Below are 72,089 nucleotides of genomic sequence, written 5' to 3' on the forward strand. Positions count from 1 at the left end.
TTCAAAGCCTAGTAGATTGGTGAACCAAAACTCAACTCAAAACAAAGTGAGTTGAAATTGTTTACCTTTGTAGATTCCTCTTTGCATAAGCAAAGGCTAATCACCCAAAAAGAGGGCCTTCATTCCTTGCAAATTAAATCTATGGATTTGGATGGAAGAATAGGATTCTCCAAGTTCCCAAAATAGAGAACCTTTAAGTTTCTTCACCAAGGTTAGATTGGAGAAGAAATGAGTGACCTTGGAGTAGTGGGATTGCTAGATGCACCCTCCAAGGGGCCGGCCTCTTTAGAGAGAAATGGAGAGACATGTCTTCTCCAATTTTCTCCAAAACAAACCCTAAATGAATTTTGGCTATAAAGTCATATTTATACCTTTATTCATTTGAGTGGCAAACTTGTAAATAAGTCCAAGTTCACTACCCTTAACCATATGGCCGGCCTTAGGGTGTTGTTTGGGCTTTTGGGCTTTTGTGAATTAAGTTGTCATACAACTTAAGTCAATGGGCTTGACGTTCGAAGCCCATTGGGCCTAAACGTCCAAAACTATCCCGAGGTCTTTAACGAACTTATTCGTTTGATTAATTAACATATTAATTAATCATTGCCATAAATAATTAAACCATTTAATTATTCTTACTCATCTCCATTGTTTCTTCAATTTCCACCTTACACGGTGTACGATCCATTAGGTTCCTTTTAGCGAGGCAGTGGGCGATTCAAACTCTTTCAAATCGATTGTGAATTGAAACTTACTTTCAATTCTCCCTTTAGTGATTATACACGTTTAGGGCTTCCACAAACCAAGAGTGACACCTAGCAGCATATCATGGTTACCCAAGCTAATCAGAAGAGGTGGAGAACCTATTCAGTTTAGGATTACAAATGCAATACGGTCTTTCTCTAATACAATACTCTTGACCACATTGTTTGGTTTGATAGTTTATTTATTCATGTCTACTATCCAATGTGATTCGTGTGCTTATATGATTACCTTGAATGTGATTTGGAACGCATTCCTAAATCTCATTCATACTCTAGCTAGAGATTCTAAATCATATCATAGAGTATTCTCCCTCAAACAGTTTGAAGGTTAGAGATCCCTTGTTGCGCATTCACTTGCCTCCATGGCTAAGTGGCTTAACCCCAACGATGCCGTGGACACTCCAATGGAATGACGTTTGACATAATCAAAGATCAAGGACTTAACCACAAGACAACGACGATGCCTCAGGTCAAAGGACTACTTTGCATTATCTCAACCATGAGTTCTCATGTGACATGAATATGAGAACTCTTCGTTGATCGTGTTCAATGAACTCATTCTCTATTGAGCACCTACGTACTTGTCTTGATGTCACACACACCAATGACTCGAGACTAGTCACTCTCCCTGAGAGAAGACACAGTACGTACTGATCTTAACGGACTGTCAATGCCCAATTGGCAATCCTATGATCAGGAACATTTAGGATGTGTCTACGAAAGAATGGTCTCATGAATCTAACTTCATTAGATCGCATTCTCCCAATCACATATTCCTTGGACTTTATCGTTTAAGCATATAACATTTATATGAGACGGCTCAAACAATAATCTTTGCCTTTTATAGTTAAACTAGATTAGTTTAACATGTGAAATATCCGTAAAGTATCATCATATGATTGGCTTTAGGGCACATTTCCAACACTTTCTTCCTTTGGGCATTGGTTTCCCAAGCCAATACCACTTTACGGGTCGAAAAGAACCCTGAGTTAACAAGTCCCCCAACTCCCTATTCAAGTTTTCCTTCTTGGACATGGACCTTAAAATAATACATGGGTGTCCTGTACGACATTTTAGTCGCCTCATCAAGACAGATTTATGGGGGTTCTTCCTTACATGGCTGTTATAGATCGCTTTAGAAGCAACTTTGTCCTCACAGTGGAGACTTGATGATTTGATGATTTCATTCTCGAATTACATAGTTTGTCCTTAGTTTTGTTTCATCGTGTTTGCATTGCTTCGGTGAGTTGTTGTGGTAGATGTATAGGGGTTTTCCTTATTTACGAAGCAGTCGGCTTTATCTTCAAATTAAGAAATTGGTTACTGGAGATACACCCATCTAACACCTCGGTGTATATATTTCATTGTATGTGTTTGTTAGGATCGATTAAGTTATCTATTGCTTCTGTAAAAATAATTAAAAATAATAATAATACAGGAAAAACGACAGTCATAGCAGTCTTAAAACGCCTTAAACCAAACAACCTCTGGTTTTCCTTTGTTTCTAGCGGCTAGCTGCCAAGGACGGAGCCAATGAAGGCTCACTGGGGGCATATGCACCCACTCAAGTGATTCGTTTGTTAAGTTGCAGACTACAATTATATAATACACATGTGTTATTTTTGAAGAAAATATATGTACCTAGTATCCAACATACTTTCATACTGCGTATACTTCATATCAAATATTACATGAGCAAAAGTGCTCTTGTTTTGTCATTCAAACCGAAAAATCTCACTCTTGCGTAATTATGTATTAATATTTTTCTTATCACTTTGCCACTTTCCACTACTACACTGAAATTTTTGTAACATTGTAATTGTGATACATTATGATTTGAAATCATCCATATTTTCATATTGGTTATAAGCCATATTATAATTAGGTTTTCTTAATTGATTTTCAGGTTGCCCCCACTAAAAGAAATTTCTAACTCTGTTCCTGCTAACTGCTGCTTCTTTTCCACACCACTCTGCCCCTTGTTTCTTTGCCCTCTCTCTCTCTCTCTCTCTCTCTCTCTCTCTCTCTCTCTCTTTATATAAACTACATCCAGTACACTTTTGACTCATAAAAAGTAAGAGAAAATATTTGAGTTAGGGATATGGATATAGCTGAGGGGCTTTCCGGAAGGTTGGCCAGGCAGTGCTATGCAGTCTTGTGTTTCGGAAGGTGGCTCACTACATCGGCACTGAGGAGGAGCCGAAGGACCCGAAAGAGCGCACCAGGCGGCGTCTTCGTGCTGTTCATGGTCCATCTTTTCGTCCCAGCACGCCTGCATATAGCTTAGGGGTATTTTGGAGGAAAATCAAGCAGTGAATCAAAGGTCCATCTGTGTGTGTGTGCATGATGGTTTTTGTTCTTTGGGTTTCTTTTCTAGGAACAAGTCTGTAAATTTTTAACATTTCGCTGGTGGTAGTGAAAGAGAACTATCATTATTGTGTATGAGTAGTTTTTGGTTGACAAATTTCGTGATATTCCGGTAACGGGTTAAGTATTGACATGGTGTTGGGTTCCGACAAAACATCTCGGATTGTGATGAGTTCGACTGTGAGGAGGCTGGTATATCCATGTATGGCTCACCAATCCGCGCATTTATGATGAGTTCGATATTTAATTATTTGTCGTCAATATCGATCCAAATTAAAACAAACTATTAGAATTGATAAAAAGGGTTTTTCTTCCGTACGGAAAATGTTGTGTATCAAAGCCAGAGTAGATTGAGACTCAGATGGATAACTTAATTTAGAAAAGGGGAACGAAGTCCCCAAAGTTGAGAGTTTGATCCAATAGAAAAGTAAGAAGTTTAGTGGCACACCTTTGTTGTAGTGTCTTGACCCGTTGAAATACTTGTCTCTTGATACGCTCTCTTGCGTGTCTGCTATAAGACATGAGCGAGTATGAGGCATCGACCCAACCAATACATTCAGGTAAAAGTTGGATCAAACTAACACAACTCAAATTACCCTTAAAACTTAAGAGATTATATAGCGTATCCGAAACATGGATCGGTACACTACGTCATAACATAAATGGAGAAATACTTGAAAAAATAAACTTCTCTCCGCTAATATTATAATGGGTGGTGTACCAATTCATGTTCCAAACATAGAGAAAAATCTCTCATAAAACCTGGCACTATCGCCTACTAGCTTTCTAATTTTGAGCACATACAAATGTGGCTTGACCATAATTTGATCGATTTATTATTCAATCAAGTAGTTAGGAAATTGTTATTAATACTCAAATACTTTATAAAGAAAAATATTCCTATAAGAAGTCCATAATTAATTTGTGGAGTGTCAATAGTATCCAATAATGTGAATATTTTTGCTCATCACCCTCAAGTGATGGTGATACTCGCATCCCATTTATCATCGTTAGTTTTTAATTTTAAGATTTGTGTCAGTCCACTACACAAATCTCAAAATTTAAATTCATCTAACAATATAAATAGGGTAGTGAGGAAAATGCACTCTCCAACCATGGTCATGTTAGGAGACCAGCTTTTTAGACCAAATTTTGTAGAGAAAATGCTAAGGAAACTCTCTCTAAATTGAACTCTTTATAGACTCTCTGTCACATCATGTTTTGGGCATAATATTTTATACTGATGACATGAGAAATAACGTTAAACTATAAAATGATAGAGAGTTTATGACAAGTCCCACTTTTTTAGAGTCCCATAGCATTTCTCAACTTTGTAAATAATATGATGTGGTAGTTGATAATTAAATTATTAGTTAAGTATTAATTAACCTATTTATTTTTATTTGTAACACGTTACATTGTTTGCAAATTTAGTATTCCAAAAATTACATAATTGCAGTGTCTTTCCCGAGGCGATCCATATTTATTTTCGACGTCACAGTTTAACTAACCCAACCATATTTCAGCTTAAAGAAATAAATACACTCCCTAATCATATTTTTGTCCACATTAATTACGCTCTCTACATTTTCTTCATTTGCCCAATTACCCTCTCTCCCTCTTCGCAGCTCACGCTCTCTTCGTGTTGTCCTAACAATGGCTCGAGGTTCATCTCAGTCGCAAGCGACGTCGTCCTCTGCGACCTCGCGCCCCGGCGTCATGGCTCCGAGGGGCTCGGCTGCCGCGACGGCTGGAATGCGTCGTCGTCGTATTGGAGGCTCCACCAGCTCCGGAAGCATCGGCGGAGGCGGAGGCGGGTCCGGTGCCGGAAACAACATGCTGAGATTCTACACGGACGACGCTCCTGGCTTGAAGATCACCCCGACTGTTGTCCTTGTCATGAGCCTCTGCTTCATCGGCTTCGTCACGGCTCTTCATGTGTTCGGCAAGCTGTACCTCCACCGATCTGGTGGCGGAGCTTGAATTCTGGGTCCTGGTTCGAATCGGGTTCGCATTCGGAGCTTAATCGGTAATTCAATGAGACGAATGTTTTGTTTTCGCTATGCTCTGTAAATTTTTGCAGGGTTGATGTTTAGGGTTTCAATTTTTGTTTAAAGTTTGGATCTGTTAGATCTTGGATTGTGTTTGGATCGAAATCAAGTGACATTTAGCCTTGAATTTTGAAGTCTTACATTGAATGATTGAGAATTTGAGGATCCAATAGTTTTGATTTTGTTGAAATTTTGGAGATATAACGGAAAACTGAATTTTGCAAATTTGGGAAATTCATAGTTAGATAAAGTGAGTAGACTTTTGCTAATAAGAATTGGAATTGGGAAAAAAGGGCATCCAAAGTAAAAGGGAATAGAACCTTTAGAGAAAGATGTTTAGTGATTGCGTACAAGCCCTCTTTTGCTGAAATTTTCCTTGTTTGGTGCTTTGTTCTTGACCGAGTTGATAATATCATATAAACCTGTTTGATTCACAAAAGCATCTCCCTTTTGTTTGCATCTCTTTTATGCGGAAAGATGGTTGTTATCTGCTATATGATCTCCGCTAATTATAGCCGCTTCACAAAATAAGTAGGATTCCTTTGCAATGCATTGACTACTGATGTATGCTCAGAAAACATGCCCTTGATCCATTTGGGGTGAAATCTTAAGAATTGAAGTAGGATTCCTTTGCAATGCATTGACTACTGATGTATGCTCAGAAAACATGCCCTTGATCCATTTGGGGTGAAATCTTAAGAATTGATGAATGATCAACAAATGTGAAGGGTTTGTTTGTAACCAACAATAACTAGGCTTCTTTCCTGCCCATGACTGGGACTTTGATTAGAAGGTATCAGGTTGTTTATTTAGAGGGTTTCATAAGATTGTTACAGAATGAATGCCCATTTCTGTTAATATTTTCATTAGAAGGATTGCACAAGTTTGGACTGGGGCTCAGTTTATCCACAGGGTTCCGCATTTCATAACTGTCGATCCCCTCCCTGTCTCAGTAGTTTAGTATATTGACTGATGCTTTTTTTTTTTTTGGGTGGGTCAAACGATAGATTTTGTTAGATTTAAGTGTTAGATTAGTCACCGACGGGGTTTGAACACACGCTACCATGCAAGGGCTCAACTCCTTTCCACCACTGTGGTAAAGGGCACTTGCGACAGACGTTGCTCGTTGAGTACAAAACAAATAGAATATCTGTTGATGCAGAGAAGTTAAAGTTCAAGTATATGTGTTCTAAGGGTGATATTATTTGCTTTGATCGTTCTATAAAAAAGATTTTAGAATGAGGTGAGCTTTATGTTTAATATTAGAGATCATTGTTTTGTAGACTTTTTTGGTTTTGTGATATGTTGCAAACTATGTAAAGTTTGTTGGTTAAATTTTACACTCTTGACACATAGTTGAGATTTGGAAGACAACTACTGATTACTTTTGGTATAAAGTTACATTCCTTCATGGTATCATTTTTAATTTGAATCAAAATACAGTTGATTGTTACGATTTAGTGAAGGGGATTAGTCATCCGTGGATCAATATAGCAATAGCACCTGTTGATGCACAAAATCGGATGGACTCTAGAACAACGTAAACTGTCAAGTTTGTGACCTTCGCACGGTTGCTCCAATCACTTGGTGATGATAATATGTAAAGAGATAGAGAGGGAAGCAACACAATATGTATGTGGTTCACCTTAAGTTTGGCTACATCCACGAGGCAAAGGAGTTCTCATTAATGGTGAAGAGTTTACACAATACATAGCTTCAAGCATAATCATCATTAGTGGGTTCTAATGACATTAGTCCCTTATTGTTGGAAGAAATGTCTCCTTTTATAGTTTAGGAGAGTCTTCGGCTTCCCTCCCTGGTCGATGTGGGACTAAGAGCTTTATTCTGACGTTAACACATGTCGTGTTGTGATTGGTCTCTTGATTTTAGAGAAACTCGTGTGCTTTTGTAGGGCCTCAAATGAACCTTTAAGTGAGTTCCTGAAGGTATTGAGTCGACCAGTGCTCGGCAGTTTTGGGATTGGTGAAGTATGGTACAAGCATGCCCTCCTAAGTTCTCGAGTGAGGAAAACTTCTCAGTTGGGGAGTTGCAAAATCCGGGTCCTTGACTAATTACGAAACTTCCGAGTGTTGAAGTGTAGTAACATATAGTGGGAGTCCCTCCAAGTTTTCAAGTGAGGAGAATAGCTGGAGGAGGTGGCTTGATTTTCCTGAGTCATTGAAGAAAAAATACTTAAAAAATTCTCTCCTTTGTTTTTTGGATGTAGCCCAAATATATATTTTTTCTTAAGCTCAATTCCTTCTTTCTCGGTGAGAAGAGAAATTTGGTTGAAACTTTTTCGTTTGTGTATATAACTTGAGTGGTTGAAGCTTTTTAAACCACATAAATAGATTTTGCTTCCACTTTTGAGCAAGAGTGTTGAAGGCATTTTTGAGTTTTTGGTTGAAGCTTTTTGTTTGTAAAATTTTTTCCTTGTGGGTTTTGGTTGAAGCTTTTTTGGTTGAAGCTCCTTGGTTGAAGCTTTTTGGTCGAAGCTCCTTCGTTGAAGTTTTTTCCTTTGGGCACATAGCTTGAGTGGTTGAAGCTTGTCATAAGACACCAAAAATTGTTTTGGCTTCGCACAGTCTTGATGCAGAAGAGTGTGCGAAGCTTTCTACATGTTGTAGGTTGAAGGTTTGGAAAACATATAAATTAATTTTGCTTCGCAGAGTTGGGAAAACAATTTCCGCTTGGCCAATATTGTTTATTTGTCAAGATGTGTTAATTAGTTGTGTTTGTACCTGCATCTGAGTTGCCTTAATATTTTCAGTTTGTATCAGTCGCTTATTAGAATCTGGTTGACTTGTGGAATCAGTTTTTTAGTGCTTGGCATAACACTTGGTTGTATTATGAGGAAACACTAGAGGTGTAAAATCTTTTATACCTCTAGCGTTTTCAATGAGAGGACTTTGGATGGTTACTTCATCAATTGTGTTACTCTTCAATTGATAATTTGTTTGTTACTTTTCCTGCCTGCAGGCGATTACATTTAAAATTGGTACCGACTCTTGAGAATTTGGTTACCTGTGAATCTGTTTTTTCGATTTCGCCCATTATCTCAAGTGCTGGATCATACTAGTATCCATTGACACAAATAGTTCATGAGAGAAAATCGAGTTGTTTGAGACCTATAGGATTCGCATGACGAACTGCTAGGTATTGGATACGAGATATCCACCCGTTGACATTAAAGTTCTACAATTGTTGACCACCAAACCCCAAGTTTTTTGCCAAAGAAAAAAGGAGAGAAGTTATTGGCGTTTACAAAAAAAAAAAATCATCATGCACTTTGAATAACGGGCAACGATTACTTACATATTTATGTATGGGTGATATGGCGCAATGGGTACAATGCCTGAAGTGTCCTTTTTCTTTTTTGACAAACAATACAATAGTATAACGTGTTCAGGTGCGTAGAGCTTTTGCTCAGGTGTTCACACCACCTCCTTCGTTAGGTTTGCCTTTTATGGCAGTGTTGCTAGTGGGTTGCTTCTTCCCGCTAACTTCCTTCAATTTGTGGTTGCTACTATTGTGGAATTCGATGGCAGTGTTTGGAGCCTTGTTTTGGGGTTATGTGTCGGGGCCTATGTTTAGCGTGTTTTCAGGTGTGCTGGGGACGACCTTGGTTTTTGTTGGTGGGTAAGCGGCTTTTCATTGGTGGCAGTGGTTTGATACTGCTAGGGTTTGCTTCGTTGTTTATGATTTGCTTTGGGCTCAAAATGTTGTTTGGGCTCTTGGTTACTGGGGGGGGTCCGTTTTTCGTCTGTGTATTAGTATTTGGGTCTTCTCTTATGCAAACACAATATAGTAACCTTTCACCAAAAATAAATAAAAAAACAAAAACAAACAAGGCGATTCGAAAACAGGACTTTTCTGGTCATGGGCCCACACGAGGGAATGAAGTAAATAATAGAAAAAGGAAAAAGGAAAACTAACGAAAAGTCCAAAAAAACTTCTCTTTTAATGAAAAACATTTTTTATAGGTATAATAAATAGTATTAGAGAAATGTATAAATGTGGTTTTTCGTTAAAAGTGAACAGTACTGGAAGTGTTTTGTTAAAACTCGCAAAGGAAAAAGGGTGGGGACCCGAAATAGCCAATTGGATGCGTACCCGCCAAAAAGACGGCCAACTGGTCCATGCTGTCGTGCCCTTCCTCCCTGGTTTTCCAAAAATGGAAAAAACCGTCCGAAAATTCAGGCGCAGACAGAAGAGAGAGAGTTAGAGAGAGAGAGAGAGAGAGGCGCAATGCCTGAACGAGACGTGACTCTCTCTCTCTCTCCCCCCTACCTCTTTCTCTATCTAACGCAGCATCAGCAAGCTTCTCTTTTGATTCCGAGAGAAAACGAAGAAAATGAGCGTGATCGACATTCTCTCCCGAGTCGACTCAATATGCAAAAAATACGACAAGTACGACGTCGAGAAGCACCGCGACCTCAATCCCGCCGGAGAAGATGCCTTCGCCCGTCACTACGCCCGCGTCGACGACGAAATCCAAGCCGCTCATCTGGTTCGTAGTTCCCGCTTCCTCATTCAATATTGTTAATTGAGTTTGGTTGGTGAGAAAATGTACGAGTTTTGGTGTTTGTTTGATTGTATCTGAAAGTGCAGAAAGCCGAGAAGGCTGCGATGGAGAGTAATCGGGCTGTGGCGGTTGCGACGTATGTGGAGATTCGTCGGACCAAGGCTCGGTTGATGGAGGAACTTCCTAAGCTGCGCAAGTTGGCTCTGAAAAAGGTGAAACGAATCCAATTCATCTATTTTTATTTTATTTTTAAGTTTCAAGCTTACTTATTAATTAAGACGAAGTTAGGGAATATGTGTGATTAGATATGGTTTTTATTTATTTTTACGAAATAGAGGATTATATGATATTAGCTTCTTATTGTACGATAACGTATGACATGACATATTATACTTTCTAAATTATATATATATATATATATATTGATTAATGAAACTTTCTTTGTTAACCAAAAGAGAGTGAAAAAACTACTTAGTCTTCTATTACACAAAATAAAAAAAATTGATGGGCAATAATGTAATTTCACATGTTCAAATTTTACTATTTTTATTGAAGCCTCCCCTACAGATGATGTTAAAACACCTCCAATATTAAAATTTAAAAAAAAATTACCAAAAATAAAAAACTCCCACTCTCCCCACCTTTTCTCTCTCTCTCTCTCATTCTCATTTTCTAAAAAAATGTGTTCGCAAATGCTAATATATATATAATCTATAGTTTATAGATTTCTATTTTCTATTTATAATATATAATAAAATTATATAGAATTCTAAATCATAAAAATATTTATCAATTTCCCCTCCTCAAACGGGATTCAAGGCACTTGGTGCGATGGCAAGTGCCTTCGCCCATGAGCGGTAGGTCTCGGGTTCGAGCCTTGGGAGCAGCCACTCCATAAATGGGGGTAAGGCTAGCCGACATTCACCTCTCCCAGACCCTGCGTAAAGCGGGAGCCTTGTGCACTGGGTACGACCTTTTTTTTTTATTCTTTCATAACTTAAATATTGTTAAGAGCCTCCCGGTGTGAAAACAACAAAGTTTGTGATGTTGTTCTAGATAAGGAAGTCTTTGTTATGAATGTACTAAAAACAAACGAATTTGTGTATTGATAAGACTAAAAAAGAATACTTACCAAAAATATATGATCCTTTCTTCAATAGACCCTACCATGGACGAATCATAAATTTTGAACGATGTGTGATTAGAGATTTGGTGGGTTTAAATGATATGAAAATTTTCTATTCAGTCATTGATGATTGGTAAGATTGAGATTATAAAGTGTGAGAAAGAAAAAATACTTCCAAATTGATGTTACGTTCTTATCTGATGGCTGGTCAATGGTTTCGTGTGCCTATCAACAATGCACAAGATGAACAAAACAAGAGTGTGGTTCTTGGAGTAAAGGAACAAAACAATCATCGTCAACGACATTGCAGAATCTACAGGGAACTAGACTAGGAAGACAGAGTGGAAGCAAATACGGTTGGCTAGAGACAAGGCAAAACAAGACAACTGTAACCTCTGTAGATATATTCCATGAGATCTTGCATTTCCCCTTTATATACAACTTCTGTTCTGAGACCATTGGCATAAGAGTTTGGACTCTACGGTTAACCCCGTTTCGATGAATTCTTAAGGGGTTGCATAGAATCTAACAATCAGCTTCTTTACTCTGATGACTTGTCATGAACTTGCTTCTTTTTCTTGAAATGGGCTTGCATCTCTGAGTTTCTTAGGAGGTCATTTTTTCTGTCATGCTTTACTAGCTCCGCATTCTCGGAGCAAATACAATGTTTTGAAAGGGGCCTATCATCTTCTTTTTGCTAATTTCTTCTTGTCTCTATTACCATTTCGTATATCATGTTCATGTTTCACCCTGCATTGACACTACCTCCTAACATTTACCCCGCTTATGATGTTTCCGCTGCACTTTTTGGTAGCTGTAGTGGATTCGCTTTGACAATAGAAAGCGCAAATGTAACCAACATGACCAAATCCAAAAGCTACACAATGAGTTACATAGGATTGTACATTATGAGTTGCACTACGTGAGAATATCGTTCCCACAACGCCAGAGCATGAATTGGCGTAGGCATGGTTCTTACTATACCCTAAGAGTGTGCCGAACATATAGCCTTAGTATATCACTTGGAAACCATAGTGTGACTACGTGAACTTCTTAGACCTATAGACACGCACACCGACATAAACATAAGGGAATTTGGATCATACTTGTTAGTATTGATTTTCATCACCACTATTATCTCTAAAGAGATTCATATTTCGGTCTAATAACAGGTTAAAGGGCTATCCCCTGAAGAACTAGAAACACGTAGTGACCTGGTTTTTACACTGCCTGAGAGGATTCAGGAGATTCCAGATGGAACAGAAGCTGCAGCCAAAAAAGCTGGGGGTTGGGGAACTTCAGCATCCCATAAAAATATCAAATTTGATTCATCAGGTAATCAATGATTTTTATTCCTTTTTTTATTTTTCTGGTGTTATAGTTTTCAATGAATGTGGCCTTTTGATAGATTATTAATACTAATGTGTTTCCTTACCATTCAGATGGGAACCTTGAAAGTGAATTTTTCCAGCAAACTGAAGAATCGAGTCAATTCAGGAAGGAGTATGAAATGCGGAAAATGAAACAGGCATATAACGTTCCTGATTAATTTAGTTTCTTTTACATATGTTCTGTGAGGCAAAAGAAAGTTATTTTGTCGGACAGTTGCTTGTGACTCTTGCGGTACATCACTGCTGTCATTTTGATTGATGAGTTCTCACTTGTGCAGGATGAAGGTCTAGATATCATCTCTGAAGGATTGGGTACTTTGAAAGATTTGGCCCATGATATGCATGAGGTTGGTTGATGCACATAACTCTGTTTCGTTTTCTTATTAGACTAATTCAGACATTGATCGTTGTTTCAATATGTTCAGGAAATGGATCGACAAGTCCCACTAATTGATGAGATAGATACAAAGGTGAGATTTTCTTCTCTAACTAGAATTCTAATCTTTCCAGTGACACCTGGGAGAATAATGTTGCAAAGATCTTATTAGTTCATTACTTAGTGACGGAGTTTTGATGCTTTTACAGGTGGACAAGGTTACATCTGACATAAAAAGTAATAATGTTAGGCTTAAGGAAAATCTAATCAAGGTAATTGTACCTACCTTAATGATCAGTTTTAATTGTTGCATCATACAGGCAGGGTTCTAATAATGAGAAACTTGGTTTGTTTTGCAGGTGAGGTCGAGCCGAAATTTCTGCATTGATATTATTTTGCTTTGTATTGTTCTGGGAATTGCCTTCTATCTATACAAGTAAGTATTCTCTCTGTCTTTTTACTGAAAAAACCTAAACTCGTACGTAGTCCCCAAATGCTAAGAAACATAGAGTTAAACATTCTGTCAAATTGGTTTTGTGTTCCGCAAAATAACTCAAAAAACATTTTAGGCCACATTTATTTCATGGGGTTGTCTAAGAATTGGTTTTGCGTGTTCTGAATGCTTTAAATATGATACTAGTTCAAATTTTCTTATTGGAGACTTTTCTTTCCTCGAGTAAATGAGATATTCTACTGTTTTGTTTGCAGTATACTGCGATGAAGTTACTTTAGAAGGACTTCAGCAGCTTATCGGACCATATCTGCTGTGGTATTATATTCTTCCATTTCTCAAGGCTTTGCTTGTATCACTTTAACATTTTCCGTTTAAGTTCAACGTTAATTATCTAATCTAGCTACTTGAAGATGATTATATATAGTTTCTTGCTCATCATGGTGGTCTTTCTGCCAACAATGTGGAAAATTTGTAGTTTAGAGTTCATTTATGTATTTACTTGTCATTCAATGAACTTACTGAGCATCAATTTGACTTTATACAATCTGTAGTTAGAAAGTTATCTTGATCCAAATCCATACTGTTAGTAGTAAAAGAATTTATAACCCAATGAAAGGAAAACAAACTGAACTTATATGATAATTACTGATATTATTGAAGTATTCGACAATTCATATTATTGCATCCGAGAAGTGTTTATTTTCATTCTTTTATCCCCATCCTTGATCAAGCATAAACTTTCGTATATAGGAATGCGACTCTAGATACATTTTTACGAGGGCGGTAATATCCCCGACCAGGAGAGCATTCTCGACATAAACAGAGTTAACTAGCAATAAATGTAGATTATTGAACTGATATTTACCATCCAGTCTGGAGGCCAAATCGATACCATGCTTTGTACACCTTGCTTACACTTCATGCTGTACAGCCTGAAACTATTGCCTCCTGAATGTGTTCTTACGTCAAGCCACATAGCTTTCATCAAAGACTTCATTACTAGAAGTACGTAGCTAGGAAGGACATTTCATTAAACTCCTCAAAGTTGGCAGGAACCATTGGATTTGCTTTAGGTATGTCATTTTGCAAGTCGTTTGGTATGTAGCAGTTGACAACATTGCCAGCTGCTAGTCTCTTGCTAGGCAGAACATTCCCATATTTGTTCTTGCTTTCTAGATTTATCAGTGGAAAGAGACTTTCTTTTGTATTTTCTTCTCTAATCTTCCTTTTTAGGGTGGAACTAATGCCCGAAGAAGAAATTGATATTGTGGATTTTACCTTATTATTTGAACCGACTTCACAGTTATCTTTGCTCCCTTGAAAGCTCGCACTTGAATTGGTCTCTATCGGTGATGGAGCTGGACCGGCGAGCATGAAAGCTAATAGTCGACAGTCTTTGTATAGAAAATCTGTGATTAAATCAGCACGATGGATTGGATCTGTAGGCTGTGTCGGCCCAGCTTTTGGTAGGCACCTCCAAGATTCAGTGTTGTAGATGTCTTGAGCGTTGCATGTGTTCTTTGTTGTGTTTCCTCGCTGTTGAACTCGACATAGTACCCAATCATCCAACTGTTATACAACAAGAAGCATTTTTATATTATTGCCTTTGGTCACATTGTTTTGATCAAAGTCGATGTATGAACTGGATAATTGACTGAGTCGTAGGTCAAAAAAAAAAAATGAAGACGGCTTAAATAGTTAAATCGAAGCATGGACTGAAGCAAGGTTCTTGAAGATGTTAAAAGTTTAGTACCTCTACCATCTGTGTTTCACTTTTAAAAAACACAATAGTTATAGTACAAGGCAAGATCAAGTATGTTGAACTCTAAGGGAAAAGCTAGGTTTGCACGATAATTTGGTAGAGTATGGTGACTCTAAACAGTTGATGGGTGTGGGGATTACTCTCATCAATGGTTATTAGGCATGCAGACATGTGAGCGACTGATGCTAGCATTTCCCGCTTGTGAAACAATGTACAGTATGTATTGGTTGATTAGTAAGCGTATGCCTTTTAACTGGTTTGTTCCATCGTTTTGAGATACATATATATAATATGCAATCTCAGTATCTCATTCTATCCACTTACTCTCATAGAACCTTTTGACCTTGAGGGGTTAATCGTACTGTCGAGCAGTCTATACTCGTTCATGAGCCACTCAGTCTTAACTCCCTTTGGAGCTCGACCTGTGTAAAAGACTAAAGCCTTCTTCACTCCTATCAGCTCCGATCCACAAGAAGTGAGAATTGGCTTGTCACCTCCAGCAGCCTTCCAATAACCCAAAGCTGCTGCTCTATTAGGCCTATCCCCATTCGGATACTTCCGGTCCCTCGGGCTGAAAAAGTACCACTCATCTTCTCCAAACAAAGCCTTGTCTGCAAAAAACCAAGTAATGAAACAAACAATTATAAAACATATACACTTGGCTATTACTGTGTAATCCAAATCGAAGGATTAACCATGGAGGAATGAAATGAGTGAATGCTTCAGTACTGACTGGGTAGATCCCACGGATTATACTTATACAGATCGATCTCCGTGATCAACTGCGCTGGAAGAGGATACGAAATCATTTTGTTTCGCAAGTAATGAACAATGAGTTCTTCGTCTGATGGATGGAATCTGAAACCAGGAGGCAATTGCAGAGTTGAAGAAGTCGTGAATGCGGGTTCTTTCTCCATCGAAAGCGCAGTTTTTCCTTGGACAACGAGGGAATGCAATAAGAAGCAACGATAATATCAACCTAAAACAGTTGTAGATGGAATAGGAAATGGTGTGAGAGGCATTATTTATGTGCATTTTTCATGCAGATGCGGACATTACATGAGAAAGTTACAACAACAAATCCTTATCCACCAAATGGATCGGCGGTAGGAATTCTAAAAAGCCACTGCGTTTGGTTTTGCGCTAAGTCTTATGTTAACTCCAAGTACTCCATGTCTTTTCTTAAAGTCTTTTTCCAAGTCTTCATAAGTCTTCATCTACCCTTTTTGCCATGAGTTTCTATCTTATAATCGCATTTTCTAACCAGACCATTTGTAAGCCTTCAATTCACATGTACAAACCATCTTAACCAATTTTCTCTCATCCTATATTCAATTGCGACCACTCCTACACAATCTTGAATATCCTCGTTCTTAATTATGTTATTTTTCGTGTGCCCACATATCCAGCGAAGCATTCTCATCTCCACTACACGCATTTTTTGGGCATGGTACTCCATTCCGTGTAATAAAGCATTGTTGGCCTTATTGGCGTACTATAAAATTTTCTCTTTAGCTTTAGTGATGTATGATGATCACACAACACACCTGATGTACTCTTTCATTTCAACCATCCAGCTTGTATTTTATGTTTGACATCTTCATCCAACCATGCACATTACGTGAGATAGTTAAACCAGAAGAAGGTGTTACGTAATTAAATGTTTGAACTCCAAAGAAAAAGACTTCGAGACAGCTATACCTGTTTGGATTTTCATGCTGGAATATTACATTCTTCGACCAAAACCTTTTTGGATAATATTGGTCCTCAGGCCCGTAGTTAATTAACATTAATTAAAAACTAATCAGAATTAGTTTTGGTTGAGTAGGGTTTCAGTAAAGTGTAGGTTTCCATGTAATTTACCTTAGTTAAAGACAACGTTATGACAGGTAATTTGCATGTCGGATTATGCATGGAATATTTCTTGGGGGAGAACGCAGCTGATCAGGAATCAGTTGCTCATGAGGATAACTTATGAGAACGAAGAGAGAGATTTTTCACGGTATCATGAACACAATTCTGTATATGAATAATACAAATCGTTATTGGATACTTAAATAAAACTTTAAACTACTTATATTATGATACTTGGTGTACTAGTCCTTTTTGTAACTGCATGGTACACCATAGCTTATTAAAATTCTTTGTTTATTGCTTGGGAGAGGTTTTTAATTGTGCAGAGAACATGGCCCCGTACACCAAATATAAAAAACATAATTGATTGGAAACTTTAAAAAAAAATCAGCAAATTATATTATATCATTTGGTGTACTCGAGCTACGTTCTTGGCACACTAAAAAATTTATCGTTGCTTGGAGTTAAGCAGTAAAAGCACTATTTCCCAACTGTTTTAAAACCCAATTGTGCTCCAAATTGGCTGGACTCTGGCTGGACTTAATCGGATTATCAATAGATTCTGTCTAACACTTCGATGCATAGTTTTGCCCGAACCAAGCTTCATGGACAAGCAGTCCACTCTGTGGCAAAGATATAATAAGAGTATCTCCAAATGAGATGTCAAAATTCTAGGTAGAATGTCACTGTGCATATTTAATATAAAAACTCGTTCCAACCGAAGTATTATTTGCTAACTGGATTTGAAGGCTTTGTGATTTAGAGTCAAATTTGACATCAATGTCAAATTATTTTTAATTCATTTTAATAGTGAGTCCCTTATTCCACTAACATTTCAATAAATTGAAATTTTGTTTTAAATTTTTTTTAATAACTACAATCATTTAAAACTCTTTTCAAATAATAAAATAACATTTGATAATTTGGTTGGAGAAGTACAAAATTTGACATAGAACTTCAGATTGCCAAATCAGCTATCAATTGTAATTTAACTTTTATAATTTGACATTTTCTTTGAAGATGGTCTAATGTCACCGAAGCATAAACGCTAAACAGTATCTTTCGGCCAGTAAAACATTCCTTGTCCGCAGATGTGATTTGAGCGTCCTACTCTTCAGCCTATTCCTAAGAGTACATGATGATCTTAAGTCAGCGACAATATACTTATAATTCAGTATATATATATAGCTGTAAAGCATGAAAACATTTAATAATATATGAAATTCTTCCATAAGAGAACTAGGTAGGATACTTGTCGTTTTATTCAAATTTTCTCTTGGTATTTATTTCATAAAATATCGTCAGAAATTACAGAAACAAATTCTGGCTATGCATTATATGGTCGGAAAGAATGTGATAACCTTGCTCACGTGCACATAGGATCGCACAAAAGTTGATATGTTGATCAGCTTAGGAGTGTATTCAATTGAGAATTTGAGAGATTTAAATGGATTTATAAATTCATAGATTTTTGTGAAGTTTAATTGATTTGTAGAGATTCTATGTAAAATTTTAATTCAATTCCCTCAAAATCTCATGGGAAGATGTGAGATTTGTGGATATTTAAAATACAGTACGTAGTCTTTTCAATTCCCTCTAATTCCTCAACTTTTTCAAACTCTTTAAAATCAATTTCTAATTTAATACATCTGGAATGTTATAAACTTCTTTAAAATCCTAATTGAATACACCCAAAGTTTTAAGAATTTTAATAAACTATTTTAAATCATGATTGAATATACATTGAATTTCAGAAAATTACTTAAAATCCTGATTGAATACACCTAAATTTATTAAAAGAATTAAAATCCTTCAAAATTCCAATTGAATAATAATAAAGGTGTCACGTTATATGTTAAATGATCTTCTATCTTTATAAGAATTCATAATAAGAAAAAAAATTAAAATTGAAAAGAGAAATATTATAAAATAGATTAAGAGTCAGCAGACAATGGTTAGTTGTTATCATAGCATTTCTAAGACCATCTCTCATTGGAGATGCAAAATGCCTTGAAATGATATATAGAATCTAAATTATCCATCTTCCCCAAAAGATTTATATAAAAATATATATTTTCACCCTTTTTTTAAGGAGGTGAGCTCTGCTGGTCAAAGAGGAAAAAGTAATCTTTTACATCTCTCTCATTGAAGTACAACTCATATTTCATATTTTGGATATGTAAAATATAAAATATATAAATATGGGATTTCTATCTTATATTTGTATTGCTTCGATGTTCTAAGATTCAAATATGTAAATCTACCTTTTTATTTACATTTTTTGGTTAAGATCGAGATTTTGAAGAAGATTCGTGGGGAGAGTTTGGTGAGAGATCAACGAACGACTTCCCACTTTTCCAGAATGATAATGTCGACATCGTATTGGGTTGACAAAAAGTAAAATATTACGAGGATAAAGTTGGCATAGTAAAAAACAACAATTACCCAGGAACATAGTCAATAGGTTTATAAAAAAAAATTACAATTACCTAGGTTACTAATAGATGTTTATGGTATTGAGTTTATGTCAAATTTTATAAGGATTTGTTCTATCCATATCTAAAAATGTTTTTCTTTTATTGCTCAGCTATTTTATCATATTAGATTTCTCTTAACCCCTATATAAGTGAAAGAGTCATGTTATTATGAAAGATGTGGTAGGGAAATTGAACAGGAAATAGTAAATATGGTACGCACCTTATTGTTTATTTACCAATCATTTATAGTACAATATTTAATTACCATTTACCAGGTAAATACTACACAACCTAAAATAAAAGGCTGGTAAATTCCTTATGTCGATCTTTCTTGCATGCAAATCTATCACGGACCGTATAGGTACGTGCATAGGCATGAGGTTCATAATGCTAGTAATTTAGTTGGGGAGTCCAACTCTCGATACCCATTTGGGATATTAGAATTAAAAGCAAAGACTTTATGTACCGATGAAACCCAGGTCTAAATTTGTTTCGACGTATACATGAATTCTCGAACTCTATCTGTTGTTGTATACAGGATTTGTTCCTCATGCATTTATATATATACACATACGATGATGAACCTTGTTCAAATCGATTAATAAATATGCAATAAAGCGAATCCAAGGTGTGTTTGTCCTTTTATGTCTGAATCAAGGTCTAAGCTTCTTGTTGATTTTGCGGGCAAATATATATAATATAACTTTCCGGTCATTATAAACAATATATTATAAATATTTAGCTTTATCTAATTGTTTTAAGGAAGTTTTAACGAAACACATCCGGTACTGTTTACTTTTTACTCTAAAAAATCACTTATGATACTATTCACTTACAACACACTTTTGTCCTTTTGATTAAAACTCAAAGTTTTCAATCAATTTTCATTAGTTTTCCTTTATTATTATGGCAAATGATGTTTTATCGCAATGGAGGAGAACAATGATGTCTATTCACGCTGGTGCAAGTTCCATCCTCACCAATTGATATCCTCTCACTAGCATTTAACAATTTAACCACTAACACTCATTTGTCCAAAAAAATAAAAAAATTTGTAATGAACGTGCATGTGGGGACACTTAAGTTGATAAAAATTGATAAATTAAGATCACATTGCTAATTAAGATTGTTAGAAATAAAATATGGAGTAAGAGAGAATGAAGATAGACAAGAGTCTTTCTTTCTCATTAGAGTGCATATTTATAGACCTAGGATTTACATAGAAAAAGGTATAACTCCCAAAAGTTAGTCATATATAATAAATCATATTTACCACACTTTTCTTTGGAAGTTCACCAATTAATGTAGTTGCCTTGATAAAATCTTGCTTGGAAAATCCAGTGGGACAAAACCTAAGCGAAGGAGAAAAATCAAGCGCAATGTTTTATGAAATATTATTAACGTGTTGGACACGAATAATGATATAGCATAAGACTCCCCCTAACGAATAACTCTCTTTGGTGAATAATTCCCCTTGAAAATAGTAAGCCTTGATTCGAATGTCGTCATTGTTGAGTCTGATATTGACAAACATTCATTTTCAACAATTGAACTTTAGTAAAGCTTGTCCTCGGGAAGTATTAGAGTTTATCAGGAGTTGACAATAGCCATTTGTATTCCTGCATAGAGTAAATAAATACAAAATCTAGGATTCGAAACAATCTAGGAGCAACTTTACTCCATCGCGAATATAAGCCATATATACAAATAGTCTGATAGGCTATTAGTAGTTCTACAAAAATGTGAACGCTTTCAAGAGTATGTTGCAGCAATATGTAAATTTGGTTCGAAGTAACAATTACATAAATTTATGTAGAATAAGTATAGAGTACATACTTTGAGCATCATGCTCTTAAATTAAAATCTTTGATAAATAATTTTCTGGCATGTTCTATACTTTAATAAATCGCTTTGAGAGCTTTGAACACATGTCATAGGTTTCACGTTTAAAGAAACACTGTATTTATATGTGGGTCTTGTTGGAAATTATATATATTATAATATGAAATATTGTAATGTATAATTTTAATAATTGAATGAAAAATAGTGTTAATCAATTTCTTAGAAAGGTTATGTTGTTTAGGTGTATTCTCTTGATAAGTGATGTATACTTATAGATGAAAAGTTACATCTCATTAACAAGAAGTGCTTTGACTTCGGATTATAGATTGTTGAATCATGGAAGATGGACGCCTATCAAACTACAAGCACAAGAGTATGGCCGAAATTCTATCTTTAGGATATTGCATTTATGCAAGCCTCAATCTCCAAGTTTGTCAGTTTTTCTATCTTTATCTCTAGTTGTTTATATTAATCTCATATATAATTGATGTTATGAATTTCTTTATGATTATTATCATTGGAATTATATTGTTATTTTTCATGTTTTCTAATATTGTTCCAACAGCTCTATCTACAATGAGAGGATATAAATGTCATAATAGTGATTTAATTTCACTTCATTACAAATACCTCAGAATAATAACATTTAGGGTTAATACTGTAGGTTCACTTATTTCATGTTTTTCAATGGCTCTCGAAAGTAGTATTTGCAATTATTATTTTTTTCACATTTGGGCAACCTTTTTATGATTTGTAGACATTTAATGGAAAACTTGATTATATATAACCCTTGATGATATGACTAGCTACTATAAAATTAAATTCATCATCAACTTGTGATCCAACAATTCTCATTTTGCATGTGCATGCTTAACTTATAAGTGTATCTCATTGCTTGGGTACTAATGCCTTTCAGATTACCATTGTCGCTTTTAGGACAAACATCTTAAGATGAATTATTTAGACAATTGGATCATAACCTCCCATGAAGCGTAAGTTTCGGTAGGGCTTGAATGTTATTAGCTCCACTTACGGAAAATTCAAAATTTGGAACCTATATATTTGTCATTCTTCAAGCATGTAACAAAATAATCTATGTACGTCACTTATGAGACAAAAGCGGATGTATCAATGTTAATTCCCAACATCCTTGGAAACTGTCGTTTCTCCCCTAACAGCAGGAATAGTGTCTCATTAAAGTGAGAATTTGAAAAATTGCGGTAAATATGAGCCTAACTAAAAACAAATTGACTTGAATCCTAATTTTGATTGGTGGACCATCTTTGTGTACACATTTACTTGTTGGTTAGAAATTAACCTCAACCAAACTAATCATGATGATGTATGTGATCAAGATTCATCTCCCAAGCATAACTACAATGAATAAAATGGTTAAAACATTTTGTAACCCATGAGAAGTTGTATGCTCAAAATCAATCCCCAATGACATGAAATAGACAACTTAGGAAGTGTGCTTGTAATAGCAAACCAATAATATAATGACTATATTTTGGATACATGTATCCCATTGGTTAAATAATCCACAATTAGATGATTAAGCTCACAAATACGTTTATAAATTCACGATAAGCAATACAAGAATTCAAGGTGAATTTTGACTGAGATGGTCAATATGTAAGATTTAGCACCGCTACTAAATCGAATTGTTGAACTATAGGGGGCAATATTAAGATTTTGGGGAGAAGGGGAAGCTTTGGGGAAACAATGAACATGAAGAAGGAGATTGACGGCTGGAGAACGTGACGTTTCACGTTACTTCAAGTCTTCAACTAGGAATTTGATTATGTTAATTATTATTTACTTTCGCCACTCGGTACTATGGTCTGGTGGTATTCCTCTTCGTTTAAAAGTGAGAGGTCTTAGGTTCGAATCTCGTTGATGACGAATTCGATACCAAATTAGGCTACCCATTGTGTGACTTAGCCGAACTTCCCCTCCCCCTAGTGTAAAAATATCGATACACGGATGAGAATTACAAGTTTGAAATACTTTGAATTAATGATATGACATGCATTTAGACCAAAAGTTATCAATCATCAACAATAATATCCATAATAATATAACATTGTTACAGCATATCTATTGTAATTGAGATTTTCCTAGCCAAAACCGTTTGTGTGTAATCAAGGACAAGCAAATTAGGTATTAGATGTTAAGGTTGGTTATTCTCAAGCTATTTTTTGTTGGAGATGGAGATCAAGGCTCAAATTTTAACAGGTGTTCGTTATCTACGATAACTAAGTTATAATCTCGAGTTTAGGAAGATAAGTTGGCTAAGAGATCATGCATGCATTCATAGTTGGATTAGTCGTATTCATTATTACGCATCTCAACTTGATATGATGCACATAGTGCTTAGAATTACATGAAATTTTAGGAGCATGTTTCAAGACGTTGACTATTTTGTAGTAAAGTTTCACCTCCAGGGCGCTCGAACGGATGAGAAATGCTCAAGTGGAAATTGTTAAGTTTTGGGCGCTTGAGCACACCATAGTACGAATTTCAGTTTCTCAATTTCAATGTTTCACGTGGTTTTACTTGCGTTTTACATCCCTTTTTTAATGTGTTATCTTCTAGTATTATCATTATGTCTCTTAAGGCTAATAACAAATAAATTAATATATTGCATCTAACAGATTTTCATATGAGTTACACTATGTTTGGATGAGAAAAATAAACTTAGAATTTGTATAAAAGTCAGAATTTATAAATTGACATGCATCAATTCCTTTGTTTGGATTCATAAACATAGAAATTTAGAATTTCCGCATGGAAAAAAACTTGGAATTTGGGACCTCCAATTCCCAAGTTTAAATTCCATGTAAATAGGTGTTATTTCCCAATTTCTATGATTGAGAGTTTAAAAATAACAAATTCCATATTCTTTTAGGTTAACCAAACAAGAAAATTCACAAATTCTAGAAAATAAAATCCCGTCATTTCAATTACCGTCATTTTAAAATTCCTTAGTAATCTTAAATTTCTTCATCCAAACATAGCTAGTGTTAGCTTTTCTTTATGAATCTTTTGGGTTTCAACCATATATCATATTCCTAGAAGATCTGTTTTTTATTTTAGTCACATTTCAATATATTGGGATTCTATGTGGTGGAAGATTTTATAGAGAAAAGCCATGACAATATTGCTGTGAATCTGTGATGACCAAAAACGACATATAGCGGTTGTGTAAGTCCTAAAATAATCTTGGAATGTGTTGTGTCATGTGACTTACAAGTCATCGAAACACAATCCAATTTTCCATCATTTCAACCATGAGCTACTCTCTTCAACAATTCCTCATGAATTAAAACATATCTCTAACAACAACTTATAATGATGACATGAAGTATGAAGATATTTATTTTCCATGGCTCTTCCCAAATTGTAGTGATATCAATTTTCCCATCAATAGACAACCCCATTTCTCAGGTTCTTTAGCTATAGCAGAACTGTGAGGATGAAACTCTTTTACCTTCACATCCTCACATGTCCTTTCTCATGTGGCAAATTTTCAAGCCAAACATGTGCACTATACGAATTGGTTGACGTGGAAAACGTGTGGCCATTGAGCTTCACACATGGGTCAACTTGCTCTGATATCATGAAGAAAGTTGATGTTTCACCATAAAACCGGAAATTGTCCAACCTCTTATTGGTTTTTCCATGTGGTTTGTTTGTGTGTGTTGGGCTCCATGTTGGTTTTGGGGCTTTGTCTTTTGTATGTTTGTGGCCCGTCTTTTTTTTTTTTATGTAACTTAACTTGTTTTTGGGCTTTGTTGTACTTGTAATTGTTAGTAACGTAATTTACCCTTTTGTCCAAAAAAAAAAAAAGTCTTCACCATATCACTCCTCATTAGCTTAGGAGGGATTAGGAGGGACTGGTTTAATCAGGATCATAATCCTACATTTGGTATCGTATTGGGCTAGAGTGAACGAGACTCGCCTCGACTATGAGATGCTCTGTTTCACTAAACCTAAATAGTATCTAGTCCCAAGCTTTCACTTAGGGAGCGTTTACGTAACTGTAATCGGAATCAAAACACGGAATTGAATTCCGATTACGGGGTATACCTTTGTTTACTAAACTTGGGGAGTAGGTGGGACACACACAAAAATTTGGAATTCAATTCCAAAATTTGGAGGATTTAGATTCCTTAGATTAACATGGTATTTGGATTCCTGATTGCTTGGGCAATCGGAAGGACACTTTTGTTTCCTTTATGCCCTCACTTACTTTTTTTTATTTCCAAGACTATCCTTTATAAACCCATTAACCCTAGTTTAATTATGCACAACTTCTTACCTTTTTTATTTCCATGCTCATTCACATTATGCACAACTCCAAGCATATGCCGAAGAGAAGAAACTACAACTTGAGCGAGAAAACTTAAATGTTAAAGTAAATACTTAAATTTATAAATAAATAAATAAACAAAAGCATTTTATTGTGCCTATGAAATAAAAAAGCAATTTAATTTTTTTTTCCTACTATTATATCAAATTTTGTTAAAAAAAAGTATATAAAATATTTGATTTGGGACAAGGGCATTTCTATTCCAATTCCAGAACATTTAAGTAAACAACTTCAACAGGAATTCGATTCGGACTACTTCTCAATTCAATTCCTCCTATTTCCTCATATTTTCATTACGGCTACATAAACGCGCCAGTAGTATGAAGCAGGACTGACAAGGAAACAGTCTCAACGACCTTACCCCACTCCTTCTCTGCATACGTCTCTCTTCTTCTTTCACTAATCACAAATCCGTGTTGCGAAGGTCAATTCTGCAAATTGCGTCTCGTCATGGACGTCGAAGAAGGATTCCCAGGCCGATTACAAGGGAGTTTTCCGCCGCAGCCCCAAAAAATGATTCCCACCACTCTGGCGTTGCAGCCATTACTCCCCTCGCAGGAAACGGCTGTTCCAGCGCCAAAAAATTTCTAGGAGGCACTGCAGTTGGTGCTGGGTTTGTGGTAGCTTACAAAACTGGAAATTGGGTCTCTCTCTTTCGGGTCTGATATTTATGGGTCGATTGTGATAGAAAACCATTTGGGTATTTTTTTCATACCAAATATTTCACAATTCTTATACGGCTTAGTTTAAATCAAGTCAATCTAACTTAATCTATGAAGCTAGTCTAGTTGGAGATAATTCAGTGTAACAAAGACACCCTTTGAATATTTTTCTTTAGCAAGATCCTTCATAAATACGTAAGCAATAAAGAGAAACAAATCTTCTTCTGTAAGATTGTATTTCATTGACTGAATAAACAATTACATGGATGTTCATTTATATAGCCTTTTGGCTCTTTACATTTATACCCTTAGCTTCCTTAACTAAACTTGTACAATCCTAACTAACCACAACTAATAACAAAACTAACTACATTTAGTTTTTCCAAACTATTTATCATTAACAGAAATGGATGATGTATCATCTGTCCTAATACACCCCCTCAAGCGAGAGGAGGAATCAGAAGTGATGCCAAGAGGAAGCTTGGAACACAAGTAGCGGAATCTGGTTTTGGACAAGGACTTGGTGTGTAGATCAGCCAATTGATCAGCACTGCACACAAACTGCACTTTAAGCAGATGAGCTAAAACCAGTTCTCTAATGTAGTGGTAGTCAATCTCGACATGCTTAGTGCGAGCATGGAATACAGGATTTGAAGCTAAGGAAATGGCGGAGATGTTATCACACCACAGAGTAGGCAGTGTAGGAATAGAACAGTGAAGGTCACGAAGAATTTTGCAGACCCAAGTGAGTTCTGCAGCAGTGTGAGCCAGAGACCGATATTCGGCTTCTGTAGAAGAACGAGCAACAATGCTTTGTTTCTTTGCACTCCAGCTGATGAGATTAGAGCCAAGAAAAACACAATAACCAGTAGTCGACCGCCGATCAAATGTGCAGCCAGCCCAATCAGCATCTGAGTAGGCAGAGAGAGCAACAAAACATTTGGTAAACCACAGTCCTTGGGAAAAAGAACCTTTGAGAAAACGGAGGACTCTTTTAGCGGCCTGAAAATGTTGATCACGCGGAGCATGCATGAATTGACATAACTGATTAACAGCAAAAGCAATGTCCGGTCTAGTCCAGGTGAGGTATTGAAGACCTCCAACAAGAGACCGATATTCAGTCGGATTGGAGAGAAGTGACCCAGTGTGATCCAGTTTTTGAGAGCCAAGAGGTGTGCAGCAAGGCTTTGCACCCTCCATATTTGTCCGCTGTAGAAGATCAAGTAAATATTTTGTTTGATGAAGAAAGATCCCGTGGGTAGACCTCTGAACTTCCAATCCCAAAAAATAGTGTAAAGGACCAAGATCCTTCACTGGAAATCTGTCACTTAGCTGCTGAATAAACTGATGATAGAGAGTGGAGTTAGGCCCAGTGACAAGAATGTCATCCACATACACAAGAACTATAACCAACTGAGGACCATGCAATACAAATAAAGATGCATCAGAGGAGGATTGGGTGAAACCAAGAGCATGTAATGCTTGAAACAGTTTATCAAACCAAGCGCGAGGCGCTTGTTTGAGTCCATACAACGATTTTCTGAGCTTGCATACATGATCGGGAAGGAGAGGATCAATGAAACCAGGGGGTTGTTGCATGTAAACAACCTCTTTTAAGTCACCATGAAGAAATGCGTTGCTAATATCTAATTGATTTAAGAACCAATTGTGTTGAACAGCAAGAGTAAGCAGAATTCGAATGGTAACCGGTTTAGCAACCGGACTAAAGGTTTCTTGGAAATCAATTCCCTCTTGCTGATGAAAGCCCTTGGCCACTAGCCGGGCTTTGTATCGATCAACAGTACCATCAGCTTTTGTCTTGACACGAAACACCCACTTGCAGCCGACGACATTTTGAGTGGAATGAGAAGGAACTAGAGACCAAGTCCCTGTAGATAGTAATGCATTATATTCATCTTGTATAGCAGCCCTCCAGTGAGCATACTTAGACGCTTGTAAATAGGTGCTGGGAACAAAATCAAGAGGAACTGAAAGTGGATGTTTAGTTGCTGCATAAGCCTTAGGTTTGGAAATTCCTGCCTTAGATCTAGTAATCATAGGATGAACATTAACAGAAATGGGAAGAGGGCGTGGCACAGGTGGTGATACATCAGAACTTGCAGGCAGAGATGCAGGTGGTGAGACATCAGGATTTGCAGTTGGTGATACAGCAGGACTGGCAGGCATAGAGGCAGGAGGAGAATCACCCGGTGAAGAAAGAGACCTCGGGCTAGAGGAAGATGAAGTAGCAGCCCCTGGATTAGCAGGTTGAGTAAACTTGCTAAAGTAAAGGTCCATGGAAGAAGAAGAAACTGGAGAAGCAGTGGCTGACCGAGAGTAATGAAGAGGCAGAGATTGAAAAGGATATGCGTCTTCATGAAAAATGACATGTCTAGAGATGTATACTCGGTTGTCAATAGGATCAAAACAGCGATAGCCTTTGTGTTGAAGACTGTAGCCTAAAAATATACAGCTCTTGCTCTTAGCATCCAGTTACTATGCACATAAGGTTTGAGCCATGGGAAGCATTGACAGCCAAATACTCTGAGTTTGGAATAATCCGGCGGCTGAGTAAATAAAATTTCCCAAGGAGAGATTGTAAGACCAGAGATGGGCAGGCGATTGATGAGGTATATGGCAGTCGAGAAGGCTTCTACCCAAAACACATGAGGTACATGAGAAGCAACAAGTAAAGTACGAGCTGTTTCAACAAGATGGCGGTGCTTCCTCTCGGCACATCCATTTTGTTCAGGAGTATGCGGACAACTAAATTGATGAAGAATACCATGTGTGCGAAGAAAGGAAGCAAAAGAGTTACCAGTGAACTCACCCCCTGAATCTGAACGCAAAGTTTGTATTTTATTTCCAAGTAAATTTTCTACATAGTTTTTGAAGATAACAAATGTAGAAAATACATCAGACTTTGCTTTCAAAGGGAAAAACCAGCTATATTTACTAAAATCATCAACCAGAAGTAAGTAGTACTGGAAACCACTACTAGATTTAACAGAAGCAGGTCCCCACAAATCACAGTGCAACAGTTGAAGGCTGCGAGTTGAAGTTGAAGAAGCCACTCCAAAAGGAAGCTTGTGGTTCTTAGCTAGAGCACAGTCTGAACAGAAGAAGTCAATCGAAGATTTACCATGCACTGCAAGCTTATTAGTAGAGATGACCCTGCGAAATATTGAAGAAGATGGATGACCGAGGCGTTGATGCCACACTTTGACAGGAGCTTTAACACTGAGAAAGGCAGAGTGTAATGAAGGAGAAGAGGTACTGGAACTTTGCAGGGGATAGAAACCATCTCTAACCGGTCCCCGCAAAAGCATCCTCCCCGAAGTACGATCCTTGACAGTGGATCCATAAGGGTCAAGAGTTAATTCACAATCATTATCCTTAAGAAATTGATAAGCAGATAAAAGATTATGTGCCATGGAATGAACATGAAGAACATTCTGCAGCTTAAAAGAATGATGAGGAGTATACAGAGAAGAGGAACCAACATTATGAATGGATAAACCTTTACCATTTCCAATATACACTTTGTCCTCTCCAGTGTAGGGAGTAGGAGAAGAGATGTTAGCAATATCATTGGTGATGTGAGATGTAGCTCCAGAATCAATTAACCAAGGCTGAGATGGTTTAGCAGAATGATGTACACACATGGCAGCAAGTTTAGCTGGAGGAATACGACCACAGATCTCGGGGTTCATGCGATCAAAGCAGTCAAGGGCCTCATGACTGGTAGATCCACAAATTTGACGTTGGACTTTGAAGGTAGAAGAACCGGGATGATTGCGCGAGCCTTAATAAATCTGATTACCACGATTAGGATTGAAATTACCACGAGAATTGCGATTTCCTCGATTGGAAATGAATTGACTCCTGGGAGGCTTGCCACGATTGGAGTTGTACCGAGAGGCAGAGTGAAGTGGTAAAGACTGAGCAGCAAATGTCGAGGGAGTAGGAAGCAGAGGAGGCTGAGACTGCACAGAAAAAGCCTGAAATGGTTCAACCACAGATGCTGAAGCGACTGTCTTCCGTCGAGCCATAGAAAGCTCCTTGGTACGTAAGAGACCGTGAAGTTCATCCAGAGACGTCGAAGACAAACGAAGCATTATAGAATCAATGAAGGACTCAAACTCATCAGGCAAACCATGTAAAGTAGCAGCAATTAGATCACGATCAGAGACGGAAGCACCTGCAGCATGTAATGAATCTGCAATTTCCTTGATTTGCTGGAGATATCCCGAGATAGAATTTGAGCCTTTCTGTACCGATTGAAGGCGTGAGCGCAATTGATGAATATTAGCCTCCGAAACACCACCAAAACGCTGTTCAAGCTTCACCCAAAGCTCGCGAGAGGACGAAACGCCAACCGTGAACGGAATAATCTCTTCAGAAAGTGTGGAATTCAACCAGATCAGCAGATTTTGATCTTTTTCATACCATTCTTCAAAAGCTGGATTCAGTGAGCGATCAGCCAAGAGAGGCGGTGGACAGATCTCAGTGCCTTCAATCATACCGAGAAGTTTATAACGCCGGAAAATAGGAGCAAACAACGCTTGCCATGGAAGATAGTTGGAGCTTTTCAGTTTAATCGGCACCATACTACCAATGTTGTGAATCGTCAGAGAAGTGTACGAATTCAGATAAGGAGGATTAGAAGAGAAATTAGGGTTTGGAGTCGGAGAAGATCCAATTGGGGACGAATCTGACGGAGAAGCCATGATCTCGAACAAGAATCAATCGACGAACAGAAGAGAAATCAGAGAAGAAAGAGTGAAGAATCAGAGTTGAAACACCAAGAATCGATCAAGAGAAGATCGATCGATGCGGAAGATGGATACGATGCTGTGAAGCAAAAAAGGCGAGATACCATAAAGAGAAACAAATCTTCTTCTGTAAGATTGTATTTCATTGACTGAATAAACAATTACATGGATGTTCATTTATATAGCCTTTTGGCTCTTTACATTTATACCCTTAGCTTCCTTAACTAAACTTGTACAATCCTAACTAACCACAACTAATAACAAAACTAACTACATTTAGTTTTTCCAAACTATTTATCATTAACAGAAATGGATGATGTATCATCTGTCCTAATAAGCAAGACTATCAAAACTTTGATGAGGCTTCGCTCCTCCATCCTTTTCCATCTTTCTTATACTATCATAAAAGTTAGGTATGTTTTGGGACGAAAGGATTTGAACCTCTGAATAGTGGGACCAAAATATGTTACCTTTTAAAGATTTCAATTATACATCCCGCAATCATCTTTTGTTCGAATGCGATGGACAAAGTTTCATATCGGTGATGAACCAAATCTTGTAAGAGCTTACAAGTAGTAGGACTACTCCGTATATGTTAATTGATTTATGGTAGAACCTTAACTTTCTTTAATTTTCACTTCATTAGACAAATGGGTAGATGTGAATTTAATTTGCAATTATTTTTTCATTCTTTGAACAAATTAGTAATGTTTTATAAACTCATTTAAAATCTTAAGTAAATACTCTGAAAGAAATTTTTTATGAGGAGTGTATTTAACAATATGCGGGATGTTTATGAAAAATTTTTTAAAAAATACAAAACAAAACAAAAGCGAATATATCTACACTTTTATAAACACCCTTACAACTTTGATTAATACCTTGATCCCAAGGGGTCTCTGTAAGTTTCTTTTCGACACCAAAAGAAGAAAAAATATCATCTGAGCTTTAATGCTATACAAGATTTTCATCATTTCTAAAATTGCTTAACAAAACAAGCTATCTTTTTTTTGTCGAACAAAACCAGCTATCGATAAATACAGTAAATGTAAGAACACCACTATTACCGCAACCGCAAGTAAGCTTGAGTCAAAATGGGGAAAGATTGTCAGTTCCAGTTGGTAAATGTGAACATATGAAAAATGATCGGTTCCTTTTTCTAGAGATGTAGCAATTGTGTCTGTTTATCGTATATTTTGCGATCAATTTTCATTAGGTACTATTTATATTTGAATTTTAAATTTTAAATTTTAAATAATTTCTGATCGCACAATGTACAATAAATAGATAAGATTATAAAATTCTTAAGAAAATGATCTTCACTAGATTTTTTTTGTGAACATATAGCTAAAGCCACCAAAGAGGAGAGAGAATCACAGAGAGAGGGAAAGAGAGAGAGAGAGGAGCGAATTTCTAGAGAAAAGTGTAGGTAGTACGTGTGTGAAGGGTGAAGGTAGCGTCTCGTGGGTTTTGGTCGACATGTCAAGCGGTACCAGTCACTTCTTGTCTTCCCCTTCTCACTGTAACTGACACTCTTGACAGTCTTTCATGGGTCCCCTACTCTCTCTGCGACCACTCAGCTCTCACGGGCGGCACCACCCTCTCTCTCTCTCTTCATGGTCCCCATGCAATTATAGCGTAATGATTTTTACCTTGTGAATTGCTGGCTGTAAAGGCAACTCACTTTTCTTTAGGGTTTAACCTTTTCAAATAAAAACTTGATTTCATCTTTAGAAACTTGTCCACTTCTCTTGTAAATTATTGTTTCCATTATTATATACCGTAGATATATATTGATAAAAAATAAGGAGAGAATGGGTTCTAGCGGTCCAGCTGAGTCTATGGCTGACCGACTTTGAGAGAGCAGCCGTATTTGATAAGGATAGAGAGAGAGAGAGAGAGAGGAAATATTCTCTTTTGCCTTCATTTTCAGTTTGGTATTTTTCCTTCCAAGTGCAAGCAAGGACTTTTCCCAGAAAACAAAAAAGCTTGATTCTGCAGTTCTTAATTTGTTCTCAAGGATTCAATACACAAAAACTGAGATTTCTTGTATTGTCTTCCAGAGTAGTAAAGCTTTCTGTTTTTTTTTTACTTTCTTAATTTGTTTTAGCGGGTATTGCTTCTTCTGTTGTTACTTTTGCTGATCTAGCAAGTTTATAACACAACCCATTACTACTAATAAGCTCAACTTCCAGATGATGTCCGAAGATGCGCGTTTAGTTCCCTCCATCATCACAGGGTTTTCTCAAGAGCCCGATTCCAGTCCTAACCCTAACCCTAATACAAATAATCAACTCAAAAGGAAGAGAAGTTTACCTGGAACACCAGGCAAGTGTGTTTTCATCTCTACCTTGCAACTTCATACACTTCTTTAGCTTCGAATAGTATATTAATCAATATTCCTTTTTTGTTAATTATTCTCTTTCTTCATATTATGTTTGATGGGACTTCTACTCAATTGCAGATCCAGATGCAGAAGTGATAGCTATGTCCCCAAAATCCCTAATGGCCACAAACCGATTCGTTTGCGAAATTTGCAACAAGGGTTTCCAGAGAGACCAGAACTTGCAGCTTCACCGACGTGGCCACAACCTTCCATGGAAGCTCAAACAAAGATCAAAAACAGAAGTGATTCGGAAGAAGGTGTACGTGTGCCCAGAAAAGACCTGCGTGCACCACGAGCCATCGCGAGCGCTCGGAGACCTCACCGGAATAAAAAAGCACTTCAGCCGAAAGCACGGCGAGAAGAAGTGGAAGTGTGAGAAGTGCTCAAAGAAATACGCAGTTCAATCGGATTGGAAGGCACATAGCAAGGTTTGTGGGACTAGAGAGTATAGATGTGACTGTGGCACACTCTTTTCCAGGTACTACTGTTTATTTCCAATTTAATCTCTCACTTCCTCTCCTTACAAATTCCCTCCTTTTATATGATTAATTTGGGGAGAGAATATACATTTAATGCTCTCACGTAGAAACTTTTGGGGTTCTATTTGAATTTAATGCCTGTATGATTACTCAAGTGTACGACTTTATCATGTATGTTTCAAGTACTGCTGAACTCATCCAATTTGTGGGATTTTTTAGTTTGCACCGGGTGTCTACCACACACGGGATCCTCGACTGCCAGATCCTTGTTCATTTAATTTTTTAAGCATATTCAGCCATTCATACCCAAGAGCATATTCAACTATTCATTACTTCATTACATTGCCATACACTCGAGCATAATATAATTTGTTTACTAAGTTTCTCTTACTACTCAACTGTGCTTTATACATGCATATAATGCACTGTTAGACTCTTCAGCATGTTGACCAAATTTTGTTAAACAGGAAGGATAGCTTCATAACACACAGAGCCTTCTGTGATGCTTTGGCGGCTGAGCAAAGTGCAAGATTCTGCTCAGCTCCAACTACCAATAATATCAATCCAAGCTTCATGAATGGGTCTATTGCCAATAATACCCATAAACCACAGAGAATCCCACATTTTATACCAATGTTTCAACCGGAATTTGCTGGCTCTGACCATCTAGCAGCCAACAATCATCTCAGTTCCAATGCTTTTATACCTGAAATGCTGCAAACGGCATCAATGGACATGTTTGGATCATCTTCATCATCTCAGATGCAATGGCTCATCAACAATAACAAGTTCGTGGAAGAATCATCATTTGCAAATGCCAACAGTCTCTCTATGTCATCGCCATCATTACTGCGGGGAGTGCTTAAGGAGGACGAAGAATCCAAAGGGAGTTTCTCTGAAACAATAAGTACTACTACTAACACCTCTTTCTATACTAACAACAATAACAAACAGAACCACCACCACCACCACCAACCCATGTCAGCCACAGCACTTCTGCAAAAAGCAGCTCGAATGGGATCTACAACCAGCAACAACAACAACCCAGCTACAACATTCAACGACACCACCTTGAACTTCAATGATATGGTGAATTCTACGTCTTCCTCGTCAACTCAAGGAGCCACAATTGAAGATGGGTCACTGTTCTTGAGCAACAAACACTTGATGATGCCAGCTGGAGCAGCAGCCATGACAAAACAAGGAACAAGTGAGCAAAGTAGTTTAACTAGAGACTTTCTTGGAGTGGGAGGAGGTGATGCAATATTTGGTGGCGGAGTGCCTTTCTTTCAACAAGAGCTAGCAAAGTTAGCTTCCATGAGTGACTTGAGCCAATACACTAGTACTACTACCAGTAGTCGGCATCAATGACATCAATTACAAGGTAATTATAATTCTAAGAGAGACTTTGTTGTACCTATAACTAGAGTTTTAGACGAAATGAATACTAATGGAAAGTAGATTATTAGGAGGCTAACGAGTCTGAGTTGCACTCTATAAAGTGAGTCAACCCGTGGAGAGAGAGAGAGAGAGAGAGAGAGAGAGAGAGAGAGAGAGAGAGAGAGAGAGAGATAGAGAGAGAGAGAGCGCTAGTGCAGGTTGGGAGAGACCTAACAAAAAGAGAATTCATGGGTTTGAAAGAGGGAGGAGGGAATAGGGACCCTCCCTGCATGCATGTTGTAGATTTTATTTTGTCTTTCTTTTCATTTGATAAACGCTGAAGCCTAGCATGTGTCATATTTGCTTGTGAGTTGTGACCCATGTCGCTGCCTTTTCTCAGTGTCAACATTTGCCACCGTCAATTTCAAACAAGGGAATCTAATGTACGTTGGTGTGGACCTGATTCAGAAAAAGTTCAATGACAATGGAGTTGGTTCTACTTTATTTACTAGATTTGAGGTAATTTGCATTCCCAAGTAATTAGTAATGTTTATTGTTAGGTTAACGTGAATGTTTGGCAATTGTTATATTCAACAAACAAGCTTGTGGTTTATAACAAAAATATCTTCTTCCTATTTGTTTATAATACATCACTCTAATCCAGTCTTTTATCCCTGACAAAATAAGAATATCCTGGGCTCTTTTTATTAGTTTTGTAAAATACAAATTTTTTTTTTTGTTTAAATAAACTGTTATATTACCAATCATGTGCCATTAAATAAAAAACTAAATTGATCTTAAATATCACCTACAAAACTATCAAATACCGTGGGTGTCTAGAAAATTAATGTACAAAAAGACCAAAAGATGCTATTTCTCACTCAAGGAGGACGTCTCTCCCTCACCACATGTGCCAGGGATTTCGGCCGAATCTATATCATCAACATGCATCCTTGTGTGACCCCTAGCATTCTCTTGATCTTAACAAGCTTTTATCGTTGTGGAACGCCATTTGTCTTGAATCCCAATTAAATTGTTAGATCTAGACAACTCTAGCAAGGTATGAGTTGAGTCCAAGAATTTTGATAGTTGAGCCGGATAGGTCACCTTAATCTATGCGGGATGGTGCAGTTGTGCCCGATCAGTGGAACAATGGTTGAGGTGATGGCGGCATATGGCCAGGATTTGCAGATCTAAGTGATCACAATAAGTAACGATATCTGTCAAAACAAGGAGCAACACATATCTCCCAAGCGCAACTGTTGTAAGGGCGGAGCCAGAATTTTTTTTTTGGGTGGACTAGTTGAAAATAGTACCATAAAATCATATGTTTATTTTTTTTGCTTATATAAAATATATAATAATCAATATAAAAGAACAACAATATAATATAAACTATTCTCAAAATCATAACCCTAACCGATAAATTCAAGGACCATATAAATAATTAACCTACTAATTAAATCAAGAATAAGTAAATAAAGAGATTAAGAACGTACCAAATGTGACATTCATTGAAAAAGTGCAACGGAAAGTTAGGAATTGCAGAGATAGGGATTTAATTGTGTATTTAAAGAACTTATTAATCTTTTCTTGAGTAAGAAGCATAGAGGCTAAACCACATAGGGTAAATGGTCTTATTTAAAGAATATAATAAAGGGGAACTAGAGATAGAACTAATTTATAATTTTTAGCATAAAACTATTATTTACTATACCTCTCCTCTACTAAATATACATTAAATAATAATATGTATTGAAATTGAGTAGGCTATAAGCATGAGTTTACAAAAGAATAGATCTATTCACAAATCCATTTTTACTTCCAATATAGCCTTATTAATATTTTGTCAGTGATCATTTTCATTTCATTCGATCTGAACAACCGACCATTTAGAGAAGTGTGTAAGAAGTAAAAAATGAGTGCATGGATAACATTACCCTTACAGAAAACCTCCCTCGGCTACAGCCCACCTTAACCTTGTGGGTGGCTACGCCATTGTGTTGTAGAACTTTTCTTATAAGTTTTCGTTTTTCTTTTAGCTCGATCATTTTAAATCAAAATAAGTTGTAGCAACTTAACTTGAGTTTGTTGTGCAAGTTTTTGTCTCTTCCTGTTAAAGCTTCTAGCATTAATTTTTAGTTTTTTTCCTGATGGTGGTTTACACAAGCTTCGCTTTTCATTAGGAAAGGTTCGTTAGTTATTGGGATGAGTCTAAGGAATAACTTAAGTAGTACAGACGGAATTGCAAAAATGTTTCAATCCTAATAAATGTATTACGTATCCTACGGATCTTAAGTCCTAAACTATATTCCTAGTCATAGGATGATCGAAAGGACTATCGAACATCCGCAAAGGCCGGTTTATGTCGTATTCAGTCGTATGTCTCAGAGTAAGCATGTAGTGACATGGAATAGACATAAGGGTGCTAGGAGATCGAACTCATTGAAAATTGACCAACTATAGAAGTATACGAATGAAAGATTACCTACTTGTCAATTGTACCACACTTCTGATTTATGGATGCAACTAGTTCTTAGACCTGAGCCGCTATTATCTCGAGTTGATAAATGTGATCTTTGGTCTCGCCTAAAAGCTCTCAAACAGTATAGCAATCCTATACTGTGAGTTTCAGGATCATTTGATCACATTCATGCTTAGAGTTTGACAAAGGGTGGTGCTATCCACACCAATTTTTACCTCCGACACGCCATTGTCAATTTATGTCCCTTGATCTTCTTCAATTCATTCAATTGGATAGTCGTAAATTGAGAGAGGTGTGTGTGAATTAAATATTGGTGTGTGGATAGCATCACCCTTGACGAATGTTCCATGCTCTGTCAGAATATAGTAGACAGAGGACAGAATTGTATTGTAACCATAACTAAGGTTCTAAATATGTATTGTATAAATTCAAAAATATTTTGACTAATCTGGTAATCGAAAGCCATTGCTAGATGTTACTATTCGGTTTATGGATAATCCTATAAGGTTGAATTAGAATGGTTTCTGACTATGTAAATTAGACTAGTTTGATTAATCAAATTATTCATTGCCCCTTCTATTTATTATTGGTTAATGTACCAAAGTAAAATAAGGAAGTTCAGTCCAGAAGAAAAGACCGGTAACTTAAATAAATAAAATAAGAAGCGAATAAGACCGAAGCCCAGTGGCAAAGGAAAGGTGTGACAAGGGCAAGAAGGGGTTCCCTAGGGCTTGCAGCATATGTGTGGTAAAAGATGCATGATTAAGTTGTAATCCTACCGGCTTATGGAATTGTTCTATATATAAGCCTAAAGGGTCTTTAGACCTTGTGTGTGGTTTTACATATTGTGAAATCAAAATTTAGAGAGAAAGGAATTAGGTTTTCCAGTTTGGAGAAATTGAAAAATAAAGCACCACACAATCTTACCCTTGCCGCTGCACATATTGGAGGAGAAGGACCCAACCGTTCGTTGTCTTCCAGTTTCACCAACCAGAGATTTATTCGTGTGTATACTAATAGAGGGCTAACACTTGGGAACCTCAACAAGGAATTCATATTTATATGAAATCTAAAAGTTGGAATTCTAAATTTAATTTAAGTATGCATGTGTTCTTAAAATTATTTTACAAGAACACGAGCACATCGATTAACCTAGATCATGTGGATTAATTTAATAAGATTAAACGGAATCCAAAGTTTCGCTAACCATGCATGTAAATTGGATTATATATGCTTAATTCACCTTGACACGCTTCCGCACACATGTGCTAAAATAGTCCACAACCCAACATTCATCCCTAAAATTGGGCTACATCCATTGAGATGCTTGTATATATTAAATAAAGATTACAAGAAGTGCTCGGTATAGTCTAACCTCCATTTTCACTCTTATGTCTAACCCTTATAAAAGGTACTCATTCCCCTTATATAGGCCCTTAGTGAGCCCCAAAATTTTTTGGGCTTTAGTACTCTACCGCTCTCGCATTTAATGAACCAAGTGCGTAAACATGACTTGCTAGCTAGTTTTCTATCCCTTAGTTGACACGTGGTGATGAAGTGACCTTCGTCCAAGTCTAAATGCATGTTTTTGTAGGCCAACGTTATGTGTACCAAGTGTCTTGCTCGAACCTGGAGTTTGAGGAAACCCACGTCTGAGTGCTTTTGACAACTTCTATGTCCCTTCATAGGCTTCTGCTCTCGCCAATGGCCAACATGCAATCTGGGGTTGATGTCTAAGTAGGCCTACTCTTTGGCCTTTGTATTATAAAGTTGTCAGTATGCCAACTTGCCACCAGCTTCTTTATTGGTAGGAAAATCAGATCGTTGAGCAGTCGTCCGTAGCGCTTGAGGTGGCCCTTTCTTATTCCATGGGCCTTGGTCTTTCTTTCTTTATTTGTCCTTGGTCTTCCTTTCTTCCTTTGGGCCTTTATTGAGCCTTTTTTAGGTTTGTACTATTTTAGGATCGAAAATGATCATGCGTTAACAAGCATATATGTACTAGTCCCTTGTGGTTGGTGATTGAAAAAAAAATACAGTAAAATTTCTATAAAGTCATAAAGTTGGGACCAAATCAATTTTATAACTTTAGTATTACTTAGTAGAGGTATAGTTTACTTGCTTATCCTTAATAAAGTTGTATTTCCTAAATATGATTCATTGGACGTCAAATATTTTATTTCTTGAATATATATACTTTCTTGTACTCCAAAGGCATTGTTCTTTGATTCCCATTGCCCGTTGTACATGTATATAAATGTTGTTGAATGCCCTTTCTTTCTTCTCTTTCAGATATATCATGTCATTCAAGATCCATATGAAAAATCAGTAAACTGAAAATATTCATGCTGAGTTATGCAAAAAGAAAGCACCAAACCCAACTAGAAGCAAAAGTTATAACTATGTAGAAGAGTTAGTTTCTTCAGCAGGATTACTTAAAGAAATATGATCAAGATTTAAGTCTGACTAAAATTTGGAAGAAACTCTAATAACTCTAATGGGGTGCGGGTTATCGTTCCTTAACAAAAGATGGTGTCCAGATTCCTATATATGCCAGCAAACAATAGGAACTTTGCAAAGGAACTTTCGATCAATTTCAAAAGAGGGATCCCAATTATGAAAACTAGTCAGTCAATCCAAAAAATCATTAGACACAGAAGGCCCCGGACAATCATGAAGATGCAGCCAGACAGAAGAAGCAAAAGAGAAAGAGAAAAAAGATAAAAAAAAAATGAAAGAAAGATGATTAATAACTCTAACTCTATACGACAGAAAGCACAAGAGGGGTCAAAGGTAGGAGATTGAATCCGTTAACTATCTTTAGTATGAAGACGACCCCTTATTAACAACCGAGAAAAAATACGAACTTGAGGTTCCAATTTTGCATTAAGGTTCTGGTCCAGCGGAGCGGTGGAATGATGAGGCGGAGAAGAAGAAAGCTTCTAAAGGGAGGGTCCTGTGTTGTATGCCATACCTATGGAGAAACGGTTATGCATTTAATGCGACACTGCAGTTATGCTAAGTGCGCTTGGTCGGCATCAAATTTGGGAATAATTTTCGAGTGATGCTCGGTCTATTTCTTTCCTTGAATGGGTTTCTGAAATAGCCGAGAACCTCCCAGACGATTGTTTTGGTGTGTTCCTAATGATCTGTGTAGCTTTATGGGAAGCTAGAAATGCTAAGCTGTGGGAGAACGGTGCGACACTCCGGATGTTTGTGCTGCCAGAGCAATGCAACGATGGCAGGAATTTGTTCATAAAAATCACACGTAGGGCAATGATATTGGGCCCCGAACGGCGTCTGTTCCAAGATGGATTACCCCACCTCCAGGACGCTTTAAATTAAACGTCAACGGTGCTTGGAATGGGGTAAAAAAGGTGTGGCTGGTTTTGAAGCTGTTCTTAGGGACGACACAGGGAACTTCTTTGCTGTAAGGTGTGGCAGTTTTCAGGACTGTTTTTCCCCTCTGCTGGCAGAGGCTGTAGCCGTAAGGGAGAGCTTGGTTTGGGCAGGAGATAGGAGTTTCCAAAACTTTCAATGTGAGAGCAACTCGTTTCATATTTTTCAAGCTTCCAGAAATCCCTCCATTGACTTATCTGAAATTGGACAAGTGATGGAGGACATCAAGGAGCTGCTGTCAACAATCACTGGAGCTATTTTAACCCACACCCGCCGCCAAGCAAACAACGCATCACACATAATCGCTCGCTGGGGTCTATCGGTGAGCAACGCCTGTGATTGGGATGATCAACCCCCAACCTTAATTTCAGATTTACTTACTGAAGAGAGTGTGATGCCTTAAATGGCCTTGTAGCAAACTATGTAACGACTCTTATCAATGAATCTACTTCTTTCTTAAAAAAAAAATAAAAAAATTGGAGAGTCAGCGAAGGCGCAGTTGGTGAGCACGAGCATGAAGGCCGCCCCGACCGCCATTGCTAGATACGAAGATAGTATCGAGGCAGTAACCATTGGTAAAAATTGAAGCTTCAAGTTCGAGAATTCATGGGCATGTATGTTAAAGAAGATATCTCAGATTAATTATAGTAAATATTGTAAATCTGTAAATTAGTTATTTGCTTACCTGTTATGGTTTGATTTCCTTGATTGTAGGCATTAGTTTAGGATCAGGAATGTATCTGTTTCCTATATATCTTGTAACCCTAGCTTTCGGTGAATACAAAGAAAAACCATTCTACTATATTACGTTTCTAAGATGGTACCAGAGTGATCGATCTGGGAAAACCACGACAGAAATTTAAACCCTAGCAACCATAGCCATGGTTGACAAACCAGAAAAGTCAACCTCTTTAGGCATGACTTTGCATCAGAAGTGGGAAAACCCTAATCATCCACTTTACCTTCATCACTCGGATCAGCCTGGCACCATTCTTGTGCCGCAACCACTCGTGGAAGACAACTATGGCACATGGGCGCAATCCATGACCATGGCCTTGATGGTCAAAAACAAGTTAGGGCTGGTTGATGGAACAATCACGAAGCCAACTGATGCACAGGTTGAAGAATTACAGCAATGGAACCGGTGCAATAATCTGGTGAAAACATGGCTGCTTGGTTCCATGTCAAAAGAAATCTCAAGAAGTGTCATACACTACAAGGACGCACGGCTGATGTGGCTTGACCTGCAAGAAAGGTTTTCTCATGTGAACATCGTTCAACTGTTTGACATAGAAAACGAAATTCATAATTGTGTGCAAAGCAACATGACGGTGAGTTCTTATTTCACCAAACTCAAAAGCCTTTAGGATGAATGTGATGCCTTATGTTCAATCCCGACATGCCATTGTGAAGCGATGAATGAGATAACATCAAATGTTGAGACTTAGAAAACAATGAAGTTCCTTATGGGTTTAAGTGACTCATATGCTACGGTTCGTAGCAACACCCTCTTGCTGGATCCATTGCCAACTGTTAACAAATCTTATACGCTTGTTTTTCATCATGAAAAACAAGTCGAAGTGTCAAATGGAAAGAGCAGCACCATGCAACCTGAAGCTGCCGTGTTTACAGTGAAAGGTGCTGGTCGAGAACCCGAGACAGAAGATAGTAGTCAGCGATGCGCCAAATGTAACAAGACCAACCATAGCACCAAGAATTGTCGTGCTTATCTCAGGTGCACATTTTGTGGTTGGAAGGGACACACTTTCAACTTTTGCCGTAAACGAAAAGCAGCGGCTGAAACTGACCAAAGTCGGCCTTCCAATGGCAACTAAGTCACGGCATGTGACAAGAAGGACACAATGCCCAACTTCCTTTTTTCTCCGGAGGACTGCAAGCAGATTCTTCAGCTTTTGAACAAGAGCAAATCCTCATTTGCTAATCAAGTGTGTAATTCTTCGAAACATGAAGAACTTTCAGGTAAAGCATTTTCTTTCGTGCGTAATGGAAAGCAAATCATTTGGATTTTGGACAGTGGCGCCACGGACCACATCGTATGCAGTCTTGAGTTTCTCACGTCCTCAAAACGTGTTGAAAATCATAGTGTTGAATTACCAAATGGTTCCTTTGCTACTGTAATCCATGTCGGCAAAGTGGTCTTCTCTCCCAACCTTATCCTTGACAATGTTTTATGTGTACCATTGTTTAGGTTAAATTTAATATCTATTAGCAAGTTAGCCTATGATTCCCTCTACATCACCATTTTTCTCAAATAATTTTGTGTCATACAAGACCTACGTTTGGGGAAAATGATTGGGACGGGAATTGAACGGGAGGGACTCTACTATCTCGAACCACCAAAGAAGAGATCCTGCAACACCATAACCACCATGAGCTCTCCTTTTTGGCACCAACGCCTTGGGCACCCATCACCTAAAGTGTCCTCGTTACTTCCCTTTGTGCACAATAAATCATGTGATTCAAATAAATGTTTAATTTGCCCATTGGCTAAACAAACCAGATTGTCTTTTCCCTTGAGTTCTATATCTACTCGTTCATGTTTTGAATTAATACATATTGACATTTGGGATGGTTATCAAGTTCCTTCCCTCTCAGGTGCAAAATATTTTCTCACCATTGTTGATGATTACACAAGGTGCACTTGGGTTTATTTGATGAAACACAAATCTGACACACAAGACCTTCTTGTTCAATTTATTCACATGATTGAGAATCAATTCAACACAACAGTTAAGGTGATTCGAAGTGATAATGGTCCCGAGTTCAAACTTGCCACATTTTACAAACTCAAATGGATCCTTCACCAAACCAGTTGTGTCAACACACCACAACAAAATGGTGTTGCTGAACGCAAACATAGACACCTGTTAAATGTTGCTCGAGCCCTTCTTTTCCAAGCCAATCTTCCTAAGCATTTTTTGGGGGATGCCATTCTCACTTTGGCCTATCTTATCAATCGTACACCCACACCTCTTCTTCAAGGGCAAACACCATATCACAAATTGTTTCACAAGGCACCAAGTTACATGCATTTACGTGATTTTGGATGCTTATGTTTTGCATCAACCCTTGCACAAAAACCTTATAAATTTGATCCTCGTGCACGACGATGTCTTTTCCTTGGGTACCCTTGTGGTAAAAAAGGTTACCGCTTGTTAGATCTCACACTTAAAAAGATTTTTATGTCACGGGATGTCATCTTTTTTCGAAGACCACTTTCCCTATCACTTATCTCATACTTCTGCTGCTCCCACTACCAGTCCTACTCCACTTCCCATAGAATCCTATTTGCCATCGTTTGATCTGTCCCCTACTCTCTTTCATTCACCTCCTATAGAACCCTATCCTGATGTAGGCTCTGCCCTTGTCACCATTCCACCTCCTTTAGCCGTTGAGACCCCTTCACCTTCCTTACCTTCTCCATCACCATCACCATTACCATCACCTTCGTCTTCCCCTCCTGCTCAGTCTCATGCTACACCACCGCCACCCCGTCGTGGCACATGCCCTACCAAACCCTCATCTTTCTTGCAGGATTTCCACGTCGAGACCTCTATCACGTCCCAACCTGTTTCTTCCTCGAATCTGGTTCAGTCCTCAGGTACTTCTTACCCCCTGTCTCATTACCTATCTTACCATCGCCTTTCTCCCATGCATAAACATTTTGTCACTAACGTCACCACCCTCCGAGAACCTACCATTTTTTTGCAGGTTGTCCACCATCCACAATGGTGTGCTGCCATGCAACATGAAATTGCTGCTCTTCAGGCCAACAATACTTGGTCTCTCGTTCCACTTCCCCTTCACAAAAAGCCGATTGGCTACAAATGGGTGTACAAGTCAAGCTTAAACCTGATGGGACCATCGAGCGTTACAAAGCCCGGTTGGTTGCCAAGGGCTATAACCAAATAGAAGGGGTTGACTATCGTGAAACCTTTGCTCCGGTTGCCAAGTTAACCACTGTTCGTGTGCTCCTTAGTGTTGCTGTTGTGCGTCAGTGGCATTTGCACCAACTCGATGTCAACAACGCCTTCTTGCATGGTGATCTTGACGAGGAAGTGTACATGCAATTACCTCCTGGCTTCGGACGAAAGGGGGAGACTCGTGTATGCAAGCTACACAAATCCTTATATGGTTTAAAGCAAGCCTCAAGACAATGGTTCATCAAACTTTCCACCGCTCTCAAGGCTGCAGGATTTCATTAATCATGGTCTGATTATTCCTTGTTTGTCCAAAGTCAGCAAGGTAACTTCATTGCTTTGTTGGTATACGTTGATGATGTGATTCTAGCAGGAAATAATCTGCAAGAAATTGAAGCAACGAAGCAGTTTCTCTCGCAACAATTCAAATTGAAAGACTTAGGCCAACTTAAATATTTCTTAGGGATAGAGGTTGCACAGTCCAAAAATGGCATCACCTTGTGCCAACGAAAATATGCATTGGATATATTAGATGATGCGGGATTTTTGGGTGCCAAACCTTCACGATTCCCTATGGAGCAAAATGTTTCTCTTACACAGGCAGAAGGAGAAATTCTGGTTGATGCTTCATCATATAGGAGACTTGTGGGTAGGCTGATCTACCTGACCATAACAAGGCCGAACTTAGCCTATGATGTGCACATGTTAAGTCAGTTTATGGAAAAGCCTCGACAACCACACCTTGAGGCGGCACACAAAGTTCTCAAATACATTAAGAGTGCACCGGGACAAGGCATATTTTTGCCATCCAAGGGATCTTTGCAGTTAAGGGCATTTTGTGACTCAGATTGGGCTAGATGCATAGACACAAGAAGATCAGTAACAGGTTACTGTATTCAACTTGGTCAAGCACCAATATCCTGGAAAACAAAGAAGCAAACCACTGTCTCTCGTTCCAGTGCAGAAGCTGAGTATCGTTCCATGGCAGCCACATGTTGTGAGATCACATGGTTAAAGAACATTTTAAGAGATTTAAAGGTGATTCATTCACAACCAGTCACGTTGTTTTGTGACAACCAAGCAGCCATATGCATTGCTTCGAACCCGGTATTTCATGAAAGGACAAAGCATATAGAGATTGATTGCATTTGGTACGAGAGAAGATTCAAGGAAGACTGATTCATACGGCATACATACGAACAACTGACCAACCAGCAGACATCTTCACCAAACCGTTGAGTTCTACACAGTTTGAAACATTGCTCAGCAAGTTAGGTGTTATTAACATACACTCAGATTAATTATAGTAAATATTGTAAATCTGTAAATTAGTTATTTGCTTACCTGTTATGGTTTGATTTCCTTGATTGTAGGCATTAGTTTAGGATTAGGAATGTATCTGTTTCCTATATATCTTGTAACCCTAGCTTTCGGTGAATACAAAGAAAAACCATTCTACTATATTACGTTTCTAAGAATGTAAAATTTGAATTTTTTTTTTTTGTTAATCAATTAAGTGTTTTTTAATTTTCTTTGTCAAATAAAATAAAAATAATTTCTTTTTGTCCATCTGACGCATAATTGTCATCTTAGCCAACAAAAATGGGGGGCACACCTATTCCATATCATCAATTAACTACCAATTTGACAGAATATGCACTAGATGTACGACATTGCAATGAATTACTTTGCCTCTGCTTCTTCACGGGAAGCTCTAAACATGAAGGAAGATTCACTACGTCATCCTCTCTAGCTGGAATAATGGCTTCGGCCACTGCCCAGTGTCATTATTTGTCGAACCCTAATTCATCCTCTTTAGGCAGCGAACAATTTGTCGACCCCTAATTCACCCTCTGTAGGCAGCGAACAAGCAATCAAACGACATATAATCGACACAAGAACCCATAGTAGTTATAGGTTTCTTAATTTGATTTTAAAATGATGACTTTATCTTGTTTATTTAACGGAAGACTAACAAATTTAGGTTTGGACTTCAATTGTTAATGGAGCTTACCATGGAAATTTAGTTAACAACTTTTTCACGTCAAGAATCATATTAAAATTGATGTACCACCACATGAAAAAAAATATATTTGGCCTTTTCTTTTTAAAATTTCATGAACAACACTGTACACACTTCATTTAATTAATTATTGGTGTAGTTAAACTATATGATTCATCAGAATAGATCAGAATAGTACATTTTCAATGTCTGCCTCGTGCATGTCAAATCGATGTGAGATTAACGTCAATCTTTATGGCTTGCGGAATTTCCAAGTTATCCCTGATGTTAACGAGGGAAATCATTGATAGTTTCTATTCTTTTAGTTTCTTGATCAGCAAGACAGATAATGTTTTCTAACCAACTGAATACTTGAAGTATTGTTAAAGTGTACATGCATGATGATGAGGGAAAGCATGATGATCATGCCATTTACCATAGAAGTATACAATTAGTTCAGACAAAATTAAAGAAACGAATCATTATAATTATATCGTTATTTAGTTACCAAATGATGATGAGGCACACTTAAAAAAAATATTTTCTTTAAAATGAGCAGAATAAAAATACTTAAATGAAAAGATTATAAGATTTTAGCTGATGTTAAATATGGTTAAACAATCTCCAATGACTAATCTTAACATAAACGCTTAAATGATTTAGAAAGGATCACAATCAACCATAGATAAAAATTTCGATTAGCCACCAATCTGATAAGGGTCATCAATACAGATTAGCTATAAATCAATATAAACACCATATATTTCTTACTAGTGCACAAAGTTCTAAAAGTCGTTAGGCACTAGTTGTGCAGCAAGTTGAGGCCTAGCGCCTAGGCTGATAGGCAGACTTAAGTAAATCTATTATATTTTGTATAAATAAGTGTCTTCTTATACTTAAAATATATAGAACTTCATCATAAATTACAAAATAGAATGACGTATATTATGAAGTACTGGAACATAATGAAAACATGGGGAACAAGGATATAATGTATGTTCATTTAAGTATGCAACAAGTCTCTTATAATTCATTGAAAAACTAAAATGCAAAATGAAAGTTATGTATTTTCTGTTTAAGTGAGTTGCGACCTACACAGGTTTGGGCCGGCTAGGCGGGCGCCTCAGCAGGTCTAGGTGTCATTTCTTAATTTTCAAACTAAGTACTAATCGAGGCGGTGACCAACCGCCTAGCTCCTAAGCAGGGCTTGAACGAGAATTTTTAGAACAATGCTAGTGCACACTTAATAACTCAGACTCACCTACAGTGAGACTAAACATACAGACAACTCGAGTTTTCTAGACTTACTACAAGGACAAAACAACAAACATAGTCCTAATACCAAGGACACCATTTGTTGCCATGAAGAACCGTTCTAATTAAGGATGAAGGACCATGACAAAACAGCTTCACCTCAAACGAACAAACTAGATGACGATTCGCCGAAACTAACCTTGACCTAAGACAACGTCATCAGATATGAAGAGACAAGACATTAGCAATTCAAGTCCCAGCCTAAAACTCGCAATGTTTAGTGTATCTATGTGGGTCTCTAGCTAAGAACTTTTCAAGAATAAATAATACTTCCATTCCACTATGGAGTGAATGTACATATTTCACTATATGCGAATAACGTATTTTATCGTTTAAGTTTTATAATTGAAACTATTTTATATTTTAATTTTAATTTGAAGATTATTTATATAAAAAAATCATTCAAATCTACAATCATTTAGTCATCTAAATATATCAAATAAATAAGCGATTTATCATGAATATGTTACTACCAAGTCGCAACGTCGATATGTTCCATACATTTGGATGCATAAATAATATCTGATTCGAAATGATATGTTTAGTGATAATCTTCAACTAAAAATTAAAAGAAGGGAGACTTTGAATTCGGTCCTTGGTTTTGAATATTCTTTGACTGAAACCTTGTTGGTTTTCAATTTTTTATACAAGTCCCTGAAATTAATGTGATAATTTATTTTTATGTACGTTACTATATTTTTTAAATTAAAATTTGAAATTTATAGTTGTTTATATTAATGAGATTTTAAATAAAATCCATAATTTGTGGGATTAAAACTAATAAAATATAAATATACTATTGTGTGTGTGTGTTTGTGTATATAAACATGGGTACATTCATCAAAATTAATCAAAAAATTATTGTATCAAAACATGAGTACATTCTTCAAAATCACAAAAAAAAAAAAAGATATTAGGCTTAATAAAATTAGTAAATTTCTTCGATTAAACTTAACATGGATATATTCTCATGTCAAAGAAAAAAGAATGTATCCATATAAGTTTAAAAAAGGATTAGAAAAAAAAAATTGAATAGATTTTATATAAAAAATGGTACATTTTACATATAACAAATTGGTATATTTAAGAATGAGTACATTTTAAGATTAAACATTTGAAAAAAATTACATGAATGGTACATATAATTAGCATGGGTACATTTAGCAAAATTAAAAATGGGTACATATAATAAAAAAAATATGGGTACAAATACAAACAAAACTTTATAAAATATGGGCACAAAAAGAAATTAATATATGGTACAAATAAAAACTGAAAAGAAATTTGGTACAAATTAAAAAAAGTTTGCAAATTAAAAATGGGTACAAACTAAAAATAAAAATATATGATAAAAAATTTAGCCATAAATATAAATATACTAATTGTAACATTTTTAACATTAAATGACTATATTTAGAAATAAAAATATTTTATTATTGAAATAATTAAGGATGTTATTAATATCAAGGACCTTGATCAAAATTGAAAATGAATAATGTTTTAATCAATAGCAAAAGGAATGACGAGAACCTAATTTCTCCTTAAAAGAATTAAATGGTTCTGATTATAAATTTAGACGGTGAACAGGTGTTGTTTGCAAATAGTAGAATATATGCATTCTCACATGGGAGGAACGCAAGTCTTATACTTAGATAATTGTTTTTCCCATGGAACTTGAAGGATGAGAATCCTGAGATGAAAGTTTGGTACAAATGGATTTTTTGTTTTATACGTCCTTATAGGCAATAGGTTAGAGTAAGAAATAATTTGAAGTCATTAGACACGATTAAAGAACTGGATCGTTTTAGGAAGAACTAGTAGTTGACAAACTTAACTCGTAAGCAAGAAGTGCTACCTCCAGCTCATGATACTAGCTAGAAAAGCTGCTCTTACCAGTTCGTCAATAGTATTTGCCAAATCCGGCAAAAGTCAATGCCAATGCGTCATGGCTTACAAATTAACTTAATTACTTGCTTTGGCAGAAGCTGAAGCTAGCATACATGATAAATTTTATCCTAAAATAATTAAATTAAAAAATGTAGTCCAAATTAAGGGGAAAAATGAATGATGAAAACACAAATTTTCTTGTTGAATTTACAATGAAGCTAGCATAACAATAGAACAAAACAAAATTATCAACAAATACAGTAAAAAAAAACAAGCAAATTACGAACAAGAACCCCATAAAATCCATTAGTTACAAGACATTGCTCTCATATATGATCACAAACTGGCATGCATAAAAATGGTAATAAGTCTACCAGACACAACATTATTCCAAACCCCTCACCTTACGTGTTTATCATTATCCTTCATATTCAATCCGAATTCGAATCCCCACCTGCAATATCGCTTGTATAAGAATTATTCAACGGCAGTGGGCACAAAACAGTTTCGTCACAAAAAGCTTATAGCTGCAGCAGCTAATGCAACTCCAATAGAGACAATGCCATTAATCTTGGGGATATTTAGTGTAGGCACAGCACCAGACTTCACTTCAGCAACAGGTTCATGAGATGAAGACTTCTTCTTGCGCTTCTCTTCCGCAGGAGAGGGTGCCGGTGACGGTGGCGGAGTCTTGGGAGCAAAAATACCGTAGGGTTGGAGCACACTGTTAACTTGGTAAATAGCCAACTGACCATCAGAGTAGACAGTGCCTGAGATTGAAGTGTTGACAAGGCCAGTTGAAATGTTCACAGCATTGCCTGATGTGGTGATATTTAGCGGGTACTCGAATCCGTCTCCGGCTTGGGTATTCACCGGATTGCTCAGAGTTTGGAAGTTTTGGGTCGTGAGAAAATCTGGGATGAGATGGTATTGCAAGAGCTGGACTTTTTGTGAATCAGTGAGAGAGTTGAGGGAGCCAGTTTTGAGGTTTGAGAAGGCGCTGTCGGGCGGGGCTAAAAGTGTCAGCTCACTGTTGGAGTTGTTGAGCTGGCTATAGAGCTGGCTATCGATTTGGGTGCTTTTTAGAAGGCGGATTAAGATGTTGAAGCCTCCTGCCTTTTCTAGGATTTTGGTGACGTTGGTTGGGCCTGGTGGTGCTGGGGCATCGGCTGGTGGTGCGGGAACAGCCGCCGGGCTGGTGGTTGCCGGGGCAGCAGCAGGGCCTTGGCCTAGGGTTTTGGTGCAATGGGAGAGGAAGATGACTAGGACTGTGAGTGAGAAGAGAGGCTGATACTGTTGCTTCATCATATTTAAGTGTGTTGTGGGATGTGTTTTATATTTTGAACACAAATGTTGGATATGAGTTTGGAGGACAGGAGAGGGTTTATATTAGTGGTGGGAGAGGAGGGGTTAGGTGAGAGAGGGTTAATCTTTTGATCGTTTGTACAACCTTAGTAGTTAGCATGTCTTATTTTCTTGAGATGGAGAGAGAATGAATTTAGAGTGAGATTATGGTGTCGTAGCTACTAGTTTGCTGGGGAAAGAAGGAAAAGAACAGAGGGAAAATCAAGTGGGTGTGGGCAAATAAAGCTAGTTAGTAAGTGCATGATTGCTTTGTTTTCACTTATATGTGCATGCACTTTAGGCTAAATTTAATAATTAATTAAAAAATAAAATAAAATATCATGAAAGCATATATAAATTTAGTCAAGTTAGCTAACCAACAATGTTCTACCACTACTACAAAAAATACTTTGCGCGACGAAATAAGTTTATTGCGCAAAGTACAATTTCGTCGCACAAAACCTTGCGCGACGAATTTTTGGTCCCGCATTGTTCGTCTTGCAAAGCTCGTGACAATAGGGTTTGTGCAACAAAAATTAATCTTCATCACGCAAAGTAGCTTTGCGAGACGAAGTAGTTTGTAGCGCAAAGATACTTTGCGCGATGAAGAGAACGTCGCGTAAAGCTTTTCACGACAAAATATTTTAAATTTTAAATTTTTGTTTTAAAATTTTTTTTTTAATTAAAACAAATTAATTTAATATTTTGCGCGGCGAAATATTTTGTCGCGCAAGGTTTTTGACTTTTTGTTTTATTATTTCTCTTATATTAATTTAATTACATTAATTGTTTACGCAACGAAATATTTGGTAGTGCAAGATTTTTCGAATTTTTACTTTTTTTAATTTTATTTAATTGTATGATTTTATTTTTTTAATTACTTTAATTTAAATTGAAATATTCAAAATAAAATTACATATGAAAAATAGTGATCAAATTATCCAATATATAATTTATTCAAAATGTACACATAAATTAATAAAGTACAATAATAAAATCCTAATGCAAGTCTATTGTGGTGGTAGTGGTAGGGGATATGTTTCGATAATGTCCTAATCCTCAACTTTCACTGACACATCCCGACCTGGATTGTCCACTAGAACTCCGAATCGAGTTGTGTTGACCAACACCTGGAAGGTGACGAAGCCATAAAGTGTAGTGATGTGGAATATGTGAATAAGTTTAAAAGCCTAAATGTGCCTAAATACAGAGTGCGTTGTGAGAGGGAATGAATCCATTTTACACGTGACGTCAGAGCATAAGTAAAGTATAGTATAGTGGATTGAAAATCATACCGTCGAAGGTAATTTCCAATACCAAGACTTGTCACGCATCTTCATCAATACGAAAACTCTGCTACTAGAACCTGGAGGGATAAAAAAAAACAAGAGTGAGCGGGCCTGAGTATAAAGCTTTAATAAAGACCTTCTAAATGATATAACCCCTCGCTGCACTACCTTTATAATTTCCAGGAAATCATACTACATATAAGTATGAAGTTAAATGCAAATCAACATTAAATCCAAAAATAATCCAAAATCACTAAATCTCGGCAACAACATAATAAAATCATGTGCTCATCAATCTATGATAACCCACGAGTCGGAGTTACCTAACGCAACATGTACGACTCATAAATTAATCTATGATAACACATGAGTCGGAGTTGCCTAATACAACCTGTACGACTCACAGGCAACATGTACGACAGTGTCGAAGTTGCCCATTGCGACCTATACGACAATGTCGGAGTTACCTATCATTGCAACATGTACGACAGTGTCGGAGTTGCCTATTGTAACTTGTATGACAATGTCAGAGTTGCATAAAACATAAATATAGTCATGCCATCAATCAATCATTTCAAATAACAACATAAACTCACCTGAACTTACCTGTGATTCCCGAGTTCACCTTAGCACCTCAAAGCAATCACAACAATTATATGTAGGTAATATGCATATGGATATGCCATAATGCAATCTAAAACTCAACCATATCATAGTATTTTAGATTATATATATATATATATATGACATGGCATAAAATGCATAAATCAATTTAAAAGCATTTGTGGAATTATCAATCATATATATACGTTAAAAAGGAAAAGACCCACTCACTTGAGGTCCGCACTACGACTCCCTAGCACGAATATCGAGACATCACGAACGATCCTCACCTAGAACAATTATTTAGTCACGTCTCAGAACTCTTATCAATAGAACACGTAACTTACATAAAACACATCCTAAGGACGTTCTAGAATGATTTGAGACCCATTGACCAAAAGTCAACCGTCGGTCAAAGATCAACCGTAGGGTCCACAACCCTATGTAACTCAATCCGGAAGATCCGCATCTCGAATTTCCATTCAGTAACTTCCAAAATCCACATTGTACTTCTAAAACATCATAATAAAGTTTCATTACCATCCAACGGTTGGATCTCCGCCAATTGCCAATTCAAATGGTTTATTTTACGAAATTACAAATCTAATTTGGGAAGATCCGTACCTCAGATTTCCAATTCGTAAGTTTCTAATATCCTCAAATATTACATACTATATTGTATTAAAGTTTGGTGACGATCCAACGGTCGGATCGTCAATTCACATAATGTTCAAGTAGTGGTCTTTATCAAAACTATGTTCAAACGATGAGATTTCATCAATCAGACTTCACCTATGGAATTGGGGTGCCAAAATTAGCTTAGAAAGGTCAAGGGATGACTTGGCTTATGCACCGCCGTACACGGCGGTCAACCGCCCCGATTTGCCGGAAAATTTAATTATCTCAAAAAATTCTCAAATTTTATAGAAATGAAGATCTCAAATAGTAAAGCAAGTTTTATACCTGTGGCCAAGTTCAATTTGGCCGGGAAGTGCTCAAATTCGTCTCAAATCCGTCAGAAACCCTAGAAATTGGGTGCGGTTCAATTCAACGAATTTTCAACTCCGCTATCCCCGATGATGGTTACAGAATCAGTGGATCGCCGCTGTTGTGGCTTCGGGACACCCACGTTGAAATTCGTCATGAAACAGGACCTTATTCGCTGGAATCGTTGGTGATCAATGAATGAGAAGGGGCGTGACGGTGTTTACAGGTGATGGGAAGTCCTGATTTGCGGGAAAAACGGTGCAATGTTGCCGGAAAACTACTTGAGTTGTTCGGGTCTAAATTGGGTCGAAGGGCTGGATCGAGGGGATCCAACCCTAGTAGGCTGTTATCCGCATTTTCTCCTTTCCTTCCTTGTTTTTACTCTCATTGGTCCATCTATCTCCCCTAATTTCCTACTGGTCCGTCCCTTTCTTCTCTGATTGGGCAGCCAATACCCTTTCTTCTTTCTCCTTTCTCCATCCGTTTCTTCTTCTCTTTCTCTCATTTCTTACCAAAGATAATCTTAAAATAATATAATAGTACTTATGAAAATATATAAAATAATAAATGGTAATATCATTACTCCAAATACGCTTCTGCTTGCGCCTACGTGCTCTTATTGTCAAGTACTTCAGGAATACGCTAAAGGAATATTTCGTACGTCTCACTATACGTTGGTCACGAAAGTCAATACCCTCACCTCTAAGGACATTTTTGTAAAATCACGCTTCTAAAATTATAAAAACTGTAAAATTAGGAACGAGTCGTTACAATCTACCCACCTTAAAAAATTTCATCCCTAAAATTTAAAATCATTAGTGATACAAAAGTAGTGGAAGGATAGCAGAGAAATAGATATGTAAGGAATATATCAAGTTAGAATGGTTGCATAAAAGTAGTGAAAACCCAACGAATAAGTTATTGATATTACGGTCTGCAGCCCGTAATACAAACAACTTAATGTTGTCTCAATAAGCAAGTAACAAATTCCCGAGGGTGCAATATTACCATCTTGCTCCTCATTGGGAAATATACATACATCATTGATCTAAGTCTCAATCGTGCTCACGTACTACCCTCACGGGTAACATTAACAATATCATAAAATTTTCCATGCCACAATCTCGATCATTCAAATACTTGTTCGCAATAATCTTTTTTTTTTTCCATGCTCAGACAATACCATAGCCAAACCAGAAATGTAACAGTAGCTACAAATAACTCTAACTAGGGTGAGTGCTTACCATGACTGGCTAAAACTATAAAATATTCAAAAGCAATATGTCCTTCAATGTCCGGATAGTTTATTTACTCTAACCATTAGCCTGAAGGTGAGATGCGATACGCGACAAAGCTTAATGCATACGACCTTCAAGAAAGCTTCCCAAGATTCGGAAAACATGTGTCACGATGATATATAGTAGCGACATACACACCACATAACCCAACAATGCAGTTCATAACACCATAGTGAGCAAGTTCATATTGAATTTTCCCTCGAGTAAGCAAAACTACATCAATAAAACAATCAAGAATTTGAATGTCAAACAAATCCAACAAATCTAGAATATAATGAAATTTAAATTAATGTATGACATCTCACTTGAACGGTAGTTTCTAGAACATTTAATCACCAACAGTTAAGATTCGTTTAGCAAAGTATTTGCTGGGTTATTGAGAATTTAATGTTCACGACTAAATGTCAATGTCCTAGCAACTCCTTTAGACGATTTGCTTGTTTAAAAAATAATACAAAGTGTAGTAGGGTAGACATGGACCCAAAATTTACTAGAATACCTTCCAGCATAAAGAGATGAATATGGAATCCTCATTATAATAGACGCTAGTCTAAACACCTAAGAAATCTGATAATCTCATCAATGAGGAATTTTACCAAATGGTCTAAAATGTAGTCCTTCTTGACCAATACAAAAAAAAAATGGATTGACTTGTCAAGTTTATCTATAAGTATCGAAGCATCATCATCATTTCCACATGTACAAGATACCTTATATTGAAAGTGTATGATGATACTTCCCAACTCCCTTCATATACAAGAAGTGATTACAATTATTCAATCCATTTCTTGATATCTTGCAAGTAACGGCAAAACAATACCTGTAAATTCCAACTGAGGCGAAATAGGACAGGCCGAAAGTGTTCAAGTATACATATGTCTTTTGATGCATTAAATAGTAATTACATTTGCACAATTGGGATAATACACGATAGTGCAATCGTAGAAGTTGATTTAGTTCTTTCATCATCACTATCAGAAATCTTAGCTTATCTCAAGTGAAGATGTATTTGAGAAAGCTAAGGTTAGTAAAGGTTCTAGACACGTTCTCACCGAGAAGTGTCATCCGATGTTTCAAAAGAAGATAACAACACTTGACTCTAGCCATGAATAGGAGTATAAGCGCTTCTCCACCATGCTGACCCAACTCAGTCGAAACATTCAGAGAACGCGTCATTATGGATTTCCAAATGATCAATGTCATCAAACGGTGTAAAGAAAAGGTAAAGTGAAACAACAGTTCATTTGTCAAAACTTTATTCATAATTAACATCCTAAACCAAACTAATTTTCCTTGGTCGACAAGTGAAGAAAAACACTATAGTAAAAAAAATCAATAACAATTTGTCATTAAGGTCGACAAGACCAAAAATTGTCTCGAATTTCACAACACTTTGTGAGAATTCCAACTTTCTTCCGCTACTACCTTTTTTGAGAAAAGAAAAGAATATCATTTACGAAATCACATCTCCAAGGAGAAGTATCAATTTACACGAAGGTAATATTTAAGGAACTTGATGCGAAGCCGATTGTTGATAATTGGAGAATTTAATGTCGTTACTAGAATAGGTGAAATAGTCGTTTACAAGACTATTATGAATTCGTCAAACTACATAAGGAAACTCAAGTTACAAAGGTTGGTCAATTAGACCATCAACTCAAAGTAGGGGATAACGATTTTTAATCGTCATTCGAGGAAGTTGCTAAAATCTAGGTACAATCCTGAAGCTCAGTCTTTCACCTTCACAGATAGGTTTGAGATTTCCAAGATAAAGTGTTTAATAACTAAGTTAATAAAGTAGGACTTGTTCGAAAATCATAAGGAAAACTGATATAGGAGTTGTTCGATAAGAAATAGGGAGAATAAATATGATGTTAACGAGGTGAATCACTGGTGTATTCTACTTCTTGCATGCAATGGCATCCCAAGTAGGATTTTGAGAAAAGACACCAAAGGGTATACATAACTATGAACTTACCGTCCTAAGACAAAGCTTGTTCCTAAATTTCCACGATTTAGCTCATTAATTCTAGGGAAAACGCTTACTACTTCAAGGATTTCTACTATCCGTAGGTGTAATAACTCCTACACCTATGCCTATACTCATCGATTTGACAAGTACAACATCAAAAGAAATTCGGGAACTAATATTGGTTACAATATCCTAAGTCAGAAAAATGGAATTTCCTAGTAATTTATTTTAGAACGGGCGTAAACGGAAATCAATCTTCCTTTTGAAGATCCAGAATGATCACTAATGTGTTTGGAAAGATTAGTGTTATCATGGACCAAAAGTGATCGTCCTAAAATGCTCTTCCATCGAGTACTACCCTTGTAGCACCACATTGTCACTCAAGACATTTCTGGGGGTCTTGCCAAGAGTAGACTTCCTATGAATTCTAATAAGTGGTATTCAAACGGACACTGCCAAGGAACCAAAACTATTTCTAGTTTCCAATCTCAAAAGGCTTAATAATGATGGCTAAATAATAGTGATGGAATTCATGTATAGATCCCTGGTGATACCCTAATATCGATACCTTGACCCTGCTTTAGGGCCATCAACTAGTCTCAAATCTTCATCTTTCCTTGGCAGGGAAATTCTTCGCTTATTATTTAGAGACGTTCGCCAAAATAATCTTCTAAAATATCAACAAGTCTGCAAAACTGCCCAAAACTTAAGAAAAACTAACACATTTTTCGTAGTCGACAAGAGGGCAAGATTCAGAAATTAGGTTCAAGGATCAAGAATGCTTACATCACACGTGTGATGAATGCAATGCTGCCCAACTTATGCTCTGATACCAAGCTGACACATCACGACCCGGATTGTCCACTAGGACTCCAAATCGAGTTATGTTGGCCGACACCTGAAAGGTGACGAAGCCATAAAGTGTGGTGATGTGGAATATGTGAATAAGTTTAAAAGCCTAAATGCCCAAATACAGAGTGCGCTGTGAGCGGAAATGAATCAATTTCACACGTGACGTCAGAGCATAAGTAAAGTATAGTAGAGTGGATTGAAAATCATACCATCGAAGGTAATCTCCAATACCAAGACTTGCTACGAATCCTCGTCGATACGAAAACTCTGCTACTAGGACCTGGAGGGATAAAAAAAACAAGAGTGAGTGGGTCTGAGTATAAAGCTTGAATAAAGACCTCTAAATGATATAACCCCTTGATGCATTACCTGTATAATTTCCAATAAATCATACTACATATAAGTATGAAGTCAAATGCAAATCTACATTAAATAAAAAAATAATCCAAAATCACTAAATCTCGGCAACATCATAATAAAATCAAGTGCTCATCAATCTATGATTACCCACGAGTCGGAGTTGCCTAACGCAACATGTACGACTCAGAAATCAATCTATGATAACACATGAGTCGGAGTGCCTAATACAACCTATACGACTCATAGGCAACCTGTACGACAATGTTGGAGTTGCCCATTGCGACCTCTATGACAATGTCGGAGTTACCTATCATTGCAACCGGTACGACAGTGTCGGAGTTGCCTATTGCAACTCGTACGACAATGTCGGAGTTGCATAAAACATAACTATAGTCATGCCATTAATCAATCATTTCAAATAACACCATAAACTCACATGAACTTACCTGCGCGTCCCACGTTCACCTTAGCACTTCAAAGCATTCACAACAATTATATGTAGGTAATATGCATATGGATATGCCATAATGCAATCTAAAACTCAACCATATCATAGTATTTTAGATTATATAAATATATATATGACATGACATAAAATGCATAAATCAATTTAAAAGCGTTTGTGGAATTATCAATCATATATATACGGTAAAAAGGAAAAGACCCACTCACTTGAGATTCGTAACACTACTCCCTAGCACAAATATCAAGACATCACGAACGATCCTCACCTAGAACAATTATTTAGTCGCGTCTCAGAACTCTTATCAATAGAACATGTAACTTACATAAAACACAACCCAAGGGCGTTCTAGAATGATTTAAGACCCATTGACCAAAAGTCAACCGTTGGTCAAAGATCAACGGTAGGGTCCACAACCCTATGTAACTCAATTTGGAAGATCTGCATCTCAGATTTCCATTCGGTAAATTTCAAATATCCATATTGTGCTTCTAAAACATCATACTGAAGTTTCATTACGATCCAACGGTTGGATCTCCGCCAATTGCCAATTCAAGTGGCGGTCAACGTTTTATTTTACGAAATTAAAAATCTAATTCGAGAAGATCTGCACGTTAGATTCCCAATCCGTAAGTTTCTAATATCCTCAAATATTACATATTATATTGTATTAAGTTTGGTGACGATCCAACGGTCGGATCGTCAATTCACATAATGTTCAAGTAGCGGTCATTATCAAAACTATGTTCAAACGATGAGATTTCATCAATCGGATTTCACCTATGGAATTAGGGTGTCAAAATTAGCTTAGAAAGGTCAAGGGATGACTCGGCTTACACACCGCTGCACACGGTGGTCGGCTGCCCCGATTTGCCGGAAAATTCAACTATCTCAAAAAATTCTCAAATTTTACAGAAATGAAGATCTCAAAGGAATATTTCGTACGTCTCACTATACGTTGGTCACGAAAGTCAATACCCTTGCCTATAAGGGCATTTTCATAATATCATGCTTTTAAAATTATAAAAACCGTAAAATTGGGAACGAGTCGTTACATTAGCCGTCAAAATCTCGACGATTCCCTACAAAAAAATATATATATGGTCAAATAACAAAAAATTGGCATAATCTCCCCTAAAATTGGTATACTCCAAATCCAACCCCAATCTCCACTCCTTATCCTATACTCGACCCCAAACCCCGCACCAAACTCAAAACTAACTTCAAAAACACATATTAATGAAAAAAATTAAAATTTGGAGAGAATATACCTTTTGGCAAGATTGAGAGTGAGTGAGAATGAGAGGGAGGAGTGAGCGTGAGAGAATTAAAGGAGATAGTGAGAGAGAGATGAGAGAGTGAGTGAGAGTGAGAGATAATTAAGAGAGAGAAGAGAGATTAAGTGTGAGAGTGAGGGTCGGATTTGGGGAGAGGGAAAGAGATAGGAGATATAAGAGTAGAGAAAGACATTAAGAAAATTGTGGAGGTGTTATTTTGGTTTTAAAAACCGTATCACTTTGCACGACGAAGGATACGAGTTTGCGCGACGAAATATTGGTCTCGTAAAGTCTTAAAAAAAAAAAAATTTAAATTTCCCATGTCCCATTTTTTTGCCCACCCAAAATTTTAGAGTTTTTACGCGACGAAGTGTTGGTCGCGCAAAACTTTGCGCGACCACTAAAAAAAAGAAAAAAATTCCCAACACCCATTTTTGGTGCCCGCCCATATTTTTAGAGTTTTGCATGACAAAGTGTTGGTTGCGCAAAGTGTTGCGTGACCACTTGAAAAAAAAATTCCGACGCCCTATTTTTGGTGGCCGCCCAAATTTTTAGAGTTTGGTCGTGCAAAGTCTTAAAAAAAATTTAAAAAAAAATTCCCGAGTCCCATTTTTGTCTCCCATCCAAATTTAAGGATTTTGCGCGACCAATTATTGGTTCGTCGCGCAAAATTTATAAAAATAATTTTAATAAATAATAAAAAAAGAAAATAATAAAATTTACTGAAAATGTGACTTTAGTCCCTTCAAATTCATTTTTTTTTACATAAATACACAATAATATATTTTTGTAACAAAAACCCGATCTGCACTACAATAATAAATTTAAAGCTACTTAATATACACACACACACACACACACACACCATTCAACAATCCAACCATCAAACTTGTTTGTATATATTTCGAGATCGTATACACAAAAAAACGCAAAAAACAAATATTCAGAGATCAAGTAACGGAACAAAACTTTTCGACAGTTATAAACGAAAAATCACGATTTAACGGTTATTTTAACTCCGATTTTGATGATTTTTTACAACTACATTCCTTGATCCTATATGAATACTGTTTGTACCATACTTGACTAATCCCGAAACTACTGAGCACCAATCAACGTTATATCATCAAGGACCCAGAAGAGTTTCCCTCCAACCAGGAGGCCAATCACAGCGCGACACGTGTCGACATCAGAAGCCAATCATAGCGCGACACGTGTCAACATCAGAAGCCAATCACAACACGACACGTGTCAATGTCAGAATGAAACTAGAAACTCTCTTATATAAATAGAGATCATTCTCTCACAATATTTTCTAATGTCATTTGTATTAAATCATTCACTAGAACTCACTAAAAGAAAGCTTGAACCTATGTACTTGTGTAAACCCTTCACAATTAATGAGAACTCCTCTACTCTGTGGACGTAGCAAATCTGGGTGAACAACGTACATCTTGTGTTTGCTTCCATGTCCCTATCCATTTACATACTTATTCACACTAGTGACCGGAGCTATCTAGTGAAGGTTACAAACTTAACATTTTCTGTTGTATCAAAGTCCTCATTGATTTTGTGCATCAACATTTGGCGCCGTCTATGGGAACGACACTTATTCCCACTCTCTTCAGCTTTGCCAAGCTGGTTTCCACCATTCGTACACTCTCTTTTGACCAAGCATCCCTCTCTAACATAGGGAGCGAAGGAAGCTAAAGCACACAGAATGACACCCATCTTGCACCTAGTGCGAAGCAACGAAAGAAGGAAGGAAAATGATTGCTCTTCAAGCTAAAGTTGATGAGCTAGAAGCTCAGAACAAGATAGCAATAAAGAATGATGTCCTCCAGAAGCAGTATGAGAAGCTCTTTGAGACGCTCCACGAAACTAGGCGTACTCAAACATGTGAGCTCGTTGCCCATGTGGACATTAACCATCATCTGGGTACCCCCCCAACACGGAGGGTCGCCTCCCTTTGACATGGGTATCCTTGATAAGGAGCGAGCTAATCATCAAAATATTGATCAACATGAGACTTTTCTCAACCTAGATGCTTCGACCCGAAGCATGAGAAGTGGAGGAAGACACCTCCTTGCAGAAGGATTGGAAGGATCGAAAGCCGTTTATCGTGATTGCCGAGACTTCATAAAGCAACGTTGAGAGAATTCTCTCCACATATGCTCGAAGATCAATGACCCAAGGGTTTCTGAAAGACTCTGTCCCCTCTCACGACCTAGGCCCGCTGCCAATCTAGGGAAGGAACAACAGGTCCTAGAGGAACATGAAGGTACAAGGGACTTTTAGGTATTCTGACAGACTCGCCCTAGAAGTCAGTACGGCGAGTCCAAGAAAAAACCACACGCCCTTCCTCAAACTTTCCTACTTCCAAGAGGCGATAGAGACTTACGAAAGAAAATTCCAGTGGTACATGGCTCCACTCAGGACCCCCTTGTCCTACAACTCATTGAAGAAGTAAACAAGTTAAAGGTCGAACGTCAGGCCGAGATACCTAACTAGAACTAACCCAGGCCTGGCCCTTTCACAAGGAGGATCCTCGACACCCTCCTTCAAGCAAAGACAAAACAAAAGCTTGGTTTACAACTATATACTGGAAGGGAAGACCCAATTGAACACCTTAACCTCTTTGAGTCCACAATGGCATATCGAATGCACACTGACGAATAGCAATGTCTTCTCTTCCCATCTACCCTCTCTGGCAGAGCTCTAAACTGGTATTGCCGTCTTCCACCTGAGACAGTAGACTCATTTGAAGAACTGAGGAAATTGTTTGTTTTTCAACACATCTTCCAGACCGATCGCTTGCATTCTTCAGATGACTTGTACACTATTCGCCAGAAGCTGGATGAATCACTACGAGAGTATGCCGGTCGCTTCAGCCATGAGTATTCTCGCTGCGCTGAGGCAGATGACAAAACCGCCCTCAAGGCCTTCACGGCAAGCCTACGTGATTGTTTCTTCAAGTACATGATCAATGCCAACACTTGGAAGACTTACTCTGAGGTGATGGCACAGGCTTACAACCACGCCTCCGCCGAAGCAAGGACATACCAAGGGAACCCCCATATGGTTAACCCCTATCAACAAGTGGGAATTGGAAGTCAATTCTACCAAGTGAGGATATCTTGGCCATTCAGACACCCATTGCATCATCTCCTGCCTCATTTAGCTACTCGCTAAGTCACCAAACATATCTGTCTCTTGGTAAAATGAAGGATTTTTACTCTCAGCAAGCCCATTACAACAAGAGGAAAAGTTCGTATCAAGACAACCAGGGGTGAACGTACTGTCGACTATTATGACTATAGGGCCAAGCCTCACTTTTTCAAAGTGGAGGACTAGGTACTAAAGGAAATACTATTATAAGAAGGCATACACATTACAAATGTTTTGACTCTCAACCGCTTGAGATCTTTTGTCACATAAGCCATTCGGCAAATATTTAAAGAATAGGGAATTCAGACAACTTCTGAGTCTTTTACGTTCCTAACACTGGAACACTTGGTCTACGCTGACCTACCCTTATACTCCAACTCAGAGCTTCAACATGCATACTTTGACACAAAGTATATGATACTAAGTGTTACAACCAACATGGTTCACATATCAAAAGCATGGATCCCTTCATGCATAGCAAAACATTCATAAGCATCACTCATATCAATCAACATAAACATCATACATTCCAACACATTCATACACAAACATTATACATTCCAACACATTCAAACATAAACATCATACATTCCAACACATCCATACATAAGCCAACTGTGCTTCGAAAGGCTTCAACATACTTTGTGTCTTCAACACTTGCTACAATGTGCCTCGACACCTTGCCCTTATTCTCACCAACCATGTGATGAAATGTGAATAAGGAACTCATCTTCATGCCACCAACCAGGTGATGAAATGTACAACCCGTACTCTCCTTCATGCCACCAACCAGGTGAAGAAGGAACTCATCTTCATGCCACCAACCAGATGATGAAATGTACAACCCGTACTCTCTTTCATACCACCAACCAGGTGATGAAATGTACAACTCGTACTCTATATCATTTGGTAACTTGCCACTCATGCCACCAACCAGGTGAAGAAGGAACTCATCTTCGTGCCACCAACCAGGTGATGAAATGTACAACCCATACTCTAATATCATTTGGCAACTTGCCACTCATACTACCAACCAGGTGAAAAATGAACTCATCTTCATGCCACTAACCAGGTGATGAAATGTACAACACGTACTTTCCTTCATGCCACCAACCAGGTGATGAAATGTACAACCCATACTTTAATATCATTTGGCAACTTGCCACTCATGCCACCAACCAGGTGAAGAAATAACTCATCTTCGTGTTACCAACCAAGTGATAAAATGTACAACCCGTACTCTCCTTCATGCCACCAACCAGGTGATGAAATGTACAACCCGTACTCTAATATCATTTGGCAATTTGCCACTCATGCCACCAATCAGGTGAAGAAGGAGCTCATCTTCGTACCACCAACCAAGTGATGAAAGCAATTCACCATTCATTCCACCTACCAGAAGACAAGTGGTACAACTTGTACATGCGAACTCCTAGCATTCACAAATAATCAAAAACACTCAAGCTTGACAAGTCAACTAGGGGAGCACTTATGCCCAACAAGAGTTATAGTCACCAACAAAGTCTTATTGCAAACCAACAACAACTTCAGTGCATGGCATACGAAGATCAAGCTATTCAGCCCTCTTACATCTGCTTCAGACATTTCCCCTCTATAACAATGCAAACACTATAACTCGTAGAAAGCTTCACACACTCTTGATCAAGACAGTGTGAAGCAAAACCAATTTATGGTGCCAACAAGAACTTTATCAAAGGAGTTCAACCATAATTCTCAAAAGTTTTATACACTCTTGATCAAGACAGTATGAAGCAAAATCAATTTATGGTGCTAACAAAAGCTTCATCAAAGGAGTTCAATCATAATTCTCAAAAGCTTCACACACTCTTGATCAAGACAATGTGAAGCAAAACCAATTTATGGTGCCAACAAGAGCTTCATCAAAGGAGTTCAATTCTCAAAAGCTTCACACACTCTTGATCAAGACAGTGTGAAGCAAAACCAATTTATGGTGCCAACAAGAGATTCATTAATGGAGGGCAACCACAATTCTCAAAAGCTTCACACACTCTTGATCGAGACAATGTGAAGCAAAACTAATTTATGGTGCCAATAAAAGCTTCATTAAAGAAGTTCAACCACAATTCTTAAAAGCTTCACACACTCTTGATCAAGACAGTGTGAAGCAAAACCAATTTATGGTGCCAATAAAAGCTTAATCAATATAGGGCAACTACAATTCTCAAACATTCGAAGCAAATTCAAGACTGTTCTCAAACATTTGTATATGTTGTCTCTTCCACATTTTCAAATTTCTAGTTTCTCCAAAAAAAAAAGGGAAATTCAACAAAGCTTCATCAATAGAGGACAACTACAAATTCTCAAAAGCTTCACACTATCTTGATCAAGATAGTGTGAAGCAAAATCAATTCATGGTACCCAACAAAACTTCACCAAAAAAGCTTCACCAACAAAAGCTTCATCAATAGAGGACAACTAGAAATTCTCAAAAGCTTCACACTATCTTGATGAAGATAGTGTGAAGCACAATCAATTCATGGTACCCAACAAAAGCTTCAACTCCAAAGCTTCACCAACAAAAGCTTCATCAATGGAGGACAACTACAAATTCTCAAAAGCATCACACTATCTTAATCAAGATAGTGTGAAGCAAAATCAATTCATGGTACTCAACAAACGCTTCAACTCCAAAGCTTCACCTACAAAGCTTCAACTCCAAAGCTTCACCTACAAAAGCTTTACCCACAAAAACTTCACCCACAAAAGCTTCACCCATAAAAGCTTCACCAACAAAAGCTTCACCAACAAAAGCTTCACCCACAATAGTTTCACCTACAAAAGCTTCACCAACAATAGCTTCACCCACAAAAGCTTCACCCACCACAAAAGCTTCACCTACAAAAGCTTCACCTATAAAAGCTTCACCAACAAAAGCTTCACCCACAAAAGCTTCACCCACCATAAAAGCTTCACCCACAAAAGCTTCACCTACAAAGCTTCAACACAAAAGCTTCACACTATCTTGATCAAGATAGTGTGAAGCAAAATCAATTCATGGTACCTAACAAAGCTTTATCTACAAAGCTTTAATATATATATATTCGAAAATTCAAAAATTCAAAAATTCGAAAATTCAAAAATTCAAAAAAAAAAAAAAAATCAAAAAAAAAAATCAAAAAAAAAATTCAAAAAAAAATTCGAAAAAACATTGCCTAGGCCTCATCTTCTTTAGGCCTAACAACTTTCATATCAAATATGTATGAAGAAGGATTTTTGGGTTACCACTTAGAAAGGAAATGCCTCATTCGTCAACTTCCTCGATCGGAGACTTGGAGGACTCCTACCATAGGCTACTGCACCTTGATACTCGAAAGTCTCACGACCACTCAGTGACTTGGATTTTTCAAGTCTCCAAACAAGAAGTTTTCCTCACTCGGGAAATTAAGGGAGCACTACCTCAACCTACATGCTTTACTCACAAAGCTTCAACATACAAGCTTCAACAAAAGGAAAAATTCAAAGAACTTAGTGAAGAATGCCTTGGTGTATTTAACACAATATGTTGAAATGAAGCAAAGCTTGTTTATTGATATCTCCGATAAGTTACAAATATGTACATATACATGACTCAAAATAAACAAACAAGATGGAGCATTTATAAAGGTTGCTCAGGAGAAGTCTCAGCAGTTGGCAGAGCCCTAGAAAGATAAGGCACCAGAGGGTGATTATTCGGACCCTCAGTACTAGGCAGAACCCCAGAAGGAGGAGGCACCGAAGGTTGATCATTTGGAGCTTCATTACGCGGTACAGCCCCAAAAGACGAAGGCAATAAATGCATTTGGAACAATCCCACAAACCTTTGATGATCAAGTAAAATCTGACCATCAGATTATTGCAGCTGGTCGAGCTTCCTCTTCATATTTGTAGCATAGTCATGTGCGAGCATGTGCAACTGTTTATTTTCATGCTTGAGCCCTCTGATATCCTGTTTGAGACTTATCACTCCAGCCGCCAATTATTCAACTTGGCGGGTTTGAGCAAATAGGCGTTGGGCCATATTAGACACAGAACTTGCACACTGAACACTGAGAGCCAAAGAATCCTTAACAGCCAACTCATCAGACCGTTTGGAAAGTAGTCTGTTATCTTTGGGAGTGAGAAGGTTCATGGCCACCACCGCAGCGGTCATATCATTCTTCATCACAGAGTCCGCAACGGTAAGAGGACCAGTAGGGGATAAGAAAGATGGGCGCCATATGTTGTCTTGAGAAAGCATGGCTGCCTCTTCACCAAAGTTCAAGTCAAAACGACGATCGAATGGGCCAGACATTCTCAGAAATGATGAAGGAGAAATGAGGTGCAATAAATCTCTGAAGTAAGGGGAAAATTCCTACAAGCAATAACTCTTTGAATGTACTTCTTGCACACAATTGGTGCCCTTATAAAAGAAAGCGCAACATGGCCATTGGTTCAAAAATCGAAGAGGCATCACTCTCCGAATTCCGAAGCGACACCACTTTCCACACGCAACATCAGCTTCTCGGGTACCACAGATAACTTTGCCAAAGATCTCTGACAAAGTTTAGACACATAAATTTTAAAGGTCCAGCTACCCTACTATTACCCACAAGGGTAAAGGAACAGCACCACTGCTTGATAACTAGAAAGTCTTAATGTGTGTCAACCTCCATGCTCCGTGGTAAGGCATACTGGTAAAAATGCCCAACCTTTACTCACATTCAAGAAAACACTCCCAATAAGATTGCTTGCTCAAAAATCGAAGAGGCACAGCTCTCCGAATCTCGAGAGCTAGACTCCCAATAGGATTACGTGCTCAAAAATCGAATAGGCACCACTCTCCAAATCTCGAGAGCCAGACTCCCAACATGATTACTTTCTCAAAAATCGAAGAGACACTGCTCTCCAAATCTCAAGAGTCAGACTCCCAACATGATTGCTTTCTCAAAAATTGAAGAGGCACCGTTCTCTGAATCTCAAGAGCCAGATCCCCGACAAAATTACTTGTTCGAAAACCGAAGAGGCACCGCTCTCCGAACTTTGAGAGTCAGATTTCCTTGGATAAAGCTTGTCTGCAATCTTCACACACAACATCAGCTTTCCAGATACCACAGACCACTTTTTCAAAGTGTTCTGACAAAGTTAAAACACGTGAAGTTTGCAGCTCCCACTACATTGCTATGACCAAGAAGGGTAAAGGAATAGCATTACTACTTGTTGTTAGGGAGACTCTTATATATGTCGACCTCAATCCTCCACAGCAAGGCAGACTTGCAAATAAAAAAAATTGCTCAACTTTTCTTCACATCCGAGAAGGCACTCTCGGCAGAGTCTCTCGGAATACTCAACTTCTTTTCCTCCCGATAATACCTCTGCAAACAAGCCACACCAGAGCAAGAGTATCTCATATCATCAGGGTTAAAAACAAGAGTATCCCATATCATGCTTTTTCCCTGTCTTTTCCTTTTGCCTTGTTCTTACCTGCAAGATAAGGAGAAAGAGAGCAATCAGTCAACACTTAGAATCAAGCTTCCAGTCAAGAACTTACTGCCTGGAACCCTTTGCCTGATTACTTACCTAGCATTGCTCTCAAGTACTCATTTTCAAAATCTTATGCTTCTAGAGAAGATACCACATCTGCCTGAGGAATAGATAGGGCAAGTGAGAAGGATACAAGGAAGCATGTGAAGACAAGCATAACATAACACGTGCTGATACATCCACTACTTTGTCAACAGCAAAAGTATCTCATATCATCAGCGTCGAACGTACTCTAGATTTGATGGACTTGTTTTGACCCTCAAATTCTTGAGTCGGCCTTATACTCTGGAGGAAACCAGAAAACCCTCCAGCCCAGTTCAAGAATAAGCCTGTGGAAAGTTACTTCTTCAAAAGCAAAAGTATCTCATATCATCTCTTCTCCATTTGCTTCTCCTTATCCTTGTTGCTGTTTACAACACAAGGAGAATGAGAACAATTAACCAGAAGCTAAAGTCGAACCTCCGATCCAGGTTTCTTACTTGGACGTCTGATTGCTTACCTTGTCTGTTACCTTCTTCGGCCAATCTTCTAGCTCGGCGACTTGGGGGACTCCTACTATAGAGTTTGTATCGCACTTGACCAAGCCCGAAACTACAAGTAAGCTTCAAGTGAAATTGATACATTACCTTATGCATCTTCATCAGTTAAAGATATCACACCTGGATGGAGGAAAAGTACTTCCAGGGAAGATGCCACATCTACATATGAGACAGATAAGGCAAGTAAAAATGATATCACACTTCGGTACTTAGAAGTTTCATGATTACTCAATGGCTTGGATCTTGCAAGTCCCCAATCGAGGAGCTTCCATCACTTGGGAACTTAGGGGAGCACTGTTTGTACCATACTTGACCAATCCTGAAACTATTGAGCACCGGTCAACGTTATACCATCAAGGACCCAGAAGAGTTTCCCTCCAACTAGAAGGCAAATCACAGCGCGACACGTGTCGACATCAGAAGCTAATCATAGTGCAACAGTGCCAACATCAGAAGCCAATTACAACACGACACGTGTCAATGTCAGAATGAAACTAGAAACTCTCTTCTATAAATAGAGATCATTCTCTCACAATATTTCCTAATGTCATTTGTATTAAATCATTCACTAGTACTCACTAAAGGAGAGCTTGAACCTATGTACTTGTGTAAACCCTTCACAATTAATGAGAACTCCTCTACTCCGTGGACGTAGCCAATCTGGGTGAACCATGTACATCTTGTGTTTGTTTCCCTATCCCTATCCATTTACATACTTGTTCACACTGGTGACTGAAGCAATCTATTAAAGGTCACAAACTTAATATTTTTTGTTGTACCAAAGTCCTCACTGATTTTGTGCATCAACAAATACAATGATTGAATTCGATCTTCAATTTAAAATATTTACACTAGTAGATATCACAAAATCTTATGTTAAATGAAAGTATAAATAAGTGTTAGTGAATCTATTGTTTTGATGGGATATGCATTCTATGAAACTGGTTTCAATGATCCAACTGTCAAACTTGTTTGTATATATCTCGAGATTGCATACGCCAAAAATCGCAAAAAACAAATATTCAGAGATCAAGTAACGGGACACAACTTTTTGACGATTATAAAAGAAAATTCATGATTTAACGATTATTTTAACTCCAATTTGATGGTTTTTTTACAGCTACACTCCTTGACCCTATATAAATACCATGACTAAATTTGATCTTCAATTTAAAATATTTACACTAGTGGATCTTATGATATACTTAATGAAAATATAAATAAACTCTTTGTGTTGGTGAATCTATTGTTTTGATGGGAAATGCATTCTACGAAACTAGTTTCAACGATCCAACCGTCAAACTTATTTGTATATACTTCGAGATCATATACACCAAAAATCACAAAAAACAAACATTCAGAGATCAAGTAACGGGACAAAACTTTTCAACGGTTACAAATGAAAAATCACAATTTAACGGTTATTTTAACTTCCATTTGATGATTTTTTATAACTACACTCATTGACCCTATATGAATACCATGACTAAATTCGATCTTGAATTTAAAATATTTACACTAGTGGATACCACAAAATATTATGTTATACTTAATGAAAATATAAATAAACTCTAAGTATTAGTGAATCTATTGTTTTGATTGGATACGTCTTCTACGAAACTAGTTTCAACAATCCAACCGTCAAACTTGTTTGTATATACTTCAAGATCATATATGCCAAAAATCACAAAAAACAAACATTCAGATGTCAAGTAATGAGACAAAACTTTTCGATTGTTATAAACAAAAAATCATGATTTAACGGTTATTTCAGCTTCGATTTTGATGATTTTTTACAGCTACATTCCTTGACCCTATATGAATACAATGAACTAATTCGATCGTCAATTTAAAATATAATTTTCTATCAAAAATTTGATCCGAACTACAATAATATATTTTTCTAACAAAAACCCGATCCGAACTACAATAATAAATTTAAAGTTAGTTAATAAATATATATACCGTTCAATTTATTAAGTGTTATGCGTACAAAATAAAAAACAAAAATAAATTGGTTTAGGCGACGAAATATTTCAATTACGTCGCGCAAAGATTTAAAAAAATATTTTTTTATTTATTTATTTTTGTAAAGACTTTGTGCAACGAAGTTTAAATTTTCGTCGTGCAAGACTTTGCGCAATGAAGCTTAGAAATTCCTCGCGCAAAGTCACTTTGCATGACAATGTTTTTTCGTCGCTCATGCATGACGAAGTTTAAAGTTTTGTCGCGCAAAGTGACTTTGCGTGACGATATGTGTTTTGTCGCGCAAGGGATTTTTTTTACTAGTGTTCATTCTCTGCAAGTTATAATCTAACTCCCTATAAT

At 37.3% G+C, this 72,089-nt stretch overlaps 5 protein-coding genes across 10 annotated transcripts; 3 read left to right on the plus strand and 2 right to left on the minus strand.

Annotated features, from left to right (window-relative positions):
- Window positions 1-4,670: 4,670 nt before the first annotated feature.
- Window positions 4,671-5,336, plus strand: LOC103422852 (protein transport protein Sec61 subunit beta). Its single transcript, XM_029088516.2, has one exon. The coding sequence runs from the start codon at window positions 4,785-4,787 to the stop codon at window positions 5,109-5,111; it is 327 nt and encodes a 108-aa protein (XP_028944349.1). The 5' UTR covers window positions 4,671-4,784; the 3' UTR covers window positions 5,112-5,336.
- Window positions 5,337-9,408: 4,072 nt separating this feature from the next.
- On the plus strand, window positions 9,409-14,615 carry LOC103447946 (syntaxin-71-like). Of its 4 annotated transcripts, XR_003766770.2 has the most exons (11): window positions 9,409-9,689; window positions 9,791-9,916; window positions 12,003-12,165; window positions 12,273-12,358; window positions 12,500-12,568; window positions 12,647-12,691; window positions 12,807-12,869; window positions 12,957-13,033; window positions 13,306-13,366; window positions 13,983-14,124; window positions 14,355-14,615. XR_003766770.2 is itself a non-coding variant. In XM_029088514.2 (10 exons), the coding sequence occupies exons 1-9, from the start codon at window positions 9,534-9,536 to the stop codon at window positions 13,316-13,318; spliced, it is 798 nt and encodes a 265-aa protein (XP_028944347.1). In that variant the 5' UTR covers window positions 9,409-9,533; the 3' UTR covers window positions 13,319-13,366; window positions 14,355-14,615. The 4 variants fall into 4 exon arrangements, 3 of the variants coding, with proteins under 3 accessions (XP_028944347.1, XP_070664894.1, XP_028944348.1); XM_029088514.2 differs by lacking the exon at window positions 13,983-14,124; XM_070808793.1 differs by lacking the exon at window positions 14,355-14,615 and having other exon boundaries at window positions 13,983-14,258.
- Window positions 14,051-15,730, minus strand: LOC103447947 (NAC transcription factor 32-like). Its single transcript, XM_029089348.2, has 3 exons — window positions 15,547-15,730; window positions 15,138-15,424; window positions 14,051-14,620 (listed from the first exon to the last, which is right to left on the minus strand). Exons 1-3 carry the CDS (start codon window positions 15,728-15,730, stop codon window positions 14,051-14,053), a joined length of 1,041 nt encoding a protein of 346 aa, XP_028945181.2.
- A 16,491-nt stretch (window positions 15,731-32,221) lies between these two features.
- Window positions 32,222-35,678, plus strand: LOC103422854 (zinc finger protein BALDIBIS). Of its 3 annotated transcripts, none has more exons than XM_070808794.1 (5): window positions 32,222-32,436; window positions 32,994-33,126; window positions 33,263-33,662; window positions 34,131-35,047; window positions 35,444-35,678. In XM_070808794.1, exons 1-4 carry the CDS (start codon window positions 32,347-32,349, stop codon window positions 35,032-35,034), a joined length of 1,527 nt encoding a protein of 508 aa, XP_070664895.1. In that variant the 5' UTR covers window positions 32,222-32,346; the 3' UTR covers window positions 35,035-35,047; window positions 35,444-35,678. The 3 variants fall into 3 exon arrangements, 2 of the variants coding, with proteins under 2 accessions (XP_070664895.1, XP_017184323.2); XM_017328834.3 differs by lacking the exon at window positions 32,222-32,436 and adding an exon at window positions 32,610-32,847; XR_011573517.1 differs by lacking the exon at window positions 32,222-32,436 and adding an exon at window positions 32,621-32,847 and having other exon boundaries at window positions 34,131-35,176; window positions 35,235-35,678.
- A 14,568-nt stretch (window positions 35,679-50,246) lies between these two features.
- LOC103447868 (fasciclin-like arabinogalactan protein 12) lies at window positions 50,247-51,564 on the minus strand. Its single transcript, XM_008387073.4, has one exon. The coding sequence runs from the start codon at window positions 51,374-51,376 to the stop codon at window positions 50,579-50,581; it is 798 nt and encodes a 265-aa protein (XP_008385295.2). The 5' UTR covers window positions 51,377-51,564; the 3' UTR covers window positions 50,247-50,578.
- Between the last annotated feature and the right edge of the window lie 20,525 nt (window positions 51,565-72,089).

Source organism: Malus domestica, chromosome 11 (assembly GCF_042453785.1).
Source record: "Malus domestica chromosome 11, GDT2T_hap1".
NCBI lineage: Eukaryota > Viridiplantae > Streptophyta > Magnoliopsida > Rosales > Rosaceae > Malus > Malus domestica.

Coding starts and splice junctions, on each gene's coding strand:
- LOC103447868 (XM_008387073.4), bottom strand. CDS start 51,376: ATGATGAAGCAACAGTATCAGCCTCTCTTCTCACTCACAGTCCTAGTC.
- LOC103447947 (XM_029089348.2), bottom strand. CDS start 15,730: ATGGAGAAAGAACCCGCATTCACGACTTCTTCAACTCTGCAATTGCCT. Junction 15,425..15,546: donor TAATCCGTGGGATCTACCCA/GTCAGTACTGAA, acceptor GGTTTTTTGCAG/ACAAGGCTTTGTTTGGAGAA. Junction 14,621..15,137: donor GGTCAAAAGGTTCTATGAGA/GTAAGTGGATAG, acceptor GTTGTATAACAG/TTGGATGATTGGGTACTATG.
- LOC103422854 (XM_070808794.1), top strand. CDS start 32,347: ATGGGTCCCCTACTCTCTCTGCGACCACTCAGCTCTCACGGGCGGCAC. Junction 32,437..32,993: donor GGTCCCCATGCAATTATAGC/GTAATGATTTTT, acceptor CTCAACTTCCAG/ATGATGTCCGAAGATGCGCG. Junction 33,127..33,262: donor AAGTTTACCTGGAACACCAG/GCAAGTGTGTTT, acceptor ACTCAATTGCAG/ATCCAGATGCAGAAGTGATA.
- LOC103447946 (XM_029088514.2), top strand. CDS start 9,534: ATGAGCGTGATCGACATTCTCTCCCGAGTCGACTCAATATGCAAAAAA. Junction 9,917..12,002: donor GCAAGTTGGCTCTGAAAAAG/GTGAAACGAATC, acceptor GTCTAATAACAG/GTTAAAGGGCTATCCCCTGA. Junction 12,569..12,646: donor TGGCCCATGATATGCATGAG/GTTGGTTGATGC, acceptor CAATATGTTCAG/GAAATGGATCGACAAGTCCC.
- LOC103422852 (XM_029088516.2), top strand. CDS start 4,785: ATGGCTCGAGGTTCATCTCAGTCGCAAGCGACGTCGTCCTCTGCGACC.